The following is a 60948-nucleotide window of genomic DNA, read 5'->3' on the forward strand; positions in this document are numbered from 1 at the left end:
TTGCCGCTGTTAAAACCAAGCATGCCGCAAGATGCCTGAAAGTGAAGCCAGAACGTTTTGATCATTTTGTCCCAGGTGGCTGGCTGCAGTATAGATCATAAACCTCGCTCTCTCTGTCTAATCTAATGGGACGTGAGACAAACTGAATAATCAAATTACACTTCAAATTATTGTTTTTTCCAAAGATGGTTTCCTTCATTTGAGGTAGTTATTTTACTGCTGCTTTATTTTTAAGGGAAATTTGCTTTTAGGTAGTGGCAGTCACCACTGATAAGCTACTACTAAATATTGTATAAACGTAATTTTCTAAAATGTTTCTGTTATCGTATCGTAAAAAGCGACAAATAAACTTTAATTAAATTTTTTTTTTTTTTCAATTGTCATTTCATTTATATAGGACAGTAGGTCGACAGGAAACGAAGTGGGTGAAAGAGATAGTGGGTTGGGTTTGTGAAAGACATGAACTTGAAGTGCAACGACTCTACATGTTGGCGTGCTGCCCACGAGGCCATCGGCACCAACCTTTTAGGTAGTTATTTGATGCTATAAAAGACGGGGTGTGATATCATGATTGTGAAATCATGAAATTTAAAGAGATGAATAAGTAGGGTGGGACTTTGTTTTATCCACTAAAAATGACCTGGATCACAAAAAAGTGGGCAGAGTTTAAGTCAATCTGTATATGTCTTGATGATATCGTCCAAAAGAAAGTTTGTTTCAGAGCTAGGGCAAGTTATTATTTTTGATGAATAGAAACAGTGTTTTTCTTTGGAACAACGTGCACTGATAAATCAAGTACATTATTAAATCAAGGTGTAAATAAAACAGGATTACTAAAGTTTTTTTTTTTTTTTTTTTTAGTGTATTGAGAAAATAAGCAGATTTTTTACATTAAATAGGTAGAGAACAAATGTTAATTTTATTATTACTATCATGTAAAACAGATAAAAGAATACAGCACATATGAATTTCTACATACTGATAAACATTTAAAAACATCCAGCACAGCACCAGGATTATGCTGGTCTCCATTGTCAAGTATCAGTTTCACAGGCGTTTCATTTTGAAACTTAAGACAGGTCATTAGCAATTCAGGTGATTTCCATCTGTTAGCGGAGAATGAAGTTAGAAATAGAAAGGTGTGACATTTCTCAGTCCTAATGTGTTCATACGCATCTGAACACTGGTTTGACTAGTTTCAGTATCATCTTTGCATATTAAAATGTCTCAACGTTTCAAGTATTGTTCCACAATGTGTTCTCCCACTTATCTTGTGGCTGTCTCTTCTCTTCACACAGACCCAAACTCAGACATCCAGGACTCGTACTTCTCCAGGTCTGCAGCCGAGACGGATTTTGAGATCTTTTTAAGTGCAAGCTCAAAGTCCTCCATGGTGACTGGCATCTGCAGCTCATCTTTAGAAAGAGCACGGATCTCCTCTGGACTCAGACCCTGGATCCTCCTTCGCATCGCCATCAATGATGCATCCCTGAGAGAACAAAAGTACAAAGTCCATCAGTCAGATCAACACCATCAATTTACATATTTAGAGCATAGGGTTTCATTTAAAAGGAATGGTTCATCCATAAATGAAAATCTGCGGAAAATATATTCAACCTCAGGCCGTCCAAGATGTAGATGAGTTTGTTTCTTCTTCAGAATATATTTGGAGAAATTTAGCAATACATCACTTGTAATGACTTGATCACTTGTAATCACTTTTGGGTGAACTATTCCTTTAGACATTAAAGTGTAAGATATACTTCCCTCCACTCCATGCTTATTATGCAGGGACAAAACATACTGTATAAACCTATACTGAACTGCTTTAATCATTTTCAATTATGGGCAATATGCAGGGTTCTTCTTGGGATGAATAGGTCCATGAAATAGTTAGAGCTGGTTGGTTTGGTTCAAGATAACTCTTCTATTCAGAATTTTCTGCAAGGCTGAAGGGGAAAATGAACGGAAAATATACTAACGAGCCCCAGGCAACCACTGTTGAGCTTGAGTCTGTTCTTAGTGGCTGTGATTTTGTCACTTTGCACCACATTATGTTTTTAGCAAGAGCAGGAAAATGACTTGATGCTCGAAACCTGTCACATCCAGTTCAGTTAGGACAAGGTGTTATCTGTAATCCTGAAAACATACTGTACCTGCAGACGTTGGTGATGTCAGCTCCTGAATAGCCCTCTATTTTCTCAGCGATGAAGGTGAGATCCACATCAGAAGCCACTTCAACTTCCCTTAGGTTGATCTTTAAGAGTTCAGCTCGACCTTGAGCTGTGGAGTTCAGTAATCATTTGAACATTATGAAAACCATGTTTTTCCTGTTTTGATTTTAAAGTCTACTTTGACATCTGTATTTCTCTTTTTAACATATATATTTCCCTTTAAATAAATTTGTTCAAACCTTGGCGTTTAAAATAAATTTTGTCTATAATGAATGCTACTATAATTTATGTTCTTTTAATACATATATTTTTCATTCCTCCTCTGTTCTGAATACCACTAAATGTATTTGTTATTTGTTGTGGAGTGAGGGGGAAATAAAAAAAAACAGTGTTTTAATTTTTAACATAGTGTTGGTTGTTAAAATTTCACTTTATATTTTGGGTATTTTACATTATTTCTTAATATAAATAATAATAATAGTAATAATAAAAATAAAAGTGACATAAGTGTTTTTTCCTCTCAACAAAGCAAATTTGACCTGATCCGGCTTATAGTCAGGTGTGACCTATTTTCCAGGAAATATGATAAATATAGTTTTAATTTTATAAATAAAATTCTATATAAAGTTACAATAAATTGGCAATGAATAACAAACAATAATATTGTCATTTTAATATAAAGTATCTGTAAAACGCTTTGTTATTTTGATTTAAGTTATGCTGGTTTAATTTTACTATTACTCATATTTAAAAATGTGCTTAAGTGTCAGAAATAAATGCACAATTAGAATCATCTTCATGGTTCTAAAAATAAGTTTCCTTTTTTTTGTGTGTCAATAATTACCTTTTTTTCCCTTTTGTTTTTGGGAAGAAATATAACATAAAAATTTAAAAAAGTACATATTTAAAAGTACATCCAATTTGAAATTCTAAAATCCAGGCCCTGTGACTATAACAAAGGAGTTGCATCAGACAACGAAAGCTTGTGAGTAATGACTAACTGACTGAACTACACAGCACAGTGTGAATAGAGAGAAATTAGTCAGGCTGTTCATTTATGAGTGGGTGACTTGCATGGAGAAACCAGAGGAGCCGTGACTGCCTGGAGAACATTTTCCTGTTGATGGGCGTTTGTGTGTGAGGGTGTCAGATTACCAGTGGGTAGTTGAATGTAGATCCTCTTCTCCAGTCTTCTCCTAAGAGCCTCATCAATGTCCCAGGGGAAGTTAGTGGCAGCCAGGACCATTACCATTTTAGAGGGATCGTCACTCTCTTGAGCACCTCCTACACCTGATGCCATTACACGGGTGGGAGTTAAAATAAGGCCGCATCATTCATTGTACTATCATAACAGAGTCGCCTACTACACGAAACTCACCATCCATCTGCACGAGTAATTCGGACTTCACTCTGCGACTGGCCTCGTGTTCGTCTGATGTGCCCCGTCTCCCACAAATAGAGTCAATCTCATCAATAAAAATTGTTGTAGGGGCGTAAAAACGAGCCTGTTACAGGAAAAAATGAAACAAAAATGACCAAAACATGTAGAAGTACAAATATGCAGTATAGACAATAGACTATGACATAAGCAAGATTTTTTTGTTAATTATATATTGTGTTATCATATTATCATAAATGATATTACTTAATTTTAACACAATCAGACTCAGGTTATTTATTTATTATTTAGTTTTCAGTAGTAGTAGTAGTATTTATTTAACCAACTAACCTTTTATTTCTTATATTTGACCCTGGACCACAAAACAATCACAAGGGTTAAAAAAAAAAAAAATTATATATATATATTATTTTTTTTATTTTTTTTTAGATTTATACCTCATCTAAAAGCTAAATAAATAAGCTCCATTGATGTATGGTTTGTTAGGATCTGACAATATTTGGCTGAGATACAACTATTTGAAAATCTAGAATCTGAGCGTGCAAAAAAAAAGAAAAATCTAAATATTAAGAAAATGGCCTTTAAAATTGTCCAAGTGAAGTCGTTAACAATGCATAGTATTATTCAAAAATTATGTTTTGATATATTTACAGTAGAAATTTACAAAATATCTTCATCGAAATTGATCTTTACTTAATATCCTAATGATTTTGGAATAAAAGACAAATCGATAATTTTGACCCATTACAGTTTTGTTTTATTATTTCACATTTTATGAGGTTAGCTAACTAAATTTTTTATTAAATTAAAATTTTAAACAGTGCAATGCCCATCTACATCAAATCAACACTGAGTTTAAGGAGGTTTTTATTCTTTTATTGGGGCACAACTACCTAACTAATTAGCTGGCCAACTAATTAACTGACTATCTGTCTAACTAACTAACCTTTTCCCTATAAAAACATATCATTTTACTTTAAAGAATGTTAGGAAAGAACTACATAACTTTACCTATAAAAATACACGTTTTTGCCAATTTGTCAAATCAACAATGATTTTCAATATTTTTACCTGATTTTACGGAGCATTTTTTGCCAATTAATGTTAAATCGTCATATATTCTGAGGGGTATTTTTACTTTTATGTTGTCTAACTAAATACTTAATTATATTCATTGTTTTCTACATTGACTTTTATCATCCAAAAATGGTGAAGAAAGGAGCTTTACTATGGGGTCTCTAATTGAGGCATTTTAAATATCTAGGATATTTTTATCACTTTTTGATCATTTGTGCCCTGATGTCTACTTAACTCCCGATCCTTATCACAATCAAATTATACCTTCAGCAAAAAAAACTAAACCAATCAATGGACATGTTATCACAGTGCCTACATTAGAGACTGTGAGACCACTCACCATTTCAAAAAGGAGCCGCACGAGTTTCTCAGACTCTCCCCTGTACTTTGAGGTCAGCGTGGAGGATGAAACATTGAAAAATGTTGTGCCACATTCAGTTGCAACCGCTTTAGCCAACATGGTCTTCCCCGTGCCTGGAGGACCCACCATCAGCACCCCCTGAGAGTTAAAACAAAACAAGACTTTGCATGGGCATATATTTGAAACACAGGTGCAGCTGATAGTGTAAGGAAAAAAAACACTTCAACAAAGCAAACAGCATGTGGAAAACAAACTAAAGAGAAATATATCAGCAAAAATGTGCATTCTCTCCTCCATAATTACTATTATACCAGCGCCCCCTACTGGGCAAAAAAAAACACAATGATCACAAGAAATTAAACCAAATGGGTGAATAAACGTTGGCAAAAACACAGTGACATGACAGACTATGTATCCATATGTGTGTATGTTCAGATGTCAAACTCTGGCATCAGTGTAATCTAACATATTAACCTTCCACGGGCGGCGGATCCCCTTGAAGAAGTCTGGCATCCACATAGGCAGGACCACTGCCTCTCTCAGCAGCTTTTTGGCATCTTCCAGATCTGCTATGTCATCCCTGCAGGAACAGTAACACATGACAGCTTGCTTGAATCACCGTCCAGCACTGAATCACTAACTGCCACTGTGACTGACAGCTGTCGCTGACTCAACACGTTACTTATTTGTCTCTGGTCAAGTATGAAAACTAAACTTACTGCATTGCTATTTATACAGCCAATGCCTAGGCCCAGAGGGACTTTTTTCAAATATTCTGAACTGATTTTTTTATTTAAAAAAAAAAAAAAAGGAAGAAAAAAAGATAGATTTGAATTTAAAGTTCTAACTCTTACTGAATGCTGAAAGCCTGATCAAACTAGCCAATCTATTTATGAATAAACATTTAAGAGTGAGAAAAGTGCCTTGGCACATTTTGTACTTTAGTATGTGTTGTTTTACAGTTAGAAGTAGTAATTTTTTATTATTTGATATATTCATGATTTTTATAGTCAAAATGATTGTGCCGTTTACATTTTAATTGCATTTTGCCATTCTAAAAAGGAAATGTATCTGCATAAACCCAAACATTTAAATTCAGCCATTAAAAGTGTGCTCATGTCTTATGTGAATGCGAAGTGGACCAAAAATAAAGTAAAAAATAGAGAAATAAAATGGTTTTAATTTTTAAATATATTTTCACAACATTTAAAAAATGTATGACCATATTTAATTATACGTAAAAAAAAATAAAAATAAAAATTAATTAACATAGTAGCCTTATAGGCATGAGCTGAACAGACAAAAATAACGTTAATTGCAATTATTTGTTTGAGAAGTTATCGTCAGCAAAAAATTCATTTAGGTTCACTCCAAGTTTTTCAACAGTCGATAACAACATACAGTGCAAAGTGATGTAATATCACACATAATTCAATTTAATTATAGCAAATGAGCAATACAGATGTATACATACACACACACACATTTATTTTTTACACTAAGCAGAAAAACTAATGCTAAAGTGGCACAATACCAGTGGACATTGGGATTCCGGGACACAATGTCCCTCTCCAGTGCATCCACCAGATCACTGTCATAGCCTGTGCCGTCAAACTTCCTCTGTTCCACATCAGCAGCACCCTCCTGGGCATTCTTCTTACTCTAGAAACACAGACAGGCAGGGCACATTGCTACAACACATGATAATAGCTACTTACTAATCCTAAATTGTCTAAACTGACATTAAATCAACTATAATCATAATCCAAACTAAGTTTTTTCATTTTATACTTTCAGCTTAATAGTTTAATAACTTACTTTTTCATCCTTAGCTTTATTTCCACGACCATCACGGGTGTTCGGTCTCTCTGATTTGATGTTCGGCTGACCTCTGCCCAAAGGGCCGCGATGCTGCATTCCAGGTGACTCCTTTCTCTGGGGCTTTGATACAGTGATTGGCTTCTTCACCTGGACAGGTCCCCTATGACCAGACAGAGGGATATCATAGGGAATCTGGACCATGTGACCACATATGCACACATTCTGACATATTTTTCTTTTTTTTTTTTGTGATTTGTGAACCGACTAGTGAATGTAATTATTTAAAGCATCTATTTAACACATCGGATGAGAGGATGCATTAAATTGCTCAATTGTAACAGCACAGATATTTATAACTTTACAAAATATTTACATTTTAAATCTCCTAATGCATTAAAAATGTCTATACTATCTTCCCTTAATATTGTAATATTTTAAATATTAATATTTTAAAATATTTTATATTTTTCAACTAAAACCGCATTATATTACATCAGCAACTTCTCATTAAAGGTTTTCAAATTAAGTTATATCAAATTAATGTTATTCCTATTTTTTTATTTTTTTTTATTACACATTGCCAGTATCAACTCCATTTAATGTAATTTAATTAAATACCTTTAATTAAATAGTGTAAATGTATAACTCATGATCCATTTAGTTCTGTATGACATGACGCACGAGTGAACACAGCAATGACAGCATAAAGACAGGAGACGTGTGGCATGCTCTGCAGCTGACAGAGCTCCTCAGGGCTTTATGTAATCAGCTGTCTATTCTACCTGTGCTCTGCAGGAGTTGGGGGAGGCCAGACAGCGGGTTCCCTTGGGCTCTCTTCAGGCAGAGGGTTGGGGAAATCAACGGGTTTGTCCACCTTGAACCTCTCCAGGGTGTTTACAAGGCTTTTCACCTGCTCATATTCATCTGCCAGTTCCTGCCGAACCTGGGCTCAGAGAAGGGAGAAAAACAGCACTGGTTTGAGATTACATAAACTGTAACACAAACACCACTGTGATCTTTGGCTAATACCAGTACAAGCACATATAACTCACAGCATTATAAAAAAGTACAAATCAAATTGAATCATACAGTATATGAGCGCCTTACTTGTTGCCATTTGACTTTCAGAGCAGGATCTCTGAGGGACTGACAGTGCTTATGGATCTGTTGTATAACACCTTGATAATAAACCATAGATGAGTCATAATTCCCCAGTAGTGCATATTCTCTTGCTTTCTTAGCATTGTCGCAAATCTCAGTCAGATTCATGATGAGAAAGAAATCGAACCAAACGTTGCGCTGAGTTCACAGGTCATCAGAGATGCTGGTTATTGAAGGCCATGAGTCCTGAACATGTGAAAGAACAGAAAGGCTGATAAGATGATGCAGAGCTAAATCAAACATTTATAGAGATAGTAACAGAAGAGGGGTGAAGTCGGGTACAGCAAATGACTTTCTGACAAATCATCCAAAGCTGCATTAAAATGTCTCTGCACATTTCCAGATCTCTTAGGCAGTTTTGTTTAAAACATGTAACAAAATAAAACCCAGGAGCCATTTAAAGAGCTATTCTTTCAGAAATCAACATAGATATCCTCCTAAATCCACAAAGCTTTTTTTTTACTAGGTCTCAGGAGGACATTACATATTTAAACCGATGGAAGTAGAAAAAATGAGTCATGAAGAAATAGGCCTTTTCATATTCTTATTTTAAATAAATAAATAAATATATATTTATTGAATTTGTATAAGAATTTGTAAAGTAGTATATATACATTTGTATAATATATATATAAATAATAATTATTATTTTACAGATCATAAATATATAAATTATGGTGTGCTACCTTTAGATGTCAAATAATTTCTTATTATACAAATTTTAAATGAAAGGTTTTAAGGTTCATAAGTTAAATTAAAGGTTGCATTGGATTCAAGTTTTTTCCCCTATCAGGCCTCTGTGAAATGTTTTTTCTCTCTCCTGCCCTAATGATGGCAATTGTTTCAAATTCAGTGATTGAAAATTCAATAACTAAAATACTACAGGCTTATCAGGTCTATTTTAAGTGACTGAATCACTCTGTGTGTGGATTCACCGATAACAATGAGAGTTTTTCTCTACGGGTTTGGATACAAAGCTGCAGTTTCTGCTACTGCAATACTAAACTTTGGTTTATTAACCTTTGCCCTGACCACAGACAGAGTGGCTGTCAAACAATAAGACAATTTCGTTTGACGGACTGTTGACATGAAGCACATAATAAATACCGTTCAGGACGCCTCAAATTGTTTGTATCCCAATTGTTTGTATTGTTTTGTATCTTTCCTTTTAACATAAACTAACCTACCTGAAAGTCCTCCGTTTAAATAACATACAATCATTTATTTCTACACAATCAAGTCGCGTTTATATGTAAAAGTGGCACAAACGTCACCGCTATTGATTATTCCTTTACACGGGAACTGTAGTTTTTCGCCGTTTGCTTTAAAGTACAAACAAATAGTGAAAATTAAAATAAGAAACTACATTACCCATACGGCAACAGTGCGAGACGCTTAAAAATTAGGCCAGCGATAACAAAAAGGATTTGCAAGGAAACAAACTATGAAGTCCACTTGTTAGTTTATGAATCTAACTAAGAACATGTGATATGATATATGTGTTCTGCATTTAATTCAACGTTTTCATGGAAATAGGTCAAAGTCTTACCTTGATGCGAGGCACTTTTACGTTCGACAGGCCCACAGTCCGTTGCCCACTGATGTTGCCATGGCCGCGGAAAGACGCTGACTGACTGATGAATGGATGCTTGTGTTGTGGGCGGAGTATCAACCTGCTTCATTATAACTTGATAAACTGACCGGGGCTAGTTATCACACGGGTTATATCTTACTGTAAGGATTAGATAACTGTAAGGTTTCGATTCAAAATTTAAAATGAACTTTATTTTTAATAGTTCATTCCAGAAATAGTTAACTATTTTATTGTCTTTGTAGCCACGACTAATAAAATAAGTATTGATAAATATTCACTGAGGTAAAAATGTGACAACTTAACTAGCCCCGGTTTTTTCCATGAAATACCAGATCAAAGAAGGAACAGAGGCTATTGGAAAGTTGTGAACGTTGTGGCCTAGTGGTTGGAGAGTATGACCCCTAACCCTAGGGTTGTGGGTTCGAGTCTCGGGCTGGCAATTACCATGACTTAGGTGCCCTTGAGCAAGGCACAGAACCCATAAATGGCTACCCACTGCTCCGGGTGTGTGTTCGCGGTTTGTGTGTGTGCGCTTTGGATGGGTTAAATGCAGTGCACAAAATCTGAGTATGAGCCTCCATACTTGTCTGATTGTCACGTCACTCACAACTAAGTAAAATCCATTCGATGTATATTAACCAATAAAAATGCTCAATGCTCCGAAATAAGGGCATCAAGGCATGAAGGGAGAGTTGCTGACCTATAATAATCTGATTTAAGCGTCATGGCCTTTACAAATACATGACAATACCACACAATGACCAATCGGTGGCGCTGTATACCGCTGTAATGTATGCAGTTTAACCAGATGAACAGCAGGTGGCTCGGATTAATCGAGATTTTTATCTGATGATACGTTCAGGTGTTCTTTTAAAGCCTCTGTGTTTGCCATGAAAAACATGAAGGCCTAAAAACCGAATCACTGGTTTGTAAACTAAAACCATACATTCAAATCTACTGCCCGACTAATAACACATATTAAGCAATATAATAAAATGGTGCTGATAATTTTGAAAAGAAAATCAATATAGCTATAAAGATAATTGAGCTTTGTCTTGGGTAATAAAGAAAGCTTTAAATTCGTAATAAAAATGTTAAAGTTGTTACATGAAACTCTTCTGGTAATCTGATCTTTGACATGAACAAGAGTAGACATGACAAACCGCTAATTCCTTCTATTCACCTTCAGTATTAGAAGCGCTGTGAACTCAGTACAAATTGCATTTATCTAATCGTTACTAAAAAATAATTTCAGATAAATTCATTTACAGTTTAATCCAATGAGTTCCTTTCGGTTTTCACAATTATATCTACTGCTGTGAAAAAGTGAAAGCAACTTCTTTATTTAAAAAAAAAAGTTTATTGATGTCAGAAGCATACCAGAACAAAACAATTACATTTTTTTAAATCATTTCTGCAAATACAGTGGTATTGAAAATACAGTAAAATAACTTTGATACGGCAGTTTACTAATGATGATAATATCTGATTTGGAAAAAGTGTAAACGAGAAAAAAAAAAGTACATTAAGATATGAACTACAACCTCACATGAAACTAGGTTGTGTGCTGCGCACATCTAAAACTCCACTGACCCAAAGACAATTTTACAACCCCCATTTGTTTTGTTTTTAACTGTACCGGGCAAGGATAGTGGTGTTGGAACCATTTTTAAGAAATTAAAATTAGAACTAAATTAAGGGTTGGGGCATTCAGACAAACACAGATGACACTTCTGTAGTGTTAACTATACAAAACAGGAAAAAAAAAAGAAACTGTACAGCTTAAAAACATATCATATACACAGCCTTATTTAATTTTTTTCTTTCAGGTTTTTTGATGTTGTGGTGGTATATTTCTCTTACCCATTTTATAGCCTCAGTAAAGTGTACAGGGGGGTTAAATGCTTTATAGACAACAAGCTAGTCTCTAAATGTTATTTATCTACTCGTCATCGTCATCTTCTTCCTCATCTTCTTCCTCATCATCATCATCATCGTCTTCGTCATCATCATCATTAGCCTTGTCTGGCTTGGATGGGGCCTTGGCTGGACCTCCCACTTTGCCTTTGGAGCGATAGGCGGTGATGTCCTAAAAGGAAAATACATTTTTTCAGAAAGGAAACCTATTCATATAGCAAATTCACTTAATATAACAATGGCTATTATGGTTGTTTTTCAGTTGATTTATCTTTATCCGCATGATGTTCATTAGTCATGGCATCCTTTCTCACCTTCTCGTACTTCTCCTTCAGCTTGGCTGCCTTCTTCTCAAATGGCTGCTTCTCCTCAGCTGATGTTTTGTTCCACATCTCACCCAGTTTCTTAGCCACATCTCCAATGGAGAGACCAGGGGTCTCTTCCTTCACCTTGGGTCGGAACTCAGAGCAGAAAATGAAGAAGGCAGACCTTTGGTAGAACGGAGTGAAAAAAAAAAGATAAACTGTACATCCTTCACAAATGCTAATGCATCTTCATGAACTAGTGAGATTCTTACGGGGGTCTCTTGGGAGCATTGGGGTCCTTAAACCTCTTTTTCTTCTCGCCTTTGGGTGGAATGTAGTTTTTCATCTCCCTCTCGTAACGGACCTTGTCTTGTTTGGCCATATCTTCAAACTTCCCTTTTTCCTTAGCTGACATAGTCTGAGGAAGGGAAGAAAAAAAATCATTGTTGGGAAAAGAGGGAAAGGGCATAAACACAATGTAAACGAAAGGTCAGTCACACCTTCCATCGCTCTGAGCACTTTTTGGAAAACTCAGAGAAGTTGACCGTTGCCTCAGGGTGTTTCTTCTTATGCTCCTCTCGGCAGGTCTGGACAAAGTATGCGTAAGAGGACATTTTGCCTCTTGGTTTTGTTGGATCCTTCCCCATCTTTGCCTAAATATCCTGAAATTTAATAAGAAAATCCATTATTCAATTATAATTCCCAAATATAATATTAAATTAGTTGCTCTATAATATTTAGAATTAATTCGACTAGCAAAAATGTAATTTTGGCATGATATCATGAACCCCAACTATCTTTTAATTTATAGTTAATATTTAGAAGATGCGCATTTGCGCGTTGTTTATCTTCGCAACAAAAATTACGTTTTATTATGTAAACATAACAAGACAACTGACATTCTATAATAGTGCTTTTAAAAATAAAATGTCTTGTGTGTACTTTTGAAATCTTAAAAAAAGTTGCTCTAAATACTCAAACTTTACAAAATAGTTTTTTTTTTTGTTGTTAAAAGGGGTTAAAATTGTGAAAATAAGTTGGTTAATTAAAGTTCTTTTATGTGCCAAAGTACGCGCGACATCGTAAAACTTGTAAAATTTCTTAATAATCAAGTTCACTTTAGCGGTAATCTCCGTTGAAAACAGCCCGTTTCTCTCTATGTACCGTTCAGATAGCAATGGCGCACACTCTCGTCTCTCTGAAGGAAAGGAGGTCAACAACGACGGCAATATTTCTTCTTCCATTTTGTGAGAAAGCCTTCTTCATGAAAGAAAGTCCCCCTGAAATGTCTCCACCCGCCTTCCTGCTCGCTTTTGGACACGACAAACAAACGGCGAGGGTCGGTTTTCTGACCGAAAATTGTTTCCTTCGCAAAAAGCCCAGTGCATTCGCCTGGTGTATAGTAATACATTGGGTCTGTGCTGTACAGAGTTTGCTGTGGGCTCGCAATGGCTGCTTGTCTTCATGCACTAACACTGAGAATATGGCTCCTTCTCTTTGTGTCAGCGCTCAGCCATTACACTGCTTTGCAATAAGGGGGAGCACCGCGACCGCATTACCTACCTCACTTCAACTCTCAATTTAACACCCTTCTCACGCACGGAAAAATGTCAAAATATACGGGTTGGAACGACGAAAGATTGAATTTTTATTTTCCGCCTCGAAAATTGCATACTTTGAGCTCGGCGGGGTAGAAAATACGATTTGAAAAAGTTGAAGCGACGGGCGCCTATCTATGGCTCTGTGGATTTGCCTTGTTTCCTATGCGAGTACAGTCAGCCATTACAGTAAAGCGCAGCTCCTGAGGTGATTTTCTTTCTCCCGTATCTCTGTCATTTCAGTTTCACCGAGCGTATAAATCCACACACATGACAATGGCGTTGTGCTTTAATTTTTGCGTTAGTCTGCTTTTTTTCTTTCTTATCATTTATCATAGTTCTACTGACAGACATCCCTTGTAAAGCGCTGCAATGGCTGCTTGCTGGCACTATCACGTCCATAGACCTGGTTTGTACGCAATTCTGTTAACATTACCGAGTTGTCCGCTTAACGTTAACATACATTTCGAATAGACAGGATATTAATTTATTTATTTTTCACATTTTCTGCCTTTCAAACCCCTCGAATGAGACAGACTATTTTCCGTGTAATTTTCAAGCGTAACATAAAGACAAATTAAATTAAAAAGCTATGGTTATTTTTATTTTCATTCTGAGGGGATAATGCCCTCATTTTTAACGTTTCACAAAAACCCCCCCACCATTAAAATTGCTCTTTTACAAGCTAAAATTAAATTTCGTATGGTTTCCTGGCCTTTTCTCGCAATTATTGTACTTACCCCACACTTTGAAATGTCTACAAGCTTGACACTTACCGCTGTCTTGTCTGGATAGTGAATGTACTGCAATGGCTGTATGTGGATGTAATAGGTCTACGCAGTAGTCTGCTCTCTCAACCCTCTAGCATTACTCTCAATAGGGCTTCCATGCCATTGGCTGCCGCCATGGCGAACACTCCTGCGATTGGCTGAGCGCTTTCCATTGTCCTAATAACAGCCGGCCTGCGATTGGCTGCCTTTTGTGAAACGTCACGAGTGTTTTAAATGGCGGGTTAATACAAAATACGGAGTGTATGTGTGTGTTTCTTGTCTCAGCTTAAAGCAAAGGCTGTGTGTACTGTGTTGGCTGTAGTAGTACTGTGTTCTATGTGTTCCACGCACAGTGCTGAATGAATGAGTGTGTCCATGTGAAGCGTCGGCGTTGCTGTAAGGTGCGAAACGCTGGATGAAAGAGTGCTGGGTCCGACTGACGCCCCGCTTAGATCAAACACTATATGAACCTCGAAGACAGATTTTAACCAAAATATGCAATTATGAGCAATATTTATTAAAGTGGCTTAATCGGTGGGATTCGTTTTTGAGTGCGAAATGTTGATTAATGACAAAGTTTCGAGATGATCCGATGTGACACAACGTCAAAATAGCTTTTCTGCAGATTGTTATTGAGTCTTTGATTTGAATAAATTAAATGGCAGGACCCCCGGACAACTAAAGTTTTTTCTATCTTTTATTCTGGGTGTTAAAATTAACACTCTCAAAACATTAATCTCGATATCATGGCATTTAGATTAGTCCGACCACTAATATATTTACTTAAATTTTATATTTACAATAGTAATTTTAGCAGATAAATATAGATAGTTTAGCCTAGAAATAAAGAAAAGCAATGGTGCACAATAATTCTTTTTTCTCTTGATATTTTTTCAATATCTATCTATCTATCTATCTATCTATCTATCTATCTATCTATCTATCTATCTATCTATCATAAAAAATGCAGCAATAGCTTAACATATGTATTACTATTTAGGCCATAATTAGAAACCAAGTTATTTTCATACATAAACACACGCAAGAACCTGAGACTATAAATGTTAATGACTAAATCATCGGGGAAATTATGCAAATTCGTATTGTGTTGGACGGGGGGCAGCAGATAGAGCGCCGAGGGAACCTGATTGGGAAATTGATGCCTACCATTGTTTCATAAGAGAGCAGCTGTAGCTCCCTACGACTCCTCAATGCAGGCGCTTCGCCGCTCGAGCACATGTTCACAGACGCGAGGCATATGCTGCACTGAGCACGCCTAATTCAACATGTATTATTGATTAGATATGCTTTATACGGCCATGTTTATTGCTGATCTGATATATTTACTTTTTGGGGTACAGTTTGTTGTTTGTTCATATCGGTATTTATGTGGCATGTATAGGCTACGCTTGTTCAAATATCGCAATTAAAAAAGTGTAACAGAAAAAAAGTGTTCCTTGTAACTTTGGGTAGGATAGAAAAAAAGTCGTGAGGTCAGACCACAGTAGCCTAAATAGAAATCTAATGACTCCTGGTCGGTTTTATTCAATCAACGTGAAAATAAAAACTATTACCAAATATGTAGTAGCCTATTTTAAATAAAACAAAATAAACAGGTAAATTTACTAAATATTTCATAGGTATTATTAAGGAAATTGAAGCACAAATACATATGCTATTTATGATAAAAGTATAGTAAAAACATAGCTATGCTGTATAATCAGATATCCATGACCTCACTTTGTTTTGAAACTCCATATTCTTTTCAATTATGAAAAATGTACTGCTAAAGCTTTTGGAAATTCATTTATACGTTTTCCTATCTACTATTTTCTTATCTATTTTTCTATAACGTTACTAGCTTACTGTGTTATTTCTCTCTCTCCGTGCGTTTGCATAGGCTATTTATACTCGTTCAAATACAGTTAGAGAGAAATTGTGGGTAGCAATATTAAATTATTGAATTAATTTTTAAATTGCGTTAATTAGACCATATGTAAACATTTAGAATTCTAAATAATTTTTTCTCATTTAACACGTCGCAGCCTGTCCATTTGTGTGTATCTACTTTTAATTATAGTTTAGACTCACTTGAGTGTTTTGATGGCGTTGATTAAATCCCTGCTGTTTGTTGCCTAATTTAATTTCAGACAGTATGTGTTCAGTTGTTCGGCAATACACGCAGACAATCCGGCTGATGGCGCTCTTGTGCTGTAAATAAATCTTTGTAAAACCAGAGCCTGTCTACGGAGAGCCTTCCCACTCGCTATTAAGTCCTATTGTACCGAATTTTGGTTGCAGTACCACCAGAGTTCCACTGGGGGCGATCGGCATGAGTGCAAAATGAATGGGAGTATATGGGGCTAGACGGCTAAATTTGTCCCTTTCACCCGATTGCCGTTGAGAAATCTGAGATCTGATTGTAGGTTTTGCAAGTTCAACATGGGTTATAGGTCGAAAGTTGAATGAACGAGTACTTATGTCCTTTCGATTTCTTACAGGTTGAGTTGTTGTTGCCCATGACACGCTAGCATTCTGCTAATGAATGTGAATGTGTATGACGTCATTGACATTTTAAAAGACTTTTTAAAGCAAATAAGTGACTCTTAAAAATCTAACACCCAGCAATGTGTAATTTCTTTGCATCTCCTTTCGAATACAACATTCAAATTACTAGACAAAAAATTATATCTTGAGAAAAGTGGATTTTGAGGGGTATACCGCCATTGACCTCCATTCATTCTGCACTTGTCCTGTGAGCGCCCTCATATGGAATCAGAGTGGAACTGCAATCAGTTCAGAAGCTGGAAGTGTAGTGAAGAGTGAAACTTCTCGCCATATTAGACATTCTGTGGTAAAACCTAAACCGGAAGTAGTACGTTGAGTGTACGACAGACAGCATGCTCGTGGATATGTCTCCTACCGGCGTGCTGGAATCACCTAATGCGTGTATAATATCCAGCTTGGAATTTCTCCACCTTCGATCCGGTTTCGAGGTATGTTGGTGCAAACGATGTGCACCGTTGGAAATCGGTTGTGAATGCAGTTTTTAAGGTTTTTGGGCGCTTGTATTCCAGTCCTCTCACTGTTGCCGTGGCTGTTCGCGCCAACAAAGAAATATATAAATATCTAACAGCTTTGTGTATTTTATTTTTTACATAACGTTAGTCGCTTTTACCAGTTATTGATAGTGCCTTGTAAATTCAAATTTGCATCTAACGTTACTTTTGTCAGTAATAAAACAGTACGTTAGATTAATTGCAGACAAATTAATTTGCATGTCAGTAACGGAACTATTACCGTATTTGCGAAGGCATTCCTTTAGCATATAGGATCCTTAAGCTATGTTTTATGTATTTTATTTTTTAAGAAACTAGTGAACATGTTTAATATTATCTGAAGTTTACTTAGGTTTATGAGATGTTTAGTATTCAATACCTAATCGTAAACAATGATAACATTTGCATACTAAATTGGATTACGTAACGTTATATTTGCCAACCTAAACTAAACCAAGCCAAAACTGTTCTCTTAATGACTTCCAAGCACTAGTATGGGAAAGAGAATCTAGTTTGAGATGTTTGCTTGATGTGTATCCGCCCTGAATGGGTCAGTTGATGTCTCAGAAATGAATTCTTCTCTCTCACAGCAGCGAGTTCAGGCGGTGAGTCGGGTGTCACGGTTATGTCGAGTTTATGGCCGCAGGACTCAACAAAGAACGGAAACCTTAGTGGCGTGAGAATGAACGGCGAAGGCACTGGTATAGGGGCTCCGAGCCCAGCGGTGGCGGGGTATTTGGGAAAAGTCAGTTATGCTCAGTTCTCTCCCTCTGTCACTCGTGCAAAGCTACGCTCCAATTTAGTCTGTATCCCCCACCTCAAACGAGAGAAAAACACGGAAATCTGTGTGTAAAAGGCGAAAGAATAGTCATAAAAAGCACTTCAGCTGTGTACTGTACACTAAATGTATAATGGGTTTTGTATTTTCTGTGCTGAGTAATTGTGATTTCTCATATATTGTTGTTTGATTGTTTACAGTGTGAAGACAGAAATGCCTCACCAGGGAACTGTCCTTGGTGCTTGGCAAAAGGTCAGAAAAATGCCCTCCGCTTTTATGCTGTCAACCTGGAGGAGAGTGTTCTGCTCTGTACAAATCCAGCGGTGAGAAGTCTGTTGTGTTTTCCTTGTTTGTCAGGAAATGCTGACACTTCAAATTAATAGACTTAAGAATCTCACAACCTGTCAATAATATATCTGGCTCATTTGACTCCAAAACAAAAATAATAAACTAGTATTCGTATTGCATGAAGAAAGTATGGCCTAGTTTTGGGCCCATTAATAATTTTTGCATTGTGAAACAAACACACACACAAAATGTGTGCACATTGCAGTTAAAATGTAATTTTTACAGATTTTTTTTTTTTTTTTTGTGAGAAATTTGAGGGCAAATGTGCTTAATTTGTCATGGTTATCATTTGACTATCATATTAATTATATTTTTAGGAGAAAGTTGCAAATGTTTAATCCAAATGTTCCATTCTAAATTAGGCTTTATTTTCTTACTGCAAAAAATAGTTTGTCCTTTCGATTTGGGGGTGAGGTACAAGCTAAACACGTTTTGTGAGATTCACACTCTTGTTATTAAGCTATCAATACTGGTAAAACTATATTTGTCATAGTATTAAATGCTTGTGATTGGCCAGTGAGATTGTCGTGTGTTTTTCGTTTGCTTTGCAGTGCCTTTACCCATTGGTTAGTAGATCTCTGGAAGATGTGCATGCTAGCTTGTCTAAAGATGGATGTAAGAGGAACATTTCCCTATCTGATGTGGATGAAGCATCCTCCCCTTCAAAGCGATCAAGAGAGGAGAAACTGGGCATTTTGTCTGGTGTGCCTGAGCCATGTTGTGCTGATGTCAATGACGGCACTCTACCAGATGAAACTGTCGAAACACAAATGTTTACTGAGGAACAATCAATACTTAGAAAGACTGACTCTATTAATGACACTGAGGAACAACATCCTGAAGATCTACCTGCTGCTGCCACCCATGAGGATTTAGATTTCTGTGACGGGAAGGTTGATTGTGTGTCTAGTACTCAAGATGAGGTCAAGGAGATCGTTGCAATGGATGTAAATGTGGAATCATCAGAGCTGGTTCCTGTGCAACCTCATCTTTTCTGGAAAATTGAGGACAACCTGTGTTGGTTGGATTCGTTGTTGGCAATGCTCGTGAACTGCAGGACCATCAGAGAGACTCCATGTCAGAATGTAAAGCTGATTGACAAGTTGACATCAGTGCCTTCCAGCAGCTCTGCTGTCTGGAACCTTTGCTCCACATATGATAAGACATACTCCTATCTGAAATCCAAGGAGCAACAGTGTGAAGGTAAGATAAATAAATATATATAAATACACACACACACACACACACACATACAGGTGTTGGTCATATAATTAGAATATCATCAAAAAGTTTATTTATTTCACTAATTCCATTCAAAAAGTGAAACTTGTATATTATATTCATTCATTACACACAGATTGACATTTCTTTTAATTTTGATGATCATAATTGACAACTAAGCAAAATCCCATATTCAATATCTGAGAAAATTAGAATATAACTTAAGACCAATACAAAGAAAGGATTTTTAGATGTCTTGGCCAACTTAAAACAAAAAGTATGAGCATGTACAGCACTCAATACTTAGTTGGGGATCCTTTTGCCTGTTGGTCAGGATCCTTTTGCCTGTTGGTAAAGTTGGTCAGCAGCAGGAAGCATTAAGTGCTCTAAAACTTCCTGGTATATGGCTGTGCTGACCTTGGATCTCAGAAAACACAGTGGACCAACACCAACAGATGACATGGCACAGCAAACCATCACTGACTGTGGAAACTTTACACTGGACCTCAAGCAACGTGGATTGTGTGCCTCTCCTCTCTTCCTCCAGACTCTGGGACCCTGATTTCCAAAGGAAATGCAAAATTTACTTTCATCAGAGAACATAACTTTGGACCACTCAGCAGCAGTCCAGTCCTTTTTGAAGCGAGACACTTCTGACGCTGTCTGTTGTTCAAGAGTGGCTTGACACAAGGAATGCGACAGCGGAAACCCATGTCTTGCATATATCTCTGCGTAGTGGTTCTTGAAGCACTGACTCCAGCTGCAGTCCACTCTTTTTGAATCTCCCCCACATTTTTGAATGGGTTTTGTTTCACAATCCTCTCCAGGGTGCGGTTATCCCCATTGCTTGTATACTTTTTTTCTACCACGTTTTCTTTCCCTTTATATTCTATCTATTAATCTGCTATATTCTATCTATTCTATCTATTAATGTGCTTGGACACAGAGCTCTGTGAATAGCCAGCCTCTTTTGCAATGACATTTTGTCTTGCCCTCCTTGTGCAAGGTGTCAATGGTCATCTTTTGGACAACTGTCAAGTCAGCAGTATTCCCCATGATTGTGTAGCCTACAGAATTAGACTGAGAGACCATTTAAAGGCCTTTGCAGGTGTTTTGAGTTAATTAGCTGATTAGAGTGTGGCTCCAGGTGTCTACAATATTGAACCTTTTCACAATATTCAAATTTAATGATATACTGAATTTGGGATTTATCTTAGTTGTCAGTTATAATCATCAAAATTAACAGATACAAATTTGAAATATATCGGTCTGTGTGTAATGAATGAATATAATATACAAGTTTCACTTTTTGAATGGAATTAGTGAAATCAACTTTTTGATGATATTCTAATTATATGACCAGCACCTGTACATATTAACACTCTATAAATTTAATTGTATAACATTATAAATTGGTCAAATTATTTTAGCATTTTTTTATGCAGTAGTCAGCATTTAAAGTGGTTCAAAAAGTTTAAAGTTGTCCTAAAACTTTTGGTTTTAGGTTCTAGGACAACTTTGATGAAAGGTTTTGATCCACTTCAAATGTTGACAAGTGTAGTATAAAGGTATATAAATGTGTTATTTTTTTTTTTTTTTTTTTTTTATAAATTTACTTCATTACAAAAATACACTTTTGTGTAGAGCTCTTCATTCAGATGCTGGAGCGCTAACCTGTGTCGTTCTGCAGATGAGGTAACCAGAGTCCCCGCCGATGTCCTGTGTGAAGCAGAGCAGCAGCTGTCTGCGCTCCGTCTGTCACTCTTCAAACTCCTTCAGCCTACACTAAAGTGTGAAATTGGTAAAATGGTTCAAGAGCTAATCATAAAACCATTCTATATCAATCTGTTGCTTGTCATTTGTGTTGAGTGATTAATCTTGTCTGTCATACAGGCCAGCAGGAAACACCTGTGTTTGCTCTCCCTCTCCTTCTGCGCTCCGACAATTGGGCTCAAGAGCTTTTCCAGCACACTGTCCGTTGGGAATTTAAGTGCACATCTTGTAGTTATACTCTAAATAACAGGTAAAAGTTTTAATCAATGTCATTTGTATTTGATAATTAAGTGAAATACATGGCAAATATGTAGGTAACTCACAACCCTCCTATTGTCTTGCAGTGTTGAGAAGACTCTTACAACATTCACTCAGATTCTGAATGACTGGCACCCACTAAAAGCCATCCACCGAATGCAGTGCAGTAACTGCAACCGTAAAAACCAGAGGAGGAAAATGGTGCTGGAAAAGTAAGCATTGGAATAGCTATACATTTCCATTTTTTCCTTATCACCACCCTGTTTCATCGCAATTTAACCTGTTGGGTGATTATTGTCTTCTGTAATTTTTTTGCAGGCTGTCCTCTGTGTTTGCACTGCATTTTGTGGAGGGCTTGCCCAGGAAAGACCTCTCTAAATACTCCTTTGAGTTCCAGGGCACACACTACAATGTTAGCACTGTTATCCAGTACAATAAGCATCTAAAACACTTTGCCACTTGGATCCGCCAGAGCAATGGTGAGTCTTTTATTCTGTGAGTTGATTAGCTGATCTATTCACACTACCATCGAAAGTTTAGAGTTTTTACACTTACTTTTATTCAGCAAGGATACATGAAACGGATCGAAAGTGATAGTGGAAACATTTATAATGTTAGAAAAGATTTCTATTTCAGTTAGTTGCTGTTCTGTAAAACATTAAGCACAGTTTCCACAAAATTATTATGCAGCAAATCAATAAAAATAATGAGCACATGTTTCTTGAGCACCAATTCGGCATATTAAAATTATTTCTGAAGTCATGTGGCACTGAAGACTGGAGTAATGATGCTGAAAATTCAGCTTTGCCATCAAAGGAATAAATAGCATTTTAAAATATATATAGATTAAATTGTTAAATGTATTCAACTTATTTTTTTTTTATTTCCATAACTTTTTTTAATATTGATTACGCTTTATTTTAAGGTGTTCTTGTTGCAATGTATTTATACTTTTAAGTATAGTCTTCTTTCAGAAACATAACATTCTTATTTAACTCAAACTTTTGAATGGTAATGTAGTTGTTCTTATGAATCTCATTAGCCAATGATTCATTTGAATTTATTTTATTGTTGCTCGATGAAAAATTATATTATTATTATTATTATTATAATAGTGTTATTAAATAACTAGTAAAGTTTAATTTAAATTTATCTTAGATTAGTTGCTCTGTAAAATGTAATCTTAGATATTCAAATTTAAACTTAATAGTGGTTCATTTACATGTTTTGTGTTCTGTCTTTTAGGGTCGTGGCTGGAACTGGATGGTTTGAAATACCCTTACAGCATCATCCACAAGAGGTTCTCATTTCCTGCCAATGAAATTCACATTGTTTTCTGGGAATCAGACTCCGTTAAAGATGAAGCTTCAGAGGTTTGCTCACCGACAGCTCCCTCGGCGCTTACGAATGTCGATGATAAACACCTGCACGAACTGTCAGACTCTGAGGCCAATGACACATGTGTCCTCAGCACACTCACTGTGGGAGAATCGACTGCTGCCGGTGCTTTGGATACATCTATAGGCAGCACCACATTACCGGACACCTTTGAGACAGACATTGTGACGCTCACTCTGGTTGATGTGGACACAGCCACTGAGGCTCTTCAGACTCCCCAGAGCCCAGCCGTCATGCCATCCGCTCTTCCCACTCTTCCTGTAACATCTAGTTCATCTTGTATCTCTAAGTCTGTTTGTCAACCTTCAAAACCCCAAAGCTCTGGTTCGAAGGAAAGCTCTTTAGTTTCTAATCCAGTTGTGGTAAAGCCGTCAGTGGCTACACCAGTACATGCACCTCCACTGCTTGCGTCTTCATTATTTCAACTTAATTCTTCCTTCCAGTCGACACCAATAATACTTCCTCCTCCTGCTTCAAAACCAAAACCCATTCTGAAATGTGACAACGAAGCTGTGCTAGCAAAACCAGCGGACATGTTCGGTGGCTTCTTAAGCAAGAAACTGCCAAATTCAAGTAATGGGAATTCTGCGGTAGTGCCTCAGCACAAACCAGTCACCCTTTCTGGTAGCATATGTGGTGCATCTGTTAAGAAAAGTCCCAGCCTTTCGGCAGACCAGCAGCCTGTTAGCACTACGGAAGCCCTCAGGCTGAAGCTACTGAAAAAACTCAAGGCTAAGAGGAAGAAACTGGCCAAACTAAACCATCTTTTGGGAAGTGCAGGAGAATCTGCACCAAAACCTGACAGCACAGCCCTCTCGTCGCCTTATTCGGTCACCTCGAGTACGTCAGTGTATGACAGCCCGGTGTATGACCAGTTCTTCGCTGAACTTTTGTCTCCTGCGCCGACCGTCAGTAACCTCTCACCAGACAGCACGGGGCTCCTTGAGATGTTGAACAATGGCCAGAATGCGGATACGACACAGAAAACTCCTTCTGTAGCAACTTTGGTTCCAGAAGCACCTTTAACCTACCCTTCATCTACTAATGAATCCGTATTGAATCTTGATGAATACATACAATCAGGGATGGGCCAGACTGCAATTGACAACACTGATTTTAATGGCTTAGATTTATTTTTCTGATCAAGAAAAGCTTTTAGATTTTACGTTTGGTCTGGTGTAAGAACAAGTTGTACCCAAGAACTCCTCTTTGTAGTTTTGTATTGGGAGTGCAAGACTTTTGTTAGGAAAGCCTGTGTTGCATCATCAGTTAAATCATATTTTCATATTTTGTCTCATATACTTGAAGAATAAAGAGCATTAAATGGTGCAGAGTACGCAATGTTTGAAGATCAAATTATGTACAATGCATTTGTAAAGGTTTGTACAGTGGTTTCATTTTTTATGGTTGTCATTATTTAAAGCGGTTCATATTAAATGGTCCCAAAAAATGAATATGTTGTGGTTATTGGCTTTTCACTCACAATTCACTGCACAATTAAAAGCCTCAAATTCACACTGATTGTATATGGGATTCCTACCGTTTTTCTTGGAATGGGTATTTCTTTCAGTTTCTAACCAAAATAATATTTGCATGACCTGCAGTTTGTGGTTGGAAAGATTATGAATTATAGGAGTATTCAAATCTAATGTTTACCATAGGATACATTTATTTCATCAAATTTATATATATATTAAAAAAAATAAATAATATTGTGAAATATTACTATTTGAAAAGCATTTATTTTTCATAGAAATCTTAAATCTTGTTAACTGTCACTTTTGATAAATTGAATGCATCCTTTATCCTTTTTTTTTCTTCTTCTTTTTTAATGACCCAAACATTTTAACAGTAAGGTAAATGGTAGAATATATATTTATCAGCAATTACTAAGCCATTTCTGTTATTATAATTTTTTCCATGATCTGTAGATAGTATATGAGGTTTGTATATTGTAAACAACTATGTGCTAACATTGTGCACTTCATTTCATGATCACATAATATTAATATTAGACACAAGTGTTCATATTTTAATCGAATATCCCCTCCTTTTGGTGCAGTAGTGCTTTTTGCTTACAGTCGAGCATTTGCTTTAAAATATGATCACAGTACAATATTCAAGTGACCATGTCACAACTAAAATAAAACCAAAAGATTACATTTTTAATTGGGCATGGAAAATTTTAATGCAAAGAGCTTCACTTTGTTCATTTTTTTGTTCCACTTAAAAAGTTTGATTATTGTAAAATGTGAAAACAAGCAGTGCCCAAACAGTTTTTTGACACTCAAGCCTAAAATAATTTTTTTAAAATCTATTATCTTTGTAACAAAGTATTAAAACAAATGGAGTTTGTTTTTAAAAAATACTAGCATAAGCACACGGTTCAATTAAAACACCTTACCAAATTAAATTGGTTAGGTATCAAATTAAACATACATTTTTAAGACTAAGACAAATGTCTTGGTTATTTTCTGGGTTTTCAAACTTTGCAGAAATGTTGCATGTTCATTATTAAGATGAGGAAAAACAGATGGTTATTCTGTTGGGACATCTGTGTAAATCTGAGGCAAACTTTCCTCATAGATCCACAAATATAATGATTTTGAAAGCAGTTGGTTAAAAATAAGCATCTCAAAATTAAGTTATGAATCATAATAAGTTTGCAGATTGTTTGATGTCACATTTTCATATATTACAGTGTTGCTTAAAGTCAACATACTGTCTGCTAATTTATTAAACGTATACTGACAGTTGAAATAACAGGTGAAGTTAATCTTTTCTGACCAACATCTATATTTTTTCAAACCTGAAACAGCACAGCAACAATATATCAACTAAATTACTTCAACAAATTATAGACTTGGTTAACTACATTAAGTTTACTCTTTATATTTAGTGTTTAAATAAAAAAAAGTGACAATACCATTTGTTCTGTTGGCTAGTTTATAGTAGATGTCATCAATCTTGGATAACGCAGCCTCCTGAAAATGCAAATTTTAATGGTTTAATTTGACAACCATTTCAGCATATTGATACACTGTTAATGAGCTGTTGAGTTGATTCAGGTGTCACATTAAAGAGACACCCCAAATATACAGTGTTTTGGTGATGTCCAAAACCAGAATTTAGAGTTGAAGACGAGCTGAAACAAACCAGCTAAGACCTGCAAAACAGTTTCAGCCAACAGCGGGCAGTGTTTAACCGCGAAACAGACCGTCGGCTTCAACGTCAGATTCAGGTGGTTAAACTTTTAATTTATTTTTTTTCCTAAAATATCAACTGTTATGACGAGGTGTGAAACGGAAAAGAGAGAGAGAGAGCTGCAGACGGAAAATGGAGCTATAGCCTACCAGGAACAAGTTTTCCCACACTCAGATAATTAGTTTCAAAAAGTTCAAAAGAAAGTGGCCCTCCCATCAGGAAACGCATCAGTTTAGTGCTGATGTTATCTGTGATGCTACAAATGATCAGACAGCAGTCTGAGACAGTCCCGCAGTGCACACTCGAGAACATGTTTGTGGCAGTGATGGACAACATTTTCTTGCTTGTGCTGGTCACTCTTCTCAGCGTCATTCAGAATGGTATGACATTTCGACTTTATCACTATTATTTTTATTTTGTATAATTAAAAGATGTTCGTGTAGAATGTGTATGCAAATCATCGTTGAACACACTGTGCTGTGTTTATACAACTACCAGGAATTAATACATAATGTAGCCTAAATATACATGCACATGCATTGTACTAATATGTCCAATCTTTAATATATTCACCTCTCCTCTAGTGTTCTTCGCCTTGAAGGTTGAGAAAGAGTGCACTCATTCTAAGAATTCTGCAGCGTTTGAGCGTTTGTCCTGTGCAAAGTGAGTATTATTGACTCGAGCTTCTCCACTCTAGAATTTGACAGGAAAATTAACTATTATTTTAAGCGCCAAAAGAGCTTTTTATAGAGAGAGGTAAATAATCTGTTTATGAAATAGTGTTGGTGTAGCTTCTTTTGCATAACAGCTCGAAATTTTCCTGTTCTTCTGGAAACTAACTTCCTGCTTTATTTACATAATCTTAATGTTGCAAAAGGGTTGCACTGGTGTTTCTGTTTGTATATTGAAAGCCTATAGCTGTACTTTTTTCCACTCATTTAAAGTTTCTCATAAAGTCTACATTCATGTAAATGGGCTAAAATTAAATCAGGTGTATGAGACTTGTATTAAATGTTTTTTTATTCATTATTATTATTATTATTATTATTCAAATATGCAAAATAAACCAAACTGACAGCATTATTATCAGTTGCATATCTAGGCTGTTGGATCCTGGTTTGGTAGTTTATCTCAATTTAGATGCAATCATATCATTAACCACCACCAAAGAGGAAGTAACAACTCTTTCACAATATTTCTAAGATACATGGAAGTACTACAAAGAAGAACTGACAGCACATCTTCCATCGGGTCAAATGAAATACCAGAGCTAGTTTCTGAACCTGTATGAAAAAGTTCTCAGTTAATAAAATGATCTGCTTTATAATACTTTATGTATGTGTTTTCTCAGTCGAAACTGCATGGACACGTACCCCACATTTCTGGCAGTACTGTGGTGCGCAGGTATCTGCCTCAGCCAAGGTACAATGCAATTCATCATAAAAAATTTCAAAAGTCAGTTAAGTGATTGAGTTAAATAAGCACATAATCAATATTTTTAGAAGTGAAAGTGCCTTTGCTATTTTCTGTGTTATTTTTAACATTCACTACAATATAGTAATAGGATCAGACCAAAGAAAATACCCCTTTGTAATGAAGTAGAAATGGTTTGCATTTCCTGGCTTATAATTACTGTTATGACCCATGTGCAAATATTTGTCTGCATAATAACTTCGCTCTATTTTTGAATAACACTGAAATATAGGCTAATTGAGTTGCTAAGGAACCAACGCATATATATATATATATATATATATATATATATATATATATATATATATATATATATATATATATATATATATATAATAAAAGTCAGCCCTCATAAAATACCTGTACAATAACTTTCTTGGAAGTTCTCTGATATAATTTAAATAAAACACTTTTTCTTTTCTTTTTTCTTTTTTTACAGCTCCAGCTGCCTTTGCTGGCATCATCTACCTTGTGGTCCGGCAGAAGTACTTTGTTGGCTACCTGGGGCAGACTTGCCAGAGGTAAGATTTGTAAATCCTTAACTATGAACAAATAAGGCCTTTTAAACATCAAAAGTTTTTTTGTGCTAAAGCTGCAGTACACTCAATTGAAATGTCTTCTGCGGTTCCTGAAACTACATGAAACACTGACAAATGTGGGTTGTTCTGCATTCCAGCAGCATTAGTTGTTGCCTAACGTTAATCTCAATACAAATAGACTATAAGTCATAAACTGTTGCAAATTTATGATGTGGGCAGAACTTGCATGATAAGATCTCTTTGAGTTCTCAGCCCTGGATGTTGTTTTATACAGACACATCAACCATGTGTTGTAACCCACCCATATTTTACATACACTAGATTTGATAACAGATATTCTGCTTGTATGTCTGACAGCACTCCTGGCTTCCTGTTCGGGAAACGCATCCTCTTCTTCCTGTCACTCATGTGTGTTGTGGGAATCATAAATCACCTGATGCTCACCTATGGTGGCAGTGACTACAAAGAGTACATCCAGACCATCACCAAAGCAGCGTCAACACTTCTGCTCTTGCCCTGAACTGTGCATGAGAGATTTTTCTGCAGCTGAAACGGTAGAGTTAACAGATCAGTGTAGATAAACTCTTTGGGTTAATGGTTTGTCAGTTAGAGGATGTGGCAAGAACAGTGTGAAGCGTTCACAGTGATGGTCACAAAGGCATTTAATTGCAATATAATATGTACATTTAAAAAAGCTTTACAAAACAACAAAAGACTGTTTTTACTGTTACTATCCCAGCATGTGATATTTGAAGAAATGTTTTAAATGGGTCATATCATGCTTTAGTTTTTTCATTGAGGTCAACGCGTAAGCTTAGTAAAGATTTGTCAAAAAAAAGTTTCATTTTCACACCTCTTTAAGCTTTAGATTTAAATTTTTGGTTACTGTGCCTTTAAAAATGGCAAGTTCTGCTATGGCACCGGATTGCAGGTTTCCTGTTGTGTGAAATATAGTTCAGCAAAATCCTCAGCCTCTTTGCAAAGGCTGTATTACATGACAGGGTTACAAAATAATTAGTGATGAAATGTCAGAATGAAATTATCAGGGTATAACTGCACAAAGGACTGCGATATGGCGATATGGCCAAAACAATTGTCACAATTAAATGCTCATATCAGTTCATAATGATAATTATCTCAATAAATTTCAAATCGTGATTACCTCATACGTAGATATTGAAAGGTAATTATTCTGACAGTTTTACTTTTATTAAAATTAACCACTGGTCTTCCATAGTAGCATACTATCACCCACAGTTAAAACCACACCACCTCCATATTATATTGTTTCTAGTTATTTGCATTAAAAAAAAAACAGTAGTCACATTTAATATAAATGCACAAATGCTATAGCTTGATCACAAAAAAAATGTATATTCCCTTACTCTTTTAATACATTTAAAGCTGCAGTAGGTAACTTTTGTAAAAAATATATTTTTTTACATATTTGTTAAACCTGTCATTATGTCCTGACAGAAGAATATGAGACAGATAATCTGTGAAAAAAAATCAAGCTCCTCTGGCTCCTCCCAGTGGTCCTATTGCCATTTGGAGAAATTCATCTGCTCCCGGTAAGAAATAACCAATCAGAGCTGCGGTCCATAAGTTTCTGTTCAAAATTTACAAAATGTATATAATAAGTGAGTACACCATGAATCCATTGTCCAAACCGTGTTTTTAGCTGGTCTTGAATCACTAGAGTACATCTATAGTAAGTGTTTATATTCGGACTATTTTAGATTGCTTCGGGGGTACCGTGGCGGAGTAACCCAGTACCTTTGTGATTCTTCATAGACATAAACAGAGAGAAGTAGCTCCGGCTACGATGTTCTTCCGCAAGATGCAAGCAGCTGTTTATTATCCACTAGAGCATCAAAAGTCACAGACTGCAGCTTTAATTTATGTCTACATTAATATTATCATAAAATTTCATATAATTATTCCACATTCCTGCCACAATACCATGGTGCAGTTAGTGTTACTGGTAATTCCATGGTAAATCATGGTGATTGGTACATTGAAAAGTCCTCTAAATGTATCGTTGCGCAGTGTTTCTCCTGTTTTTCAACACTGCTTAAGTTGGCTTTAAATTAGTTTAAAATAGAGTCATTTGTGTTATTTGCTGAATTCAAGCACATTTCATTGTTTTGTTTTTGGTCCATAAACATTTTATTGAACATTTAACGAACTCTTATCGTTTCATCAAAGAGAATTACATCATGATAATTATGGTTTTATCGCCCAGCCCTAACTGCAGGTTTCTGTTAATTGTCTGTAAGTATATGCAGAGCAGTAGGTGCTACACAAGCCAGAAACAGCACAAGAGGTGTGTCAACTTAAAGCGTAACGTGAGGTTAGATAATATAATTGTCTGTTTATTTGGATTGATTTCAGTAATCCAAAAAGATCCCCCTCTGATTCCTCGTGATATGACCCATTTAAAGCAATGAAGGTAACTCATTCAGGCACTTTTGCATAGAGAGAAGTATTTGACCTATCTTGAGTTTGTTTACAATGTGAGGATTTATGAAATTGACCTTTCTGCTTCAACAGATTTATAATTAAGATTATGTTCCATTGATCTCCTTTTCTTTGTGATTTTTTTTTTTTGTATGACTGCTGACATGAGCAAAATAAAGTTCAATTCACAGTAAGACTGTCCTTTAAGGTGCATTAATGGTCTCCTCATCTGTGCAGGGCTTCAATTTCCACAGACTGAAGCCTGTTTGCAGTAGATATTTGCTGTTTCACACAACATTGTGGGTGTTGATCTCATCTTCCATGGTACGTGACCTGCAAGACCAGATTTCAGTCATCGTCTCAATACTAGAAATCCTAGACTAGAGGTCTGCTTGTTTTTTAAAACACACCTTGAACTGTCGTTTGCTGAAACCAAACCAGTAGGGAAAGTCAAAAAGGGCGTCAGAACGGTACTTGATGGTGAAATGTGCATCTTTCCAGATAGGTTTTACCCTTTCTGCATCAACAAGGATTTGAAGGCTCTCACCGACCCATCCCTGTATTGCAGCACTAACATCAACCTTAAAAAAAAGTGTATATATATATATATATATATATATATATATATATATATAAAATATGAATACATTTTTTACATTGCCAGAAAAAGGACACTCAATTTGTACATCATTAAAAGCAAAGTCTACACTGAACTCACATCAACTGTATAACTTTCTCCAGCAACAGATGAAATAGTCATGTCTAAGCCTCTTTCCATCTCCCATCTGATCATTGGATGACTGCCGTTGATCGCCACCACATAATACCCAACAACTATGAAGTAATGAAGTACAATCATAAGAAGGGCGAGGCATTCGACTTCACAAATACATTATACAGTGGTGTCAAAGTTTAATGATACCTTCCCGGTTGACATTGCGACACATATATGATAGCTCCGATGGATTTCCTGTTTTGATTCATTTTTACAACTGCAGCGCTTACTTATATATCACTGATTACTTATATAGCTTTGTTTATAAAAAGTGGCCATGGAATTTTTTTTTGTTGCTTTAAACAAACAGGGAACTTTAGTAGTCTGTATGTTAAATACTGCAGTTGTAGACAAGTTTAGTGTAATGACACATGTAAACAACAGGGTTTACACAGCCATCGTTTGAGAATATTGTATAAAATGATCAGCTAACTAATTAACTGACTACATATGATATGCAGATGTATGTATATACCCATCCATTCACTTTCAGATAACATGCATCCACACACACACACACACACACACACATATACATATATATATATATATATATATATATATATATATATATATATATATATATATATATATATATATATATATATATATATATATATATATATATATATATATATATATATATATATATATATATATATATATATATATATATATACACATACACACACACACATACATTTTTTAAATAATTAAAATGCCTTCGAAGTTGTGTATTGTATAATTTTATAAATCTATTAAGAAGTCATACATCCTTCCTATTATCCAAACCTTTATGCCATTATTATTATTGGAGCCTCCTAACCCAGCATCTTGAGCCTCAGGTGAAGAAAACCCCCTGGATGTATTTTTATAATTTTGATAATTTCTCTTCCTTTGATTTAGCAAAAGTGCAAATGAAAGGTGAAAATTTTCATATAAAATATATTAACATAATCAATGGCACAGTTCAACTGCATGTCTCTTTACCTTCTCCCTAGGCTTAATTTACCCCTCAATGGGGGCAAGTTGAGCCAAGAGACCACTTCTTTTTTTTCTTTTCGGAAAGCCATATTTTGAAAATGATTGATTTTAGATCCAAAGTGATTATTCCCAAAGATGCACTAACTCCAGAAATTCACGGACATATTTAAGTTGGACCCATGTGCTCACTTTACACACACAGTAAGTAAAAACTGGCTCAACTCACCCCATTCTCCTCTCTCTCTCTCTCTCTCTCTCTCTCTCTCTCTGTGTGTGTGTGTGTGTGTTTGTATATATATGTTGTATATCAATTTAAAAAAAGAGATACATTTTTCAGAATAGTATATTTAAAAGCTGATTTTGTCATTTTAATATTTGTTAATGAATATATTTTAATATATAATTTTATGTATGTATACCAGAGGTGGGTAGAATGCAGTAATCTAATTACTTTTCTGATAACACACTAATGTAACATTCAATTTTGAATTTGTGTAATTTGATTACAGTTAATAAAGTCAATATAATTATGCATACACATCTACCCTACACTCAGCAAGCAATGCTGTATATAAAACACTTTATAGGCACATTTAAAGATACATTTTTCATTGTTAGGCAGGTTTATATGAAGTATGTTAAGTTTTAAAAATAGATTAGATATTTAAGTCAAGTTGCAGTTTTCATCCCTTGTAATATTTTTCAGTCAATATTAAATGACTTGAAATAACTAAAATTTTCACTTTGTAGTGTATTTAATTTTTAGGTCTGATATGTTTTCAAAGTAACTTGGAAGTAAAGTAATTAGTTACATTACAGTAATCAGTAATGTAATCAAATTACAATTTTCAATTAGTAATCAGTTATAATCAATTACTTGTTTTGAGTAACTTACCCAACAATGATGTAACCGTTATACACACAACACACCAGTCTCTGTTTGTACGTAAACACATTCATTTACAGAAGCAGGTCAAAGTCTTTCACTTTGTGAACAATTAATCATTTTTTAAATGTCCTACCTGGAACATCTCTCTTTCTCTTTTCTTCGACCTCTGTTTTGGTGCACGCAGACACCAGGATGTAAATTGTTTTTGACGTTAGCTGTCGTCTCAAATCTGTGTACTCCCTCAAAGTACGTACTATGACTTTCCTGAAATGGCCAAGAAGAAGAGTTACAAAAGCACGCTATATCTAACCCTGCATATTGTCATATGACGTTATTTAAATCAATTTACCTTCCCGGAGAATTAAAGAAAATCACTTTCCCCTTGCTAGACTGGATCTCATCGATGAACACGCAGCTGTTCTCCTGAGCCCATTTCACGACTCTGCAGCCCGCGCGGTTCTCGACACTGAATCCAGCAGGAGGGCTGTTCACAAACGACTCCAGCTCGATAACGTTCATAACAAAGCCAGAATTCACGTTTCCCCGCATGTTCTTTCTCTTGTAACTTGTTCTCGAGGACAAATCCGAGTTTTTCGTCCAGCGCGTGAGTCGCCCTCCGCTTTTGTTTGGTGGGCGTGGAGCTGGTTTGTGAATCTGAGCATCACATTCAACTGAGTCATAAACTGTAGTCCAGTCCGGTGAGCGTGATTTCACCAAGTACAACATGTTCCTGTATCAACACCTATATGTTGGCCTAAATCTATATTTTTGGACAATAATGTTAATCCAGGAACATGTCTTGGCTAAATCACGGCGACCAGTTCAGTACTGAGAGCAGTTCAGCATTGTGACGGGAAGTTTGAGTTTTATCACCTGTTTTACTGTTTTAGCGGGGTTAAGTGACCCGGGCGTCCTCCTTTTAAGCACACAGACAAACAGTGATTCACAACATGATAAATGGAGTGAATTAGTTAATCTTTCCTATAACCGGTAGTCACATTAAAAGTAGGTCATTTAAGCTCCAACAGTGAAGTAGCCTTTCCCTGAGGGAACTGTTACTGCAAGCATTTTCAGTCGCTACTGTCTAGGAAAAAAACTTAAACTAGTCCAAGATTGATTGCAGACTACGATCTACTTATGATTTTAGAGAGGATTGGGTGATTTTTAGGCTAGAATAGGTTACTTAGTTTGGCAAAGCTGTGACAAGCTTCAACAAATTCGTTTTCAGTCAACTTGTATATAAACCTTTAAAGAAGAATTTTGCTAGTAGTTTAAAAAATCCTAATATCAGTTTTAATTTTAGACATAAAATCCCCATATTAGTTTCCACTTACTCAGACAAGGATGGTAGCTGGTTCCAAATCTAAAACTGGTTTAAGTGATTGAACAGACTACAAGAGTAAAAGCTGTGATTGGCCATGCTGTTTGTGACCTGGTTAACCACAACCACAACTGACTGACCTCATTTTAGACTGTGCTATGACTTAGAATTCCCATTGTTTTTTATTTTTAATGTGACTTTATCCTGGTTTTAACAAAAAAATTCCAGATGGCCAGATCAAGAAATCTAAACCAGATGGTTAATACATTTTAACCTACCCCTACTCTAAAAATTTGAACTGGTTTCACTCATAAAATTAGATCTACAGCCGACACAACACTTTCAAAACGGTGCATGAACGTGAACATCAAAAATCAAAGTCAAACGCAAACCAGACAAGTAACAAACAGAAGTAAAAAATTTATTGCAGTATTTGTTCCTCCACACATGCTGGGGGTCCCTCGTCCCGCTCTGGGGTGTAGAGACCCAAACCCTGACCCAATACATCAAAATCTACATTTACAAAAAAAAACCTCCCTTCCATGTAGGCGACAGATACTGCATGCTCTGCTTTCAACTGAATAAATTATGTCCAGGAGACTCCATTTTACAGCACAAAAAGAAGTAGAACATAAAGCAGAGGAGATGTTTAAAAGTTTATTTCCCTGGAAACTGAGCTAAGCTAAAGAAATCCATCCGGTGCTAGGTTAAACTCCAAGGTCACTTTATTAAGAACATCAACAGACTAATTTCCAACATTCACTTTAGGTTTATTTCTTTAAACAGATTTTTTTTTTCGTCAGAGATATAAACATTTTTTGTTTCTGTTTTGTGTTAAACTATGATACAGTGGAGGGGGGAAAAAAATTCAAACAACCAAGTTGCTGCACAACAGCGAAGGAGCTCTGTTTCTTTCTTTTCCGTTTAACTTAAAAGATGTACAGGAAACACATCTACACTTTTAAAATCGTCGTTCTTTAATTCGACCAGTTCCTGCCTTGGATCTTAAAACCTGTGAGTCTGTAGTACTCATTTCTCTCCGACTTCAGTTTACAAAACGTTAAATCCTGATGAAGTTTGGCTGCTGAGAGTCTGTTGGGTGTAACAGTTCCAGAGTTATTATAGATTTAATTAGCTGGAAGTTCCTTCCTTGGCTGCGTACAGTGAACGTAAAGTCTGCACTACTTTGTTGGACAGTTTGTGTGCGCTTGTCAAGGCAATTTTCTTGTAAATAATGTCAGACTCCTTTATAGTGTCCACCCAAGGCACCAGTTTTCGTCCGTCGCGTTTCTTGGCCTCCGCCCAGGTGCCCGAGTACGAGCCGGCCATCCATCGAATGCTGTAGCCTGTGCTTGTCTTCTGAATAACACGTGCTATCTGCGGCCGGTCCTTGTACTTGGGGCAGCAGATAGCGATGACGTCCATGGCTTCTACCGTTTCGTTCATGTGACCTGATGCCTCTGCGGAATCTCCGCCTTTTCTGGATTTCCGTGACGACTAGAAGGGAACAAAGACATGGCGTTTTAAAATGTCAGTAACGTTAGCCATTAACAGTCGAATTTTCAAAAAGCTGAATCGGCTTTCTTACCCCAGGAGCCTTTTCTTCCACATCACTGTCGTCATCGTATGAGTCAGCAGCATTATTCTTGGGGCTGGAGCCTCCTAGTAGAGCAGTGATGGCTTTATTTCTGGCTTGGAGACTGGCTGAAGCATCCCCTTCCTCATCTTCCTCATCTGGGTCCAAGTGCTCCATCAGTACCTTAAACTGTGGAATAAAACATTTAGAGATAATCAGTTTGAAGAGCTGTTTGTGTCGATGTTTTTTTATTCATATATTAAATTGTCTTCAATTTGTATTTTAGTATTATTTATATGCTACATTAATTAATATGTTGAACTATATATATATATATATATATATATAGCCAGCTTTCATTTTAAATAGAAAAGAATAGCCAAAATTTTTCCAACCTATAAAAAAATATATATTATTTTTTTCACAAATTTATATTTTATTCAGGCTGTATTTCAGTTAATGGAAATTACTTCAATATACTGTTTTCAATTGCACATATTAAATTATTATCACTCTTCTTTGTCTTTTAATTAAAAAACATTAATGATTATTAATACTTAAAATGGGATGATATTAATTGTAATTAATTATTAAAGAAATAGCATGCCCTGATTAAATGCCTGGAGAAAAAAACCCAACAAAACATAAAAAAAAAATTCCAAGTTATTTTACAGCAAATAAATGAATAAAAAAATGAACAGTTGATAAAAAGACTGAAAAAAATATATATAATAATACAAATATTATTATATATATATATATATATATACATATATATATATATATATATATATATATATACATATATATATATATATATATATATATATATATATACATATATATATACATACACATATATATATACATATATATATATATATATATATATATATATATATATATATATATATATATATATACACACACATACATACATACATACATATACACACATATCTTTATTTTTATTTTTTTTAAATCTAAAACTCATTTAACCTGTCATTATTACACATTATTATGAATACAAGTAAATAAATAAAGAGAATCAGAATGTTTACATCTAAATACTGTCTGACGACTCTCCTCTTGACATCGTAAGTGAGATCTGCATTGGACATGTTGTTCGTCAGGTAGTCCAGTGTCTGCCGTGGGTTAAAATGCACATTGGCCTTCCTGTTTACAGCCTTATCATAAACCTTTGCAGATTCCGTAGGTGAGTACTTCTGAATTTTACTGCAGGAAGAGACAAAGGGGTATTTGTTATGGAGCCAGTGACCATTAACCCATTACATCAGTAATGTGTTTGGACCAGTGGGTACAGCTCACCTGTCAGAGAAGCCATAGAGGTTCTTAAGGTGCTGCTTGAGCATCAGGAGCAGCAAGATGCCCTGAGAGGCATTGGCAAAATCCAATAAGGGCTCGGGGTTGTCAGGTAACCGCAGCATGACCTTGTCTACATCCTCCAAGTCGAGGTCTGAATCGGAGTCAGAGTTCACTGGAGCGGATCGTCTGTGTTTCTTGGGCCGACGGATGACATCATCGCTGCTATCACTATCACTGCTGCTTCCTCTGCTACTCTCATCCTCGTCCTCTGAGCCATATTTTTTCCCTCTTTTTTTCTTCTTCTCCCGTGGTCTAGGCTCTTTTAGCAGAGACTGTAATACAAGGCAAGATTGTTAGAAAACTCAATGTCAGCTGTCAAAAAAAAAAAAAAAAGCAACACACCTCTTTGAAAGACTGCAGCAGGTTGCTGCCTGACACTGATAGTGTAATGTCTACATGGTGCATGATGAACATCGGCTCTTCCTGACTCTGATATGGGAAGCAGGCAAGATTGTCTGCAATATACAGCAGCATGTTCACGTCTGACTTCTGTATGGGAAGAAAACAAAACGGCATATTACAAGAAACAAAGGCCACTGACAAAATGCTGCATAAACTGTGGCTACAGAAGATAATAATCAACAGAGTGACATATAATGCAAAACATTAAAAACACTGACCGTGCTGTCATCAAACAGGTTGAGCAGTGAGATGAGGAAAGCCCTGCGGTGTTGTCTGTTTCCGCGCACCATGGTGTAGAGGTGAGAGCAAAGAGCAGCGCTTGTCTCATCCTGTCGGAAACCCCTGATCACTATGTCCTTTGAATCCACGATGGCTTGCTGCACCTGATAGGACATCTTCATCCCTGCCACAGCCTTCATCTGTTTGGATGGCATATGTGGACATAGTTATTTTAGTATAACTGACGTAGTATAACTGAGTATAACTTTACATACATTATTTGCACTATTCATATTTTGCACAGACTGCACATGGTTACAGCCATTCCACTATAATCTGTCTAAAGTTGTTACTGTACAAGCACCGTAAACTATTTCTACAAAAAATATCATTGCACTGCTGTTATGTTGCATATAATACATTGTTCAACAATACTTTTGCACACTCATCCAACTGTATTTATTACCACTGTTCTCACGTTCCTGCTATTCATAATGTATATATAATCCTTCATTGCTCTGTTCACAATGTACATACAATCCCTACATTGCATTCATATTTATATTCTGTATATACTCTGATCAATACTGTATATAGCAACTCCACTGTACATTCTGTATATCATAGCTTTACTTACTCTGCACTTTTATGTATGTAAAACACTATATTCTTGCACTTCTGGTTAGATGCTAACTGCATTTCATTAGCTCTGTACTTCTACTCTGCATAATGACAATAAAGTTTAATCTAATCTAATCTAATATTATAGTTTTTATAATATATATATATATATATATATATATTTTTTTTTTTTTTTTTTTTTTTTATCAGTTGTAACAGTATCAACAGCTGTAAGGATTTTTCATTTCTAATTGTTCATTTGTTTTTAAATTAATTAACTTTTATTTCAGGTAACATTTGTTTTAGGGTTTTAGCCTTATGCACATAACATTTCTTGCAGCATCATACATGACAGACGCATGTTAGTAATCCACTTACGTGAATGAATCCTGTGTATTTCTTATCGATCTCCACCAGCTGTTGATCAGCTTTATTCCTCATATTGGGTTCCGAGTCGGTTCCCATTGCGATAAGATACGGAACGCACTGATGGAAGAGGAAAGAAGCCAGTTAAGCTAAAGGCTCTTTCATACCGGCTTTAGGAGAGTTTGTGCAGTGGATCTGTACCTGTACAGGATGAATGAGGCCTTGGCTGAGCGTCAGAGTAATTACACTGAGGGCAAAGTGCCTAACACTGGACTGCGTGTGGAAAAAGCTCTCCAGCACCTGCTTGAGGTAGAGCTGCATGATAGAACTGCTCATGCCAGATGAGATGTCACCCATCTCCTTCAGGTCCTCCTGCTTAGACATCTTCTTCCCTGAAAAGACCAAAGACAAAGAATGAGAATAAAAATATCTGACAGGCAAGCTACTTACCAAGTGACAGATGCATTGAACCCAGACAAGAACATCCTTTATAAATCAAACTCACACTCCCTGTCGGCTTCCTGCATGCGCGAGTCTTCCTCCTGCAGATATGTCTGCAGGTTCTTTAGCACCTGGATCTTCAGATTCAATGACGTTTTCCTGTCAGCCAGGAGGCAGTTGTAGAGGTTTTTCACATCTGAAGCAAACATTAGCCCTGGGTGCTGGATGAACAGGAAGCCTGGAGAACCAAGAGATCATGTTTTTGTGAAAAGGTGAAAACGAGACATGTAATGATTATGGAATGGAGCAAATATTTACCTAGACCAATGATGGCCTTGGTCTGCACCTCCTCATCCTCATTTTTAGTGAAACACAGCAGCAGCTCCAGCACTTTGTCCTTTATGACCACCTGAAAGAGAACACGATCATTAGCCAGACAGGAAAACCTCATAATTTACATTATAGGGCCATGAAGACATTTTCATATTGTGACATTATGCTTAAATGACATTTCATGTCATCAACAAGTTAATTACTATAATATTTATAAATTAAATAATTAAATGATATGAATGAATACATTTGACTACTCAGTCCAACTGATCTATTAAAAATAGATGTCTATTTTTTATGCATAATATATTTCTTGTCATATACGATTAATAATACATATATATATACACAGTACAGACCAAAAGTTTGGAAACATTACTATTTTTAATGTTTTTGAAAGAAGTTTCTTCTGCTCATCAAGCCTGCATTTATTTGATCAAAAATACAGAAAAAAAATGTAATATTGTGATATATTAATTATATAATTATATAATTGTTTTTAAATTGATTATACTTTAAATTATCATTTATTTCTGTGATGCAAAACTGAATTTTTAGGATCATTATCACATGATCCTTTAGAAATCATTCTAATATGATGATTCATTATCAAAGTTGGAAACAGCTCTGCTGCTTAATATTTTTTCAGAACATGTGATACTTTTTTAGGATACTTTGATGAATAAAAAGTAAAAAAAAAAAAAAAAAAGCTATGTTTTAAAAATATTAATATTTTGTAATAACAATATACACTACTGGTCAGTAATTTGGGGTCAGTAATTTTTTTTCTTTCTTTTTTCTTTTCTTTTTTTCTTTCTTTTATTCAGCAAGGATGTGTTAAATTGATAAAAAGTGAAGGTAAATTTCACTTTTTGGTGAGATGGTAGTGGATAGTAAAGAAAATATATTATTAGAATATAAATTATTATACATTTATTTTATTTTATTTTGAATAAATGCAGTTCTTTTTAACCTTTTATTCATCAAATATATTAGACAGCAGAACTGTTTCCAACACTCATAATAAATCAGAATATTAGAATGATTTCTAAAGGATCATGTGATAGACTGGATGTTACATGTGACACTGAAGGCTGGAGTAATGATGCTGAATATTCCGCTTTGCATCACAGGAATAAATTATTTTTTAAAAGTATATTCAAATAGAAATCTATTATTTTAAGTTGTAATAATATTTCACAATATTACAGTTTTTTCTGTATTTTTGATCAAATAAATGCAGGCTTGATGAGCAGAAGAAAACTCTTTCAAAAACATTAAAAAATAGTAATGTTTCCAAACTTTTGGTCTGGTTTGTATATATATATATATATATATATATATATATATATATATATATATATATATATATATAAAAAAAAAACTCTGGATAAAAGCGTCTGCTAAATGCGTAAATTACATTTTAATTTAATATATATATATATATATATATATATATGAATGTGACTAGTCTATGCTGTACTTAAAACTTGTCTATGTTTATTAATGAATACAAATTTTTCCTTGGATTTAAGACTTTTAAAATCAGGAGATCATCAGGATCTCACCTTATTACTGCCTTTGAACTCCTCTAGGTCAAAGTCGAAGTGTCGGCACAGTGCACCCACAGTGAAGAGTGAACGCAGCAGAGCGGGTTTATTAGAGACCAGTACAGTGCTGTTGGGGTCTTCCTGATGCTGCATCTTCAGCTTGTTTAGTGCTCCTTCACATGAAAGAAGAAGATTTTCAGACTGATTAACACTCTCAGGATCATAGAAGAGCAAAAGACTCCTGACAGACATTGAAATTTACTCACCATAGTATCGGTTGAAACAAGACCACACAAATTTGTAGTTATGGGTGACCTTATTGACAACCGCACCAAGACAACTCACGCAGTGCTGCACAACCTGCAGGAAACAAGGCAGATGGCACCATGAAGCTGTTGACACACAAACCGCTGGACACCATAGCCGCTGATACTCGCTCTCCAACTGACCGTCATGCCGTATTTGATGATGAGTTTCATCAGGTCTTCTTCGATGGTGGTGAGGAAGTTTTCACTCGGATGGTCCATCAAAGGAATCACGAGCTCCAGGATTTTAGCAACATTACAGATCACCATAAAATCACTCTGAGTCTGTAGGGACATAATGAGCACAAGAAGCACCTTCACTCTCTGGCCTCTAGATGGCAGCATAACACCATTTATTGCAATACATTCCCATACCACATACTCACATTACACTTTGTGGTCAGGTATGGCTGCATAGTCATGGCATGTTTCACCATCAGCTGGGGTCGGATCTTGCTAAACAGGTACAACGTGGTGATACATGCCACTAGGCGACTGGATGTCAACCCTTTATTCTCACAGTCTGCAAAACAAAAAAATAACTTGCCAAAGGTTCAATTAAGGTAAATCCTTTGGTTCATAATTCAATACACTTCATACCAGCGAGAGACTCCTCGTATTTCAGAATATGATCCACGAGACTGTCCACCAGCTGAGCACAAGCCTTCCTGGCCGGTTTGTACGAGGCATCCTCTTCTGACTTTAGCAGCTGTGACAAGACAGATTCTGTTAATTTTTGTTTTGATTTTACCTGAAAAATATAATTTATTCCAGTTCACACTTCCTCTGGGGCTAATTCCATGTTCAGTTCAACCCAGAAAGTCAGAATTTACAACTTCCTACTTTGGTAAAGCGCAACAGAATGAATTTGACCTTTACAACCTTTTAAGGAACTATCCCAGATCTAAATGCACTCCTAAGCATTGGAAAGGCAAATCCAAATAGTCCTTGAACAATAGATGTGCAACTTACATTCTGAAGGAGCTGTTCGAACCAGTCGTAACCGGAATCCCTGCATGCAGCGACCTGAGAGACAATGATTCACGTCAAGAGGGGCATAATGTGACCTTAAACGTGTATTAAAGCACATGTCCTGAGGGTCAGATTTTTGCCCACTCTGCAGATCCTTACCACGTCTGTGATGTTGAGTATCTTGCGAGTCATGGCCTCTTTATCATGATTAGGTGTTGGAGTGAACCAGAGCTTCTGAAATGTCTCATTTACCAATTTCTGAATAAGAAATAGAGAAAAATTAACTAGTTAATAACAACTACACAATAAAAAAAAAGTTGTCCCCTAAATATTATTTGACAACTAGTTTATAGAGTAAATCAACTTAAACATATTTTAGCATTGTGTTAAGTAATTTCCAAAGAAAATGCATGTACAAAACCAATCATGTACTTCAATGTGAAGTACATGGATTACAGATCTGAAAAGAGAAAAAGGCAACTAACCTTGATGCCTTCTTCGTCATTGACTCTCCTGATCATCTTTACACACATCTCTGTGATCTTGTTGAAGGTGGGCTGCTCCAGACAGATGTCCCGCAGGATTTTAATAACTCTCTTCCTCACACTGATGCCTGTGTCCTGCAGAAAACATTTGCCAGCTCAAATCAGCATACATGATGCATTCAAAGCAATCAGTTTCCACTGCTAGCTGGAAATAAAAGCACGCGTTAAATTTACAATAATTGCTACAACCGAGAACAAAGATCATGCTAACTGCTATTAAAAAGACATCAAACAAGCTATCAAGAAAATCTGGTACGGACAAGGGACAAATCAATATATCTAGAATACAGACAAATATATATAGAAAGAAAAGCACAAACCAGGATGCGCTCGATCAGCATGTCGTAATACTGTTCAGTTAGCTGTGGTCGACTCAGTACAAAGCGTCCCAGCAGCTCTACCGCAGCTTCTCTCACGCTGGTGGAGTTGTCCATCAGTCGGCCATGAACTCCCCGCTGCATGTCCGACTAAACCAGAAAAGGCAAATGAGAATTCAAAATATGCAAACGAGGACATTAAAAAGCTGAGGTTTTTTTGGGAACTGCTCTCACCCGTGCCAGAATGCTCGGATCCACTGCAACCACTTCAGAAAGACATTTCATCGCTTTGGTTCTCACCGCGATGGCACTTTCACCGAGGACTCTCAAAATCTACAGACGCAAATGGGGAGATGTAATACCGATATGCAAATACAAAGAAATATGCTGAGAGATGAAATGACCTCTAACCTGTGTCAGATAAATGTCAAAGCTCTGTGCAAACGGCCTCATGGAGGCCAGATATCGCACAATAAGACACGAGTCCTCATAGTCGACAGTATCCGAGTTTACCCTGTGAGAAAACATATAGCAGATCTCAAAACGTTTCTAGGCATATAGCTTGTTTTTTTGGGTGAACTATCCCTTTAATAAAGTTACAAATGTGTGCTGTTTGTACCTCAGTGAGCTGAATTTCGATGCCGAGGTCTTGATAACAGACCGGAGGAACTTCTTGCGTGCTTCGGCTTTCTGCAAGATCTCACTAGTGGTCTCGACGTCCCTTGCATGGTGCGTCCCATCGGACGAGTCGTCGTCCCTCTGACTCTGTGATTTCATGGCTTTCTCTGTCTCAGTGCTGGAGTCCCTGAACCACTGCGCGATGTAGAACTTCCGTGCAAACTTTTGGAAATGAAGACATCAGAACAACATTAAAACCTCCAAAGATTCTTGGGGCTTTTTTTTTCTTGTTACAATAATATGCCTGAATTTTCTCACCAATAGTGACGGGTCAGTCTCTACGTTCTCATCCAGGTAACCCAGGAGAGCCTTCTGCAGCTGCTGAATCTCATCGCCACCTGAGCTCTGTGAAACACAAACTGGCATGACTTTCTTTCAGGCCATGAGGGATTCATACATGTGTTGGGGCAGACTCTGCTGTTTACCTCTCCCAGGATGCGGTTGATTGAACGCTGGTCCATTGTGCTGGTGACAGCATCTTTGCGAAGACGCGCAGCCACTGTGCCCAGATAATCCAAAGAGGCCACTCTCAAAGCCATCTCCGTCTGCTTATTACTGAATTGGTGAACCTACCACGAGAAACCAGAGCATTGTGTGAGTTTCCAATAATGTAACGGTGCACATTCTACCAGTGAAGTATCAATCTGAAACTCACCAGCAGCCTTCCCAGAAGGCTCAGCAGCAGCTCTGCAGCCGGCCAATCAGGTTTATTCACTGTGGAGAGTAGATCCTTAACAAAGTTCTCAAACAGTGGTCTGTAGTCATCCTCGCCTTGCTTACTACCACACCTGAAATTGAGACAAAAATGTAATAAATAAAAATAACAGTGAAACTTCATTTCTAAGAATGACAAGGTTTTTCTTGAAAGAAAAATTAATTGTAGCAGATATCTAGATGCATATATACAGATCATCTGCTGCTCAACCCTTCGCAGTAATATTATTCAGTACTGTCCCTGTCAAACACATGCCCCTCCCGCAGAATGATTTACAAGTAAATTAAATAAATAAATTCAAACATTTAGAGACGTAGTACAAATAATAGATAACCTAAGTAAGACTACAACAATAATTTAGAGATTGTCCTGAGATGGCACGGTTAAGCCCATTTGAAAAGCATCAGATGAGAGTAAAACAGGTATTTCCTGAGACAGTGTACATGCTTAGCTTACATACATCATGTAGAAAAAAAGACATGCATTACTGATCCCAGAAGGACAACAAATATAAATGACTTCAAAGTTCATTTTTCCCCAATATAAATGGGTTTGAAATGTGTGGGTTGGAATGATGTCAGGGGCTTTTCTTACTTTTTGAGGAAAACGGAGAGGAAGTTTTGTGCTGTCCTCATTGCAGTCTCATATGAGTTTGTGATTAATACATCCTTATCAACCTGCAAAAAATGTAATAACTTTATTAAATAAGCCTAAAAAAAACCTCAAACGTTCTTGGAGAGCACTTTTTTAAGGAAGAGACTTGCAATCACATATCGTTAGCTCATAACTCTTACCTTTCTGTCATTATCATCATCAGAGTCCTTATCAGAAGGGAGATGGACCACACACTGAATGAGCTGCAGAACCAGCGCCGTCACCATCTGAATGTACATGGGCTCCCCATCCACATCACTGCTGTTCAATCTGCACACAGATTATAGTCAACACACATGCTTAAACTGTGCCCTTAACAGCTGGACCAGACCAGACCAGACTGCAGCATTTACCGGAAATTCCTCAAGTTTCTCTTGCTGGTTGGCAGTCTGGCAAGAGAGGTGAAGATCTCCTCCAGGATCAGCTGCCTGTGCTTCTCGTATCTAGAAAACACCTGGAAATTGCACAACACATCAATGTTAGATGTAGTTAGCGTAGCAAAGCATAGCATAAATAAAGCTGAACTGCACTGATACTTACAGCCGTCACTAGTTTAATGACACAAAGCTGCAGCTCACTCACATTCTCAACAAAGAATGGAGTGATTCCTAGAGACGAGATCTGTAGCAAGAGAGAGAGAGAGATACACAAATGCAGATTTATTTAATTTGCCAATGGAAATAAAACATGAAATGAAAACCGACTACATTTACATTCTAAATTCAAGTTTCCTGTTATGTTCTGCTTGATTCATTGGTGCACAAAATGTGTCTTCATATTATTTTGCAAAAATGAAATCACTTGCTCCACCTGTAAAACCACTTTGCTTTCCATAACGGCGAGGGCTGACTGCAGCAAAGAACAAGAGAATTTTATTGAGATGCAGCAGTAGCAGCCAGGTGTCAGACTCTCACCTGAAGGATGGTCGTGTCAGTCAACAGCTGAATCTCCAAGAGTTCAGATAGGTTACTGATAATGTCACAAACTTTGTTGTAGAGCATGACGGTAACTCTCTGCTTGTGCGTTGAGCACTTTGCTCGCTTGGCTTTTGAGCTTAGTGTTCCACCTGAAACAGAGCAAGAACAGACATCATTTGGACAATTGTTGTGATGAAACCATACAACAATAATAATAATGTTCCTATTATTAAATGTGTATATTATTAAAATGACATAAATCAAATGCTATTGTACTGTAAAATAAACAAGAAATTATTAATAATAATTTTCAGAATTTTTTCGAAAAAAGATTTTTATAAGACAACATTAAAATTGAAATACATGCATTTTAAATGTATTTGAAAAAGCAGCTTTTTTTTCCCTAAATTTGACACAATTCATGCGGCTCATTTAACAGACTTCAAGCATACCAGTTTAGTATACTAAAAGTACAACTGCATGGTATTTTTATTAAAGCTGCGGTAGGTAACTTTTGACGCTCTAGCGGTTAATAAACAGAACTGCTTGCGTCTTGCGGAAGAACATTATAGCCGGAGCTACTTCTCTCTGTTTATGTCTATGAAGAATCACAAAGGTACTGGGTTACTCCGCCGCGGTACCCCCGAAGCAATCTAAAATAGTCCGAATATAAACACTTATTATAGTTGCACCCTAGTGATTCAGGACAAGCCAAAAACACGGTTTGGAAAATGGATTCATGGTGTACTCGCTTATTATATATATTTTTCTACATTTTGAACACAAACAAAGTTACGGACCGCAGCTCTGATTGGTTATTTTTTACCGGGAGCGATGGAGTTTCTGCAAATGGCAATAGGACCACTGGGAGGAGCCAGAGGAGCTTGATTTTTTTCACAGATTATCTGTCTCATATTCTACTGTCAGGACATAATGACAGGTTTAATAAATATGTAAAAAATATTTTTTTTACAAAAGTTCCCTACAGCACCTTTAATTACATAAATATGCAAATGTATTTGTAGTATACCAAGCATTTTAGTATATTTATTTTTCACAAGCATAATAAAGTTTCAATCCAGAATGTAAGCAATTTGATAACTTCACAGTCACTCTAAGTATATTTTATAATTAGGGACCAATGAGATCTCATGGTTGGGATAAAAATATAAAGCAAGCAACAGACAACTTGTCGTTTAACACTTTGTTGCCCTACCTGGTAAGGATAAAAACTCAAGTTAGCATGGAAGGGAAAGGATCTTATAGGTTAGGACACTGTTTTAATTGTCCAAAACTGACCGCCATGAGGGTCCACCCTGTAGACGGGGTCATACTGCGGGTACAGTGTGTTCTGTAGATGAAACTTGGTGTACTGCACGACCCTCTCGATAACATCCTCAATGTAAACGGCCTTCCGCATTCGTGCTGAGGTCATGATGTGAAGAGCCGTCAGACATGCATCAGCAGATTTGGTGACACGTTCCATGATGAGGTCACGCCACAAACGCTCCTCATCGTCCCTGTCGTTGGCCTGAAATCACAAGAACAGGGAACCTATCAGTGAGAGTCAACGGCAGAGCAATTCTGCCAATAGAAACTACAATGATTCTTACATGATTCATGAGGGTGGAGAGCTTTGCACCATCCTGAATATTTTTTTCCAAAATACTCTGGACCTTCACCATCTTATCAGATGGAATCTGAGGATAAAAGCAGTTAGCATTAAAAGATCAGGTGCTGATGTGTCCTGTCTCTTGAGCCTGGTCTCAATCTCTCCTGTTGACAGAGGTGTACCCACCTTATGCATGATGCCCATAGCCTTTATTTTGGCTGATTCACTGCTCAACTCCGACAGCTGGTGTTTTCCGAGGAGCAGCTCCTGAGGAATCTCGTCATCATCTGCATTCATTAAATCAATTGCTGTCAAACTTGCAGAGGCATTTCAATACAGCAGGATCTGAAATAATTTGAACATGTCAAATGTGATAATCTCTGCACGCTTGCGCATTTACCTAACAATGTCAAGTCCACGTCTTCAAGGTTTTCAAGAATGTTGTCAACACTGGTGGAAAATCTCTTGAACGTGGAGGAGTCCATCAATTCTGTGGAGCACAAGTTGGATTACTTAAGATCCCAGCATTTCTGAGTGTTCAACGCTGATTACAGACTGAAAACATACCATCTTCAGTCAGTTTGGGCTCATAGGCTTTCCTCTTTTTCTGCTTTTCCTTCTTCAACTTTCTGGCGACTATTGTTGGAGGATGTCAAAGGTCACAATTATTCGGTTTCCACACTTCAAACCATTTGAGCAGCAATACAGCTGATAATGTGTATAACTGGTCACTTACGATCACTCAGGCTGGGAGGGGGTGAATCTTCATCGGAGTCCACAGGACTACATCCTTTGTATCGACTGCCTGAACTTCTCCGATGATCTCCAGAACCCCTCCGGTCCTTTTCTTCATATTCCCATGTTTTATCTTTGCCCTTTTTCGAACGCTTTGGGGGCACTAAAAGCCAGGAAGATTAACAATTTTAACGGAAAAGCAACTTAAAATCTATCTCAACTCCAAGTAATTAAGCAGAGGAGATGTGAAAATTAAAATTCTGTCATTAATTACTCACCTCATATCATTCCAAACCTTTAAGATCTTCATTCATCTTTGGAACATAAATTGAGATATTTCTGATGGATTCCATAGACAGCAAGGATCCTAACACGATCAAGGCTCAGAAACGTAGCAAGGACATTGTTAAAGTAATATGTGATATCAGTGGTTCAACTGTTATTTTACGAAGTTATGTAAATACATTTTGTGCACAAAGAAAACAAAAATAACTTTATTCAACAATTTGTTTCCACCTCGTCACCCTATAGCGACATTTTGGAGACTATCACATGCATAAACAACGTGCAACGTATGTGCATGGATACATTGTTTATGTTCAGATCAAAGCTCAAACAATGCAAACAATGTATCAACGTTGCATATGTTGTTTATGTATGTGAACTGTTGAATAAACTCATTATTTTTGTACTCCTATTCTCATAGCTTCACGAATTACGGTTGAACCACCTTGCTACATTTCTAAACCTTGATCGTGTTAGGATTTTTGCTGTCTATGGGAAGGTCAGAGAGCTCTCGGAATCATTCAAAATTATCTTAATTTGTGTTCCGAAGATGAACAAAGTCTTACGGCTTTAGAACGATACGAGGGTGATTAATTAAATGACAAGAATTTTCATTTTTGGGTTAACTATCCCATTAAAGCCAACAGAAATAGGAAGGCTAAAAGTGAACCACAATACGGTTTGCAGTTAATGTGAATGCAAAATGGATGTGAACTAACTGCATTCTGTGGGAATAGTCTGTTTATAAGTAACACCAACTAAACCAAAGCATTGCTTTCCATTTCGTTTTTTTTAAATGAGATTGATAGTAAAAACCTGATTCGGATCCAGCAGGCACATCAAGTGTGAAAACAACATTAGATTCAGTATATTTACTTACGTTCTACAGAGCTACTGTCATCATCTGAGCTGACTTCAGCATACTTGGGCTTATCATTTGTGGAGCTGCGTCTGCGTTTATTCATTTTCACCCTCTCACACAGTGGCATACGGGAATCCATCTCTGCCACATGCACATGATGAAGAAGTTCCATTAACACTGAATCCTTGAAGCCCCTCTACAGAGAGGGCTACTCAAAATCTTCAAATGTATATTTAGACAGTCTGCCAAATCTGTGTACAATATAAAAAAAAAAAAAAAAAAAAAAAAAAAACAAACCTCACTGGTCATGAAAACGGGACTTACCTCCAAATTTTCCATAAGATGACCTGCTCTTGCTCGACTTGCTGCGTGAATTACTGATCAACTTCTGGACCTCATCAATGGAAAGTTTCTTCAGAACAACAACAGGCTTGGCGCCCTTATTAAGGTCCTCCACCAGGTCCAGTTTTTCTAATTTCACAAGTGGCTCGGAAAACAGCTCTCGTCGCATTTCCTGTATCACATTACCATCTTTGTCCCGTTTCAACTTGGGAATGACAAAGTTTTTTAATGCACTTGATTTGCCCCCCAGTAGGTAGTTGGGAAATTCTGCTGTTTTACTGTCCGAGGACGGAGGCTTGTGTCCATCAAGTCGGTTCTTCTCTCCACTCCGTTTCTCGTCTTTGCTGTTGGGAGTTTTGTGGACTGACCGTTCAGGTTTTGTTCGGGATTCTGCTCCACTACGAGGTTCCTGCTTTACCCGTGGACTGTCAGGACGAGAGCGCTGCTCAGGAGACCTCTTGTCCCGCACCTCTGTTGTTTCTGTGTGCCGTTTCTTTTCTTGGTCTCGATCCTTGTCCTTATCTTTGTCCCGGACCCTCTCCCGTTCCTTGTCCTGATCTTTTTCTCGTTCCTTGTGCCTATCTTTTACGCGCTCCTTGTTTCGATCTTTCTCCCGCTCCTTGTCCCGATCTTTTACCCGCTCCTTGTCCCGATTTTTAACACGCTCCTTGTCCCGTTCTTTCTCCCGATCTTTTTCTCGCACCTTGTCCCTATCTTTCTCTCGCACCTTGTCCCGATCTTTCTCTCGCAGCTTGTCCGGGTCTTTCTCCTGCTCCTTGTCCCGTACCTTGTCTCGATCTTTCTCCTGCTCCTTGTCCCGCACCTTGTCTCGATCTTTCTCCTGCTCCTTGTCCCGCACCTTGTCTCGATCTTTCTCCTGCTCCTTGTCCCGCACCTTGTCTCGATCTTTCTCTCGCTCTTTGTCTCGATTTTCCTCTTCCTTTTCCCATTCTTGGTCCCGATCTATGTCCCTGTTGTGCTCTACCCGGCTGGACTTCGATGTGTCTGGTCGTCGGACTTTGGGGCCTTCATTTTCCCGAAATTTTTGCCTCTCCTCTTTGCTCTCTCGAGTCGAATCCGACCGTCCTTCCTGTTTTCTGGGAGTTTCATGACCTTTTCCCTCAGTCCTCACTTTGTCAGGTTTACCGTCATGTCTGTGCTTGGAGGGATCAGATTTCTTTTCCGAACTGACTTTGTTGGAGATCTCTCGGCGGTTCTCGTGCTTGTGTTTGGGAGTTTCTGGTCGTCCATCTGAAGCAGTTTTCTGTGGCGTAGTTTCCACCCGTTGCTTGATGACTTCTGGACGACCATCTAGAGTCCTCTGTGTCTCTCCATCTGTCTTTGATTTGAGCCGCAAGACCCCGGTGGAATCAGAGCCATCTTCTGGCCAGCGCTGGGCCTCTGTTGCAGGGACAGGACAGGAGTCCACTGGGCCTTCCACCCTGCCTGCCTGCTGCAGGTCTATACTGACCATCAAGGCAGGCCGACTGGCTCCGTTACTAGCTGCACAAGCCTCTTGAGGTACCAGTTTGTTCCCAGCATTGCATCCGCCACCCATGGCAGGTGTTCCAGATGCGCCCACGGTGCCCGCAGCTCCTGGTTCCTGAGGGTACGAATCCTGCTTTCTCTTCTTCAGAGGTTTATCTGCGGAGTAAGAATCATACAGGTAAGAAGCAGTATTCAACACATTTACATTTTCATCTACAAATAAGTGGAGTATGCAGTTGCTTGAATGTACTGAGTTGGTGCCAGAACATTGCTAACAGTTATAGTTAGCATGTAACACCTTCACAAGCATGCATGTCAAGTGAAAACTGGAAATAAACACAACCTTTATCTTGAACTTCCTTAGAGCAGCGTTCCCGTTCTATAGCGGATTCCCTCTCAATCCTTTCGATCTCAGCAAGAGCATCCATCTCCGCCTCGTCATAGGGGGTCCCACTAACTACCCCAGGTTGCTTGGCTGCAAGTGCCCCAGTGTTCTGTAGTACAGGGACTTGCTGGTAGGCCGACTGTTCACCCGAAAGACATTGTCCTGCAGAGAGCCGTTCCTGGGGGTTACGGTGGTATGGTAATCTATTGCACGATAGTTCATTCTCAGCATCTGAGCCATGCTCTACTGCCGACAATGGCTCAGATGACTGCTCAATCTCAGAAGACTTCACTCGAGACAACTTTATTGTTAGCTTTGTGGAGTCTTTAGTGGGTGAGCTGACGATGTCGTACATGGCACCTTTACCCCCCTCATCTTTCATTAACTTTTTTTGCTTCTTTTTCCGTTCGGGAGAGTCCAACAGGAGGTCAGGAGCAGCATCTCTTGGGGAGGAGTAGGGTGGAGGAGACTGAAGAATCAAGGGCGGCCGAGATCCAACTGAAATGTAACCAACATAAAATAGAAAAATCATACTTCTGTGTAAATCAGCAATATAGCAACAGATTTAACCAGTTTGTCAGAGTTTGGTTGGTTTAATCTCTGCATAATTGCACATCCACATTACCCTCCATATCCATATGTTAAGTCTGACATTATGAGTGCAAATACTTCATAAGATGCCAAGAGTAAACAACATGAATATGTGAATATGGCATTATCTCAAAATTACAGTACACTGCCAGTAGTAAAGACTGTGGTACTAACACTGAAGCCGCAAACTAAGCTGAAGTACAATTTTAAAAAAAAGACCAGTAGGGCCTAAAAGCATACCCAACCTAAAAATGGTGTAGATACAAAAATTTAGATTCAGTCTACCTTTTGGAGTTCCTTCACTTCCAGCAGGGGAGCAGACGGAGCGTACAGGAAAAGAGGCGTTTCTCATAGCGGGGTCACTATCCTGTAAAAACACAGACAACATAGGTTGAAAATGTGCTGTTAATACAGGTCGAGGCCCAATCTAATAAAACCTTGGAGGTAGAAATATATGTAGGTTTAAAAAAAAAAAAAAACATTTGTTGGCAAGCACTCACATCATTTCCAAGTCTCTGGACGATGCTGATGTACTCATCGCTGGAGCAATTCCTCGCATTATGGTTGGAGTTACCCGACACTTGACAGGAGACCTTGTTGTCATGGATGTTCCTCATGCCAACAGGAACTATCGGACTAGATACAGATACTGCAACACACACACAAAAAAAAACATGTTATTAAATGCCTTATTTTTACTTTTAATAATCAGCAGGCATTTTTCACAATAAGAACAAGAATGTGCATTAAAAAATTAAATACACATTTCAGTTTTTGATTTTAACAGCAAGGAATGGTTTTCAGTCATATGATTCAGCAAGGGACATGGATAAAAGAAGATTCACTAAGAACCAACCTTATTAAAACCATTTTCCTTGAGCCTTGAGGTGTTTTAAGACTACAGATACTAAAAAAACGGTGACAATCCTCTTGAGGTTCTCTTCAGAGAGGAGAGCAGGGACTCACCTTGCTGGATCTGTTGGTGCTGAGGGTAGCTGTACTGCATGTAGCTTGCGGGGCTCTGTGGTGCATACGGGCTGGGCACTGGGCTGTTCTGCTGGGGCATGTACCTGGTACCAGAGCCCGCCTGAGGTTGAACATAGCGGCTGTTGAGTAAGAGCAGAACTGGTCAGTATACAGACTGGAAATGGAACCAGATTTTTCAGCATATTTTAATTACTTCAATCACATTATATCCCGTTCAAAAGGTATGCTGTTTGCCCCTTACCTATCTAACCCAAATAAAAAGTAAACTGGAACAGTACCTGGGAGGGCTCGGAGTTATGGTGGTTTGCTGGTAGTTTGACGCCGGACTTCCATGCATCGAATTCTGAGGCATCTTATACGGTGATATCATTGGCTGTTGCATTAAACCTTCAAACCAAACAATAAAGCGTGTCAACAAATTATGATTTAAAATGTTGACTGCGTGGCGAATGACATGGCAAATCAAGCTCATATTTGCCATACTGTCTGACTAGAACTTCAATTAAATAGATTAGTTTTAACTCAGTTAGCAATAAAATAATGTTGTGCAATATGTGACCCAAATGTACATTTCAATTCAAATGTAATACTTACAATATTTGCAAATATACACCACCGTTCAAAAGTTTATGGTCCGCAATTTTTTTTTATTAATTAGTTAATTAAATGTTGTTGTTTTTTCCAGCAAGGATGCATTAAATTGATAAAAACTGACAGTGACTTAAAAAAACTGACAAAACTTACAAATGTATATTTCATTTAATCCACATTAAATTAAATATTATTTTAGAATATTACAATTTTAACTATATGTTGGATCATAAGAGACTATATTCAGGAAAAAAACAATTCTTGCTGATCCCAAACTTTTGAACAGTAGAGCAAGCCCAGAGATCGAAAGGATTGAGAGAAGTTTCAAATGCATTTGGATTTCATACATCACACATTACCACTAATTAACACTAGCTACAGTCTGGAAGCTACAAAAAATGGGATTTCTAATTCAGGGAGCTTAAACAGAGATCACAGAATAAAAGCGTGCCCAGACTAAACAGCTTTATTTCTGCAGTTTCTCCTTACCGCCCTGAACCCCGTATCGGGTGGGCGTACTTTTCTCCCTGAAGACATTGGGGTTCCTGGACAGCACCGTCTGTAGCAGTAGAGGCACATCTCCTTCCGGGTCATCACTGCCCATGTTGTCCTTCAGCTCTCTGCATGTAAACCCAAAAGACTGAATGAGAGGCACAGATTTTTACATATCATGAAAAATAACCACATTTGTCGAGGATGCACTGAAGGAAGGAGTCCGAGGTGAGATACCCACATGTGCTCGGTGGACACCTGGTTGAGGCTGTGAGCCAGCTGGGACACAAGAGCGTCATCCCGCCGGGACAGCAGACAGCTGACCTCCTCAGCGATCCTCCCATTATAAAGCAGGCTTTTAGTGGTGGTGGCAGGTAGAGGGGAAGGGAGAGGCAGTTGATTTAACACTGAGAAATAAACACACAAAAAATGAGTAATCACAAGAGGAGGCATGAAATATTTCACTCATTTCTTCGGGACATCCCATTTCGATCCAGTCACAAAGAAAATCATTGCCCGTACAAATCAAGTCCAAGTCCTATCGATTTAAAAGGTATGAACAAACATTTAATCAACATCTTCGATAGCCAATCAAAAGAGGGAATTCATCAGTATATATCATCTGGATGACTATTTACACCGATTTTGAATGTACACCAATTAATTTTAACAACCAAAGAGAAATCAATAGTACTTTAAATAAATGTGTTTATCTGTGTATGACAAAAAGACACTTTATCATGCATTAGGGTAGTCTCCCTCTTATGGTGGCCACTATGTTCAAGTCAAATGATAAGCTTGATGGTACTCCTATTATCTGATAATGACAAATTTTGGATTATTTACTTTACATTCCTAACTGTGTTTAAGAGATACAGTGAGTATAAATAATTTGTTAAGGGAGGTTTGTTATACTTACGGTCAGTGAGGCTTGCGATCCCAGCGAGAGTGGTGATAGGAACATGAGGCATATCCCCATTCATGCTGAAGAAGGGCAGGGCGCTCGCGTGGATGCACTGGTCGCTCAGTGTCGCTGCTCACTGATCCACCTTTACATCTTTCGCTGCAAGAGGAAGAAAAGGACAGGATGACATCATCATCGTCATTCAGTATTATGAGAAGTTTCTTTTCTGACATATGGAAACAATAGCAACTTATTGCACTAAAAATACTTTTTAAGTGCTATGCTGCTAGGAAACCAGAGAACAATGCAAATCAAGTTATTACAGTTCTGATGACACTTTTTATTTACTTCATCGAGCCACTTTAGTTTAATTTTTCATAAAGAAGGTTCGTATTGTGTTTCAAGCTTTTTTTTCTTTTTTGTATACTACCATTAAAAAAAAATCTTATATACTTTTATTCAACAAGGATACATTCGTTTAATCAAAAGTGGCAATCTTACAAAAGATTTATATTTTAAATGCTGTCTTTCCATTCATCAAATAATCCTGAAAAAGGGTTTCCATAAAAAAAACTAAGCAATACAGACATTGATCATGTGACACTGAAGCCTGGAGTAATGATGCTGAAAATTCAGTTTTGCCATCCAAATAATTAATTAAGTTTTAAAATATATTAATATATAAAAGTAATTTTAAACTGTAATTATATTTCATAATATTACTGTTTGTACAGTATTACTGACCAAATATGAGCAGCCTTTGTGCATATAAGACTGCTTTTAACATTTAAGAAAAATCTTACCAACCCTAGACTTTAGGTCTAACTAGTTTTGCCTCCATAACAGAAATGATAACTTTGCAAACATCAAGTTTTCCTTATAGCATTCCCACTAGATTCAAAATAACCCAGTGTTTTAATAAACATGACACTGATTGCTAGCACTGACATCTGGAAATCTGGAATGTAAAACATTAAAAACACCCCCAAAAATTTAGCCATAATTATAAAAACAAAAACCTTAATTTTAAACTTACCATATGCATTATGCACAGAACAAAAGAGGCACCAAGCAAGGCCAAAACTACACGCGCATCTGCTCATCAAATGGGCTTTATTTTGTAGTTGCCCCTCCCCCCATGCATCTAAAACTGCCTGCACTCCTCTAGGAGGGCTTCCCATCAGGCAGTGGGACAGGCTGCAGGAGACACGGTCCTGTTGAAACAGGAGGGTCTTCCCCAGACGGTTGCAACAAATTTGGAAAAACCAAGAGTTTGGCTTCAGCTGCTCAAGGGCCAATCGTTTCCTCCAGCAAACCAGGCTCAGTGAGACTCCAACATCAGCTCCAAAACATAAAAGACGAGCAGCTGCCTGTGGATGCCCCGCTTTTTACTGCTACAAGAACAACTGGAAGCGGTGGAATGGAGGAAACATTCAGAAAATACTTGAGATGAAACAAAACAATACTTGAGATGAATTGCATTTTCTGTTTATGATAATGGCCTATGTAAACAAAAATAGAAATTGAACAATATTATAATTGTTTTTTGTTGTTGATGTTGTTGTTTTTAAAAACCATTACTGATTGTTTTTAAAATGATTTAAAAAAATAAAATTCAGGGCTATTTTATTATTATTAATATTACTATTATTAATTGAAACAACGTTTTTGACATACAAACATTTTATTATTATTATTATTATTATCAAAATAATGATTATTATTACAATTAACAATATTAATATTCATTGAATTGAATTCTCAATTAATATCATGTACGTAATATATTTATTATTAAATTAAATTTATTATTAATCGTAATAATAGTATTACGCAATTGTAATCATTATTATTTTTGATATTATTATAATGCACACACAAAAAAAAGAATGAATATTGTTATTTACATTTAGAGATTATTTGGAGAATACACACTTCTAGTGAACCTTCTGAATGAACCTTTACCATTCAATAACTTTTAATATAATACAATTGTATATAAACAGTACGACTAAGAATTTGCTGAATAATCCACTAATTCTACAAGTGGTTCTGTCAGGCGGTAAACGCTAATTGATGGACACAATTACACAATATTCAGGCCATAATTACACAACAACAAATCAAAAATGGACTATACATGGTGCAACACAAATATAGATGAGCAGCGGTAGACAGAGCTTTTACATACACACAGTTTTTGGACAACACACATAAACCAGTATAGCTCAAACTTGATTGATACTCCCAACCAAACAGATCCTGACCAGTTCTCTCTCTCTCTATTTCACTATCTAGTTTGGGTGACTCATCATGGTGCCTTATTGACTGACTAGACAAGTCTAATAAAGAAACAAAACCAGGAAAAGTGCTACTGTGAATACAGCTACTTGTTATTACACAAACATTTATCCAAGTAAAAATGAAAAACAACAGGAACAAATGTACAGCAAAAGCATCAAATTATGTTGAACTGGCAAATCATTTAAAGTTAATCTTAGGACAAGCTCCATCATGTCTGTTAATTTATTAAAGGTAAATAAATAAATAAATATAGTCTCCTGTATGAAATCTCACTCCCAGATTACAGCCACAGCTCAATGTTTCTGCAGCACCAGCTGCTCCAATAAAACACCACAGCAATTTAAACCAACAAATCTGACAGTCTTGTCATAAACGCGAGCGGCTTCAACTGTAATCCCTTCTCAGAATCTACCGTTATGAAGACAGAATATTGTCAACGAACACAGGGCTTTAAATTTACTTAAGTTTTTTGTTCTGTGCACGTTTTGGATATCAACTGCTAAAGCTAACTGAATCCTAACAGCTTTTCATTCTTCAATCAATCATTTGTTAATTCAATCAATCTTTAGCAGCCTTAAGAACGCTTTCAAACTCAAACTGCATTTTTAAAGCCAATTAAAATATAAAAAATAAAAGATTTATTTTAAAAATAACTGTTTAGATAGGAGTTATTGAAAGTTTTTGTTTTATAAAAGATTGATCATCTTATTATATTCTTTAGAAACACATATGAGCATTATACATGTTTACAATATTTGTGTGTATTACTATTCTGACTATAACTTCAATCATTTGATATATGTTTTAACAATCTTTTGTATTCAAAGAGAATTAACAGTAAACAAGCATATATATATATATTTCATATTCACATTATACAATGAAAATTATGCTGAGGTGCAGGTAAAACCCTTCTGCATAATAGTTATGAATTTTTGCATGCCAGGATTATTCAATACAAGAGTAGTGTGCATTGTTTGCTCTTTATTTTGACAGATTCTCAAAGGTTTGCTATAATTAGATATTGTGGATCTCATTAATAAAACTATTCTGATGTCTAATAAATTCAGCTTTAAGAAGGGAGTATTGTTTATTCTGATGAATAGTTCATTGGGTTTATTATTAAATCTAGATGGTTATGATATTGTTTACTGAGCAAAATGCTAAATAAGAGGAGAGTTTTGGTTTATTCTCACAAAAGGCTAATAAGAAATGCTTAAAATGACTATTGTTTATACTCTGATGGCTATTAAGTTTTGTTCGAACATGAGAGTATTGTTCATAATGATTTCTAGTTAATATGGATTGTTCTGATATGATTTTGTGTACTCTGACAGATCCTGGAAACGGTTTAACTCTAAAAGCACAGCATTGTTTACTCTGATGGAAGGTGAATGAGGTTTACTCTGAGAGGACAGTATTGTTTACTCTGGTCTGCGGATCTGCAGGCCTGTATTACTCTTATCTCCAGGCTTCAGGTTCAGCTGCACACCTGCATCTCCAGATGAACCCCCTGGACCGGCTGAGTCCGTTTAAACGGCCCTTTTTTGGCCTTCGTTCGCGAACCATCCGAACCGCGGATTCGCCTGCGGGCCCGCACCGAGCTAACGCGAATGCTAACGCGGAGCAACGGCTGCACAACACCGATAACCTTTTGGAAAGTCCGAAGCAGTCCCACCCCGAGAACGGGCTACTGTGCTTCCCCGCTCGGAACCAGCGAAACGGCCCGTCGCATTTACCTGAGGCTCTGTTGTTGAAAGGTGAAGGTGGAGGGTTCGGGCTCGCTGTGTCCCTCTCACAACAATAATCCGGGTCGCACCGCTTCCTCTCACTGCGAACATGAAGACGGACTGGAGGCGGTCATTCCTCTCGTAGGCGCCCGCGGAAGCTCGCACTTTACTCCGAACGATGGCAGAAAAAGATTCGGTGCTGAGAGGCTCCTGGGCGCTCATAAAAGAATCCACACAGACTCCCTCTCTCTCTCGCAGAACAAAATGCCGACCGGAAGCACTGCTGCAGGAATGACTCCCTCCATCGGCGCCGAACCAACCAGCAGCGACCCGCCGACTTCCGCTGCCTGCTCTCCTCCCCTTCCCTCCTCCTTCTTCCATCCGCCGCTTCCCGTACTCTCCTCGATCATCGTCCACTCTGTTTCCTTCTCCCTCCTCTCTTCTTTTTCTCCTCATTCACGCTTTTGCTTTCTAGTAATCATTAAATGTGTATAAATAAAGTGGAGGCTTATTAGGAAAATACACTTTTTTATTTGAGGCAATATGCTACAGAAAAACCATTGAACGCAGCCAGTCAGGGATTTTGGGATGTTTTGCTTAAGACACATAAAGGTGTTTAATTTATTAAGTTAGATTTGTTTGCTTCTGTAGATTTCGATTACAATGCAATAAAAGCACGTTCTCTCATTTTTTTTTCATGCATTGAGCCAGACATCACTTCAGCAGCATTTATATACAGAAGTTTTTTAACATATACATTTGTCCATATATCATTCTCCTGATTTATATAAAAAAAAATTTAAGGAATCTGGGTTCAAGTACATTTCAGACTTTTATTCAGGAAATATATGCAAATTAGTGCTTTTTAATAAGATAATGCATAATTTGCATATTTAAACATAACAGGAAACTTTAAATGCACATATCAATTAAAAAATCAATAAACAAATTACCATAAAATAAGAATGTTTATTATTTTTAATAAT

The 60948-nt window shown here is 37.0% G+C and overlaps 6 protein-coding genes across 13 annotated transcripts; 2 read left to right on the top strand and 4 right to left on the bottom strand.

The window, feature by feature from the left end:
* Positions 1-896: 896 nt before the first annotated feature.
* Positions 897-9670, bottom strand: LOC127966511 (katanin p60 ATPase-containing subunit A-like 1). The gene is made up of 11 exons (XM_052567536.1): positions 9543-9670; positions 7940-8179; positions 7615-7775; positions 6830-6992; positions 6546-6673; positions 5486-5591; positions 4991-5149; positions 3553-3679; positions 3330-3464; positions 2157-2283; positions 897-1489 (listed from the first exon to the last, which is right to left on the bottom strand). The coding sequence occupies exons 2-11, from the start codon at positions 8099-8101 to the stop codon at positions 1291-1293; spliced, it is 1467 nt and encodes a 488-aa protein (XP_052423496.1). The 5' UTR covers positions 8102-8179; positions 9543-9670; the 3' UTR covers positions 897-1290.
* A 1240-nt stretch (positions 9671-10910) lies between these two features.
* LOC127966512 (high mobility group-T protein-like) lies at positions 10911-14339 on the bottom strand. The gene is made up of 5 exons (XM_052567537.1): positions 14184-14339; positions 12310-12471; positions 12082-12227; positions 11819-11993; positions 10911-11676 (listed from the first exon to the last, which is right to left on the bottom strand). Exons 2-5 carry the CDS (start codon positions 12454-12456, stop codon positions 11530-11532), a joined length of 615 nt encoding a protein of 204 aa, XP_052423497.1. The 5' UTR covers positions 12457-12471; positions 14184-14339; the 3' UTR covers positions 10911-11529.
* A 2678-nt stretch (positions 14340-17017) lies between these two features.
* Positions 17018-24466, top strand: LOC127966513 (SUMO-specific isopeptidase USPL1-like). Of its 3 annotated transcripts, none has more exons than XM_052567538.1 (9): positions 17032-17173; positions 17827-17981; positions 18215-18337; positions 18914-19565; positions 21274-21384; positions 21477-21606; positions 21701-21826; positions 21933-22093; positions 22860-24466. In XM_052567538.1, exons 2-9 carry the CDS (start codon positions 17862-17864, stop codon positions 24152-24154), a joined length of 2718 nt encoding a protein of 905 aa, XP_052423498.1. In that variant the 5' UTR covers positions 17032-17173; positions 17827-17861; the 3' UTR covers positions 24155-24466. The 3 variants fall into 3 exon arrangements, with proteins under 3 accessions (XP_052423500.1, XP_052423498.1, XP_052423499.1); XM_052567539.1 differs by having other exon boundaries at positions 17040-17173; positions 17830-17981; XM_052567540.1 differs by lacking the exon at positions 17827-17981 and having other exon boundaries at positions 17018-17173.
* Positions 24467-26427: 1961 nt separating this feature from the next.
* Positions 26428-30811, top strand: alox5ap (arachidonate 5-lipoxygenase-activating protein). Its single transcript, XM_052567545.1, has 5 exons — positions 26428-26596; positions 26801-26879; positions 27568-27638; positions 28129-28210; positions 28586-30811. Exons 1-5 carry the CDS (start codon positions 26458-26460, stop codon positions 28746-28748), a joined length of 534 nt encoding a protein of 177 aa, XP_052423505.1. The 5' UTR covers positions 26428-26457; the 3' UTR covers positions 28749-30811.
* LOC127966514 (mesenteric estrogen-dependent adipogenesis protein) lies at positions 28873-34398 on the bottom strand. Of its 3 annotated transcripts, none has more exons than XM_052567544.1 (6): positions 34210-34398; positions 33686-33990; positions 33470-33600; positions 31407-31522; positions 31099-31269; positions 28873-31021 (listed from the first exon to the last, which is right to left on the bottom strand). In XM_052567544.1, the coding sequence occupies exons 2-6, from the start codon at positions 33883-33885 to the stop codon at positions 31001-31003; spliced, it is 639 nt and encodes a 212-aa protein (XP_052423504.1). In that variant the 5' UTR covers positions 33886-33990; positions 34210-34398; the 3' UTR covers positions 28873-31000. The 3 variants fall into 3 exon arrangements, with proteins under 3 accessions (XP_052423504.1, XP_052423502.1, XP_052423501.1); XM_052567542.1 differs by lacking the exon at positions 34210-34398 and having other exon boundaries at positions 31099-31114; positions 31201-31269; positions 33686-34198; XM_052567541.1 differs by lacking the exon at positions 34210-34398 and having other exon boundaries at positions 33686-34195.
* Positions 34399-35057: 659 nt separating this feature from the next.
* nipblb (NIPBL cohesin loading factor b) lies at positions 35058-60299 on the bottom strand. Of its 4 annotated transcripts, none has more exons than XM_052567549.1 (48): positions 59972-60299; positions 55944-56087; positions 55266-55431; positions 55052-55152; positions 54220-54328; positions 53921-54060; positions 53455-53603; positions 53240-53321; positions 52322-52861; positions 51314-52134; positions 50473-51277; positions 50167-50289; positions 49003-49164; positions 48834-48902; positions 48667-48756; positions 48453-48553; positions 48268-48354; positions 47954-48185; positions 46652-46803; positions 46278-46358; positions 46091-46191; positions 45878-46007; positions 45678-45760; positions 45024-45156; positions 44794-44937; positions 44627-44713; positions 44310-44530; positions 44102-44204; positions 43925-44023; positions 43694-43840; positions 43314-43448; positions 42988-43086; positions 42829-42882; positions 42457-42565; positions 42243-42379; positions 42001-42141; positions 41818-41911; positions 41570-41724; positions 39987-40077; positions 39733-39906; positions 39429-39619; positions 39240-39347; positions 38240-38440; positions 37962-38108; positions 37563-37891; positions 37295-37469; positions 36246-36422; positions 35058-36154 (listed from the first exon to the last, which is right to left on the bottom strand). In XM_052567549.1, the coding sequence occupies exons 2-48, from the start codon at positions 56005-56007 to the stop codon at positions 35789-35791; spliced, it is 8205 nt and encodes a 2734-aa protein (XP_052423509.1). In that variant the 5' UTR covers positions 56008-56087; positions 59972-60299; the 3' UTR covers positions 35058-35788. The 4 variants fall into 4 exon arrangements, with proteins under 4 accessions (XP_052423509.1, XP_052423508.1, XP_052423507.1 ...); XM_052567548.1 differs by having other exon boundaries at positions 55022-55152; positions 59972-60298; XM_052567547.1 differs by having other exon boundaries at positions 50473-52134; positions 59972-60298.
* Positions 60300-60948: the final 649 nt, after the last annotated feature.

Source organism: Carassius gibelio, chromosome B10 (assembly GCF_023724105.1).
Source record: "Carassius gibelio isolate Cgi1373 ecotype wild population from Czech Republic chromosome B10, carGib1.2-hapl.c, whole genome shotgun sequence".
NCBI classification, from domain to species: domain Eukaryota; kingdom Metazoa; phylum Chordata; class Actinopteri; order Cypriniformes; family Cyprinidae; genus Carassius; species Carassius gibelio.

Excerpts from the sequence above, each read along its gene's own strand:
- LOC127966511 (XM_052567536.1), bottom strand. The coding sequence starts at position 8,101 with ATGAATCTGACTGAGATTTGCGACAATGCTAAGAAAGCAAGAGAATAT. Across the intron at positions 7,776-7,939 it reads TGAAAGTCAAATGGCAACAA|GTTCGGCAGGAACTGGCAGA; the intron begins GTAAGGCGCTCA and ends CTCTGAGCCCAG. Across the intron at positions 2,284-3,329 it reads CTACATTCAACTACCCACTG|CTCAAGGTCGAGCTGAACTC; the intron begins GTAATCTGACAC and ends TGAACTCCACAG.
- LOC127966512 (XM_052567537.1), bottom strand. The coding sequence starts at position 12,456 with ATGGGGAAGGATCCAACAAAACCAAGAGGCAAAATGTCCTCTTACGCA. Across the intron at positions 12,228-12,309 it reads AGTGCTCAGAGCGATGGAAG|ACTATGTCAGCTAAGGAAAA; the intron begins GTGTGACTGACC and ends TCCCTTCCTCAG. Across the intron at positions 11,677-11,818 it reads TGAAGGAGAAGTACGAGAAG|GACATCACCGCCTATCGCTC; the intron begins GTGAGAAAGGAT and ends TTTTCCTTTTAG.
- LOC127966513 (XM_052567538.1), top strand. The coding sequence starts at position 17,862 with ATGTCGAGTTTATGGCCGCAGGACTCAACAAAGAACGGAAACCTTAGT. Across the intron at positions 17,982-18,214 it reads TGGCGGGGTATTTGGGAAAA|TGTGAAGACAGAAATGCCTC; the intron begins GTCAGTTATGCT and ends GATTGTTTACAG. Across the intron at positions 21,607-21,700 it reads AGTTATACTCTAAATAACAG|TGTTGAGAAGACTCTTACAA; the intron begins GTAAAAGTTTTA and ends ATTGTCTTGCAG.
- alox5ap (XM_052567545.1), top strand. The coding sequence starts at position 26,458 with ATGTTATCTGTGATGCTACAAATGATCAGACAGCAGTCTGAGACAGTC. Across the intron at positions 26,880-27,567 it reads GAGCGTTTGTCCTGTGCAAA|TCGAAACTGCATGGACACGT; the intron begins GTGAGTATTATT and ends GTGTTTTCTCAG. Across the intron at positions 28,211-28,585 it reads CTGGGGCAGACTTGCCAGAG|CACTCCTGGCTTCCTGTTCG; the intron begins GTAAGATTTGTA and ends TATGTCTGACAG.
- LOC127966514 (XM_052567541.1), bottom strand. The coding sequence starts at position 34,062 with ATGTTGTACTTGGTGAAATCACGCTCACCGGACTGGACTACAGTTTAT. Across the intron at positions 33,601-33,685 it reads TTCTTTAATTCTCCGGGAAG|GAAAGTCATAGTACGTACTT; the intron begins GTAAATTGATTT and ends TGGCCATTTCAG. Across the intron at positions 31,523-33,469 it reads GAGAAAGAGAGATGTTCCAG|TTGTTGGGTATTATGTGGTG; the intron begins GTAGGACATTTA and ends ATTACTTCATAG.
- nipblb (XM_052567546.1), bottom strand. The coding sequence starts at position 56,007 with ATGAATGGGGATATGCCTCATGTTCCTATCACCACTCTCGCTGGGATC. Across the intron at positions 46,008-46,090 it reads AGAAACTTGAGGAATTTCCG|ATTGAACAGCAGTGATGTGG; the intron begins GTAAATGCTGCA and ends ATCTGTGTGCAG. Across the intron at positions 43,449-43,693 it reads TGCTGATCGAGCGCATCCTG|GACACAGGCATCAGTGTGAG; the intron begins GTTTGTGCTTTT and ends TGTTTTCTGCAG.